General features: G+C 38.8%; 1 protein-coding gene across 1 annotated transcript; it reads right to left on the bottom strand.

The window, feature by feature from the left end:
- Nucleotides 1–23,719: 23,719 nt before the first annotated feature.
- On the bottom strand, nucleotides 23,720–65,349 carry CENPF (centromere protein F). Its single transcript, XM_054399000.1, has 19 exons — nucleotides 65,188–65,349; nucleotides 63,430–63,626; nucleotides 61,294–61,406; nucleotides 59,491–59,582; nucleotides 58,327–58,594; nucleotides 56,652–56,854; nucleotides 53,857–53,982; nucleotides 49,803–49,931; nucleotides 48,085–48,207; nucleotides 44,369–44,504; nucleotides 39,775–43,211; nucleotides 35,526–37,778; nucleotides 34,828–34,980; nucleotides 33,609–33,785; nucleotides 32,595–32,756; nucleotides 30,817–30,979; nucleotides 29,666–30,142; nucleotides 26,411–26,604; nucleotides 23,720–23,929 (listed from the first exon to the last, which is right to left on the bottom strand). Exons 1-19 carry the CDS (start codon nucleotides 65,347–65,349, stop codon nucleotides 23,720–23,722), a joined length of 8,775 nt encoding a protein of 2,924 aa, XP_054254975.1.
- Nucleotides 65,350–72,089: the final 6,740 nt, after the last annotated feature.

The following is a 72,089-nucleotide window of genomic DNA, read 5'->3' as shown; positions in this document are numbered from 1 at the left end:
ATGTTTTTCTTAATAGGATGATGCTATGAACTCATGTTCATGCAAGACTGGAAACCCAGATTATATGTCTAGAGAGAGTACATATCAGCTTTAGCTTTAGTGTAATTTTTTTTTTCAATGACCAGACTATGGCCTCGAGGCTCTGCTACAAGGACATTGTCAAGACACGGCATGCCCCATGAAAGACCCATCACAAACTTCAGAGGAACCAGCCATTTAGTGTAATATCTAAGTGATTTCTTTTCCTTTTTTTTTTTTTTTTTTCCTAAAAAGAGTCTCAGTTATTCCTTTTCCCAAAGAAATCTTACCTTTGGCACTAACTAAAACCCTGAAACCCTGCTGCTAATTCACAAATGTGCAATACTAAATTCAGGTTGATGCATCTCCCTCTCCAAAAGAAAATCTGCAGCAAGCATAGCTTTGGCAGGTTCCAAGCATTATTCTGTCACATTACCTGGTGAGAGGAGCTGCAGTTACACCACTTCAGAGGAAGAGGAGTTGCTCATGAGCAAAAAATTTGCAGCATGTTTTAAGTTCATCACCACAATAGCAGTGCAAGGGAGCCCTAGGCTACTCATGAACCAACTGTGTATTCGATCAGGAGTCAGTATTAATCAAAGTAACATCACACTGCCAGAACTCACATTTCACCAGCCCACCTGAAGCCTTGCAAGCCCTCTAGAATTATCTGTTTGAGGAGTCTCCTGAGCTTCACCCAGAGGGGAAGGAGCAGAGAACATATCTCTGCTGGCCTGCCTGGCAGTACTGGCATGTGCTACCAGGGGCATGTGCCAGGGGTCCATAGAGCAAGGAAGGTCTGACAGAGCTACATTTTCAATCCCAAAGAGCCATATGCAGCTTGCAAGACTTCTGTGGACCCAACTTTATTGATATTTTGTGTTTGAATCCATCATTTCATCTAGAGCTGCTGGGGCTATGTTTTTTTAAACATCGCCCACAAAGAGAATGGTGGTGGTGCACACCACAACTCATATCCCTTTTCTCAGAGCTATGCTTGGAAGGAACACAGTAGGTAAAAAGGGTTGAAAATTCTGGTTATGCATCATTCTTGTTTGCATTGCTAAACGTAAGGTTCTGACCAAACACAGAGGATTATGAGATGCTTTGTGTTATCCATGAATATGCCTATTAGGCCTCTGTGGCCTTGGGAAGCTCACATCCCCTTTTTATTCATATGTATTCTTATTACTTTGTTGCATATTTTGTATATATTATGTGTTAAGTATGATCTCTAATGCTTATTGTAAGTATTCATATTCCTACTCTTACTTGCAAATTTTGAGCAGTCCTTTGGATCTTCCAGTCCTAAGCCTATTTTTGTTCTTTTTGTGCATGAGGTGCTACAAGGTGTGTCACCCTACTCTTTTCAACCTGAGTTTGATTGATACTGAAAGCAGACTTCCTTGGCATTACAGTCTACAGACTACAGCCTAACTGTGGTCACTCAGCTTGGTACACAGACTTGAATCCTTACTTGATTGCTGTAGCTTTACTTCTATTTTGATCTGTCTCAGCTCTTGTTTAGGAGAGGGGAAAGAGCATGAAGGAGATGGAAAAAAAACACCCTGCTGTTCTCTTCTATTCCTTCAGGAGCTCATTACTTACTATGTGACTGACACAACAAAGTCCTGGCTTGACTTTATTTCAAATTCAGATGTGTGCTGAGCATGGAAGAAGTGGGCACCAACTGTACAAAGTAAAGGAATTGTCTTCACTGTCTGATACTTAGTATTAAGATTAGAGGACAAAACAGTCTTTTAGTGGCAAAAAGAATAAAGAGAAATACCCTATGAATTGACCACTGATTTTCAAATATTTACATGTACAGACAAGGATCAGCAGAAAAGAAACAGACTCATTCGAGACCTTGAGAAATATAAGGATCTTCTACGTGGTCTTCCTGCCTCACCATTCCCCTCCAGAAGCATTTCTCCAACCCAGCAGAAGGTATGTGATACTCTGACAGTGTAGGACCTGTCACACCAGTAACACTGAGTCATATGAAAGAGACCTTACTGTGAGGTGCTGGGGATTGCCTGTTACACAGCAGTTAAGTGCAGGTTTGTTCACCATGGCTTTGTATAGTCTGGTCAAAGATAACATTTGACTCCCAGTTTTGCCAACTGGCAGCTGTCCTCTCATCTAACTGTTACTACCCCTACGTGGCCTACAGTGATAGGCACCTGTGTCATGATTAGATGTACATGACTAAAACGTGTCCCTGCCCTGACAGCATGAATGTGTACGTGCCACTCACAAACCCACGCATGTTCTTTTTGCTCCTTTCGCAGATGGAATTAGAATCTTTAAGAAACTGTTACATGGGTTCTCAGACAAAAAAAAAAAAAAAAACAACAAAGGAGTGAATTTATTTAAATAATTTACTGATGACTGACAACATTCTTATTAGGATTATTTCTATATACAGTGTTTTCAAGAGAACTAAATCACAATGATTTTCTTAGGATTCCCAATGAATGCAATGCAATAACTTTAAATCCTTTGGATTTCAGAATGGTATTTACTGGTGAAAGCAATACCCTAAAGTAATTAACCTTAATTCTATATATTCTGCCAGATACCAGAAACTGTACAACCTCATGCTAGTATGGGTAGGTCTGTTCTTCACCAAATTTGGCCAGTGGACCTCACTTCAATAGACAAATCTTGCAAAACATTTCATTCTGCCAGTCATGAGTCTCTCTGGGGCAAAAATTACTCAGTAGACTATATTTAGATTGTAAACCTTTCTTTTTGTTGAGAATTATGGTTTACCACTAGATTACCAGTGATGCTGTTTATGAAGGATGTCATCCAATTCAAACATGTTCATTATTTGGATTTGTAAAATCTTGCTCCCACTGAGATAAATAGCAAAATCATAGGCCACAATTTCACCTGTGTTATTGAAGAGGATAGTAGTGGTTCTGTTTGACTTCAAATTCATGAGACGGAATCGTGCTCACACCTGCATGGGTGTTCAAGGAGAAGGATGTTATTGCAGGACTACCAGATTGCCATTGAGCATCAAGTCTGTAGATGAGATTGTGAAATGTCCAAGGAAGAAAAGACAAAAATATCCTGTTCTCCCTCTGTGGGCCCTGGCAAGCAAAATGGAATTTCTGTGATTCTGTGTGTCATTAGCACCCTCAACCTTGTAAAGAGAAGGAAAAAGAAACTAGAAAAAAGAGCTTGTTAACCAGCTCTAGCACAGTGGCAGGGTGTTTTTTTCTCCTAACTCAGCAACTCACTTAGTCCACTTAAGACAGTCTGAAACGTTTCTTTATATTCCTCCTGTTTGAATCAGTTTGTAGGAGACACTGTCTTCAGTGAATTGCTTTTGTGATTTTTTTATCCCAGTTATTTTGTTCTTTATCTTACAGGCAAGGTGGTCACTGCTGGAACATGGTCACCTATATTTGATGTCTGGTAGGAACAACTGTTCCAGGACAAAGAGAGAGAAGCCCTTGTCTGTATCTTTTCAGAAGTCCACTCCAAGGACTTTGATGTCAGCTCCTGCTGCAACAAAGACTATCCAAAATACTGCTCAGCATGCTTTGTCTCAGACTCCTGTCCACAACTCAAGTGCAGCCAGATCATCTGCTTCACCACTTGTGCAGTCTCAAATGCATTTACACAGCTACAACAGGAAGGTGTTTCAAAATTCTTTTAATAAAACATACTCTGGGGACCTCCTTGACAAACATTCAGTTTACTTCACAGAAAAGAAGCAGTGTTTTACTCCTCAAATCTTAAAGACTTCACACCAATCTTTTCTTGCAAAATATAGGTATTATAATCCTCCTCCCCAAAAAAAGAGCTCCTCCCTTGGCAAACCAGCACTTTAACCAACAGACATCAATAATGAAAATAAAAGAGAGTTGGACAGGTAACTTTGTTTATACATCAGTGCTAGAAGTAAATAATATTACTATCATGTAAAGAATAACTGCTTTTCACCATTCTTTCAGCTTTTTAGAAGATACACATGTGAGACCACATTCAGTTCACTTTCCTCAGCAGCCAGTTGATGTTGGTGTATCCAGTTTGCTATAAAGAAAAAGAATGGAGCTCACATAAAAGTTGTCCTGGCTGTGTGAAAATGAGGTGGATAATGGAATCGTTTGCTTTGGGTAATACACGCTAATAGCAAATAAAAAAATATTAAATCATCCTGTGAGAAGTGACTAAGATTTTAACTGAGAAATCTAGCATGTGTGACTTGATAGGGACAACAGGGTTTTGTGAGTAGATTAGGAACAATAAAAGTAACTAGTCTCTCTGAAAAACATAAATGAGGTGTTTTATGATGTGAAAAACTTAATCCAACACAAATCTGTTCTTCTGAAAGCAGAGTTTTCCCCTACTTGACTGACATTTTGCTGCACTCTTAACATTTCAAGCTGCTATTTTGGCTTTTGGTTGATTTACAGCCTTTCAGTCCATCCAGATAATAACTTCGAACCCAGAAATGTCCAGTCAAAGTGCTAATCACTCAGCCTTGCATTAAGTACTGTAATATGGAAGTTGCACTCCATTAGTCACCTGGATGTTCAAGATGAATGAAGGTTCAATTTAGTGAATTGTATAGCTCTTAAAAATAAGGGGTGGTTAACAGTAGCCAAAGCCACGTATGACAGAGAGGCTTTTGTATGATTGCTTGGCCCACTTGCCCCTTTACTCGGTCAATATTGAATTTCTATACAGTTCAGCCAAGGCATCACAAGCATGATTTGCTGTAGCCCTATGCTAGCTAGGACTATTTCATTCCTTGTTCCAACCCACAATACCTTCATTTTACAATATTATCAAGAGAAGCTCCTACACCCATTTGATAATCCAGAGCAAAAGATAATGTCAATATCAGTCTGGTTTTCTAAGTCTTCTTTCAAAGATACAAATGTATTTTCAATGTCATTATAAGGAAAAAAAAATCTTATTTGAATGAAATCTGCAAATATTTCCTATTTTGTCAGAACTTCTAATTTTCTTTATAACATTTGCATAATTTTTCTCAGGTTATGCAAGCTTATTTCCATGTCTGCTAACACAAATCTATCTAATAATACTTTTTATTTACAGTGAGTGATTGGCACTCACAATTTCTTCACATAAGATGACATGGCACTTCAGTATGATGTTGTTCTGATTTTGAAGTGTTATGAAATCAGAACAATTTCCCCAGGTGCTCTGAATGGAAATTAAAAAATGTATTAATACAAAAGATAATGGGGAAAAAATTCCTCTTTATTTGGCTTGTGGCAGAACCAGGAATTATGGATTCCCAATTCTGGAACAAGAGCCAATTACCAATGGCTGTATGCAATGAGTAGAAGGGACTCTACTAGGCATACAGGATTCGGCTACTGCCTTGGAAAGTGGAATTAGAAAGTTGGAAGAGATTTTCTGAGTCATACCACCTAGTTCCTTTTTACTGTAGGCAAATATGTTAAGAGTAAGTGAGTAACAAATAATGTTAATAATTTATCTTTTGATACCTACACTTTATGCATTGGAACTATTTTTTTTAACTGTTTAGTCACAAGAGATACTATCAACTGATTAAACTAATGGATTAAAATAAAAAGGAAGTTGATCAGTAGAGCTGTGAAAAACAGTCATTAAAAAATGATAAACCTGAATAGTAAAAAAATGCAGATTAGTGAATAAATTCAGCACTTTTCAATTATGTTGGAGAAATTCTTTATTTCACTTAGTTTAGTTACTCTAAAACTGCCAGCTCTTCGGGTGGTATTTTAAACCTTATTTGTTGTATTCAGTGTATGCAAAAGAAAGATGCTGACAGCTTGCATATTTCTGTAGAGAATTATCTTCATTTTCTTCAATATACACATGATATTTTGATCAGAAGTTGTTATCACAAAGAGTAAGTTCTTTGCATTTATTTATTCAAGTAACAAAATATTGACCAACTATTCAATGTAAAGACTTCTAGTAGAAACATGGACATATGATGTTCTCTGACCCTGCCCTCAAGCTCATTCTATTATATGGGATGGTGATAGATATTATTGCTACCACAATCTCATTCCAGTTGCCAGTCAATCCTGAGCTAGCAAGCCATGGCGCTACAATTAATCTTCCTTAGCAAATTGCATCATAGAAAAAAAAACTTTGTACTTAAGAATTCTTCCCCTGTCCACAATAAATAAATGCAAGAATTGTTCTCTTTAGGATGTTTGCACTCTCAGGTTAATGATCCACACATAAAGGCTGGGGCCAAATGCAACCAATGTTGCTGGCATCCAGCTGCAGCATCCTCTCCTGGTTTCATTTTCTGTACACGACATCCTGTTACACACACACACACAGACACACACACTTCACATTCTCATTTCTAATCAAAATCTATCACATTTCGAATATTTAGAGAGATGTGATAAACCACAGGTCTGTTTGTAGGCCTACTAAAAGCAATAACACTAAAAGCATAACCTTTTCTATGCCATTTCCTGGCCTACATCTTAAATGGGAGAAACTCTACCTTTGGCAGAGAGTTTAACCCCAGTGTTTAAGCCTTCAGTCGTTTTTAAGTGCTATGCTTTGATGCTGGAGAAGTGCTAAACCCCTGAAATCAATTAAACCAATCTAACACCAAACCAAGAGATGTCCCTTTCTATCTAGAGGATTTCAGTTAAAATCCTTATGGCTCTTCTAAATTTCTGTTTATTAATCGCAGAATTAACCAGGTTGGAAAAGACCTTTGAGATCATCAAGTCCAACCTATCAGCCAACACCATCTAATCAACTAAACCATGGCACTAAGTTCCTCATCCAGTCTTATTTTAAACACTCCCAGGGATGGTGACTACACTACCTCCCTGGGCAGCCCATTCCAATGGCAAATCACTCTTTCTGTGAAGAACTTCTTCCTAACATTCAGCCAAAAACCTCCCCTGCTGCAGGTTGGGACTGTATCCTCTCATTCTGTCACTGGTTGCCTGGGAGAAGAGACCAACCCCCACCTGGCTACAACCTCCCTTCAGGTAGTTGTAGACAGCAATAAGGTCTCCCCTGAGCCTCCTCTTCTCCAGGATAAACAACCCCAGCTCCCTCAGCCTCTCCTCACAGGGTTTGTGCTCCAGACCCCTCCCCAGCTTTATTGCCCTTCTCTGGGCACGTTTGAGCAACTCAACATCTTTCCTGAACTGAGGGGCCCAGAACTGGGCACAGTACTCACGGTGTGGTCTAACCAGTGTTGAGTACAGGGCAGAATGACTTCCCTGCTCCTGCTGGCCACACTATTTCTGATGCAGGTCAGGATGCCATTGGCCTTCTTGGCCACCTGGGCACACTGCTGGCTCATGTTCAGCCTCCTGTCAATCAGTACCCCCAGGTCCCTTTCTGCCTGGCTGCTCTCCAGCCACTCTGTCCCCAGCCTGTAGCACTGCATGGGGTTGTTGTGGCCAAAGTGTAGAACCTGGCACTTAGATGTGTTAAATCTCATGCTGTTGGACTCTGCCCATCTGTCCAGCCTGTCAAGGTCCCTCTGCAGAGCCCTCCTAACCTCTAACAGATCAACACCTGCTCCCAACTTGGTGTCATCTGCAAATTTACTGATGATGAACTCAATCCCCTTGTCGAGATCACCAATAAAGATATGAAACAGGATTGGGACCAACACCAATCCCTGGGGGACACCACTAGTGACAGGCTGCCAGCTGGCAGTGGCACCATTCACCTCCACTCTCTGGGCATGGCCCTCCAGCCAGTTCCTAACCCAGCACAGAGTGCTCCTGTCCAGGCCATGGGCTGACAGCTTGGCCAGGAGTTTGCTATGGGGGACGGTGTCAAAGGTCTTGCTGAAGTCCAGCTAGACTACACCCACAGCCTGCCCCACATCCACCAGGCAGGTCAGCTGGTCATAACAGGAGATCAGGTTGGTCAGGCAGGACCTGTCCTTCCTAAATCCATGCTGGTTGGGCCTGATCCCTTGGCCATCCTGTAGGTGCTGTGTGACTGCAATCAAGATGACCTGCTCCATAGTCTTGCCTGGCACTGAGGTCAGGCTGACAGGCCTGTAATTCCCTGGCTACTCCTTCTGGCCCCTCTTGTGGATGAGCATCACATCGGCCAGCTTCCAGCTTAAGTGGCTCTTAATACAAGTGGCTAGCTTGTTTTCTGAGCAATCAGTCAAAGGCAAGATCTTTTCTCCTTCCTTCTAGATACAGCAGTTTTAGACAAACTTCAAGGCCCAAACTAAAAGTGAATTTTCTGGTTACACTGAGTTGAACAGTAGCAGGTTTGAAAAACACTGACTCACTACACATTGAAAAGGTTGCCAAGTATCATGCCTGCCCATACAATAGAGTTAAAAAGAAGATAGTATTAAAATAAAAGAAAACCTCAGAAAGCTAATGTGTGCCAGCCTCCCTATTAACAGGAGGATTATTGTCCCTCAGGGAAAAAAAGACATCTCTATAGATAGTGAAAACCAAACAAGAGAACAAAACTTTGTACCTGTATGGAGTGACAGCAGCAGGGGTTGTGTGTGTGTTCCACATTAAGCCAGATTCAGGACACTGTGGGATACCAAGGTGTCCCTGACCGGGTTTGTAGGGTGAAAAGATCACTCTGTTGACTTTAGATGGAGGTTGTTTAGATGCACAATTCCCTCAAAAATAAAGGTTACTAAGAACACATGAAAAATCATCCATTATTTTCTTGGTTAGTCTCGAAAAAAAGGACTTAATTTCTCTATAGAATAAACATGAACAATCAACAGTGGCCTTTCATTTTAAACCAGAAGTCAAATTTCTAAATAGATTTTGTGACAGACTAGAAAAGATACAAGTAATGGCCTTAGCTAACCAGCTGCAGGACTGATATGATAGACGTATTTTTAATTCTCCATTTATTTAGATCAGTTTCTCTACAGATAAAATTGTAAATGCCGCCCAAATTCAAATATACAGTACACAACCAAAACAGCTCTGCTGAGCCCTCCAGCTCATTGCAGATATTGTCTTTTTTTTTTTTATGATTATCTTAAAATTAAACGATTGGTTTAGATTTAACTGAGTTATGATTGAACTGGAGACCTAACTTCCCTAGTCTGTTAGGTCTTTGTTTTTATCAATGTTCATCAACATCAGCACATCTTGTGCCTGCAGCTGGTCATAGCCATTGGAGGGAAAAAAAAAATCTTGAGAGGACTTTTCAAACACATCTCTCTCTAGTACACCCAGTTAACAAAACTCTGACCATCCAAGTTCAAACTGTCAGTGTTTCCCTTAAAAATTACTGAAAAGGAAACCCTACAACAAAGAAATCAAACAAGTGAATTGCAGAGGTCTAAAAAGTGTTGGCTAGAGGCAGCTCAAAAGTCCTTTCTGAGTAATGCAGAAAGGAAGGACAGCTATAAATTAACGTGGGAAGCTGCCTGCAGTATTGTCCAGCACCCTGGTATCCTCACCCAGTACATGACAGTAACAACAGAGTGAGTTAGGCCCCAACAAAATACAGAAGGGGACTGCTGCTGAACAATGGAGATCATCAATACTGTTATATTTGTATTAAATAGGGAAGAAGAAATTGAAATAACATACATGAAAGGCTGTCCCTGGCACAATTCCTGACAAAGTGCATGCACTTGGAACAAGAACATTCAACGAGCCTTTTCTCTTTTTTTTACTGATTTTTTTTTTAAAGGGCATTAGAAGATGTATTTCAAATGCACATTAAAAGTTAACGGCATAACCTTGATGAGGTGAGCAAAAAATGTCCATTTAATATTAGATATTCTGTCACCTCCAGTGGAAATGTTGTGTATCAACACTGAACAACAATTTATGGCAGATCAACTGCTATGCAATTTAAATATAAGGTGAGGAGGAGAACCTCCTTCTACAAAAGCAGAAGTTCCATGGAGGACTGGTAAAAAGGGATTTCTGTACATTTTTGTGTATTACTCTAATAAGTTTTCTAAAAGATTATGTACTTAGTGTGCAAAATTCCTCTAATTATGTAAAACCTGATTATGAACTATGTTTGATGCTGTGGCTGCTATTTTTTGGAGTAGATCAAAGAGAAAGACTTGTTAGCTGTGACTCTAGATCCAGTAAGACTTTATATTTTAATAGCTTGCCTTTAGGAGTGTGATCACCTGAGCAGAATATAAATTCTAAGTTCAACCTTAAGGCTCCCCATCTGGTGCCTTCTGAGAATTATACACCTCAAAATGCTTATCTGAACATCTCACATGCAGAGATGGAAGTGGCCTTTGGAGAAACAATAGGAAATGCCAGCCATGAATACATAGCCACTGCTTTGTCTCTCTGTGCAAGTCTGGCACCTTATCTATGATGAGTGAAATTACCTCTGACTGTTTTAATCCAGATCTTCAAGCACTTTCATGAGAGCAGGACTTACAACTGCTCTTTGAAACAATTGAAAGGAGACACTGCTTTCCCTTTAATAGTCATTCATATGGTATTAGTGGAGGTGTTGTTATCTTTGCTGTTACTCTAGACAGGTTGAAGCATTTGCCCATGAAACAGGGTAGGCAGATTACAATTCTTTCCCCAGACTGGGGAGACCCAGATCCAATACCCCACCTCACCAGTGAAAGACTCAACTTGACTTTTGAACTAATTCCTCTAGATCAGATAGCAGGAGTAAAACGGGAGATGTTGTAGCACTCGTAGGTGCTACTCAATAACTGTGAAACACAAATTCTTCCCTCTTTATAGTCTCTGTATTAAATCTAAAAAACCTTAAAGAAGCCACATTCCTAAGGGCCTGGAGCAGAATTGTGAGCTCCACAGAGGATGTAAGATATTTAGTCAAAGTCTCCCATTTACATTGCCTGCCAATTGCTTGTCAGACAGCCCCTGACCAGAGCACATGGCTTGGATCATCAGGTTTTTTCCATCCCACACTTCTCCCAAGTCTTGCAGGGAATGAGGCTTCTAATTCTAGCCTTGAGAAGGATTTGACTCATGATGACCCCTCTAGATCTGACTTTAAAGGCATCTATACAAGAAGGCCTCATGTTTGGTCTGATGATCCAGAGGGTTTATGGTTAGAAGTTTGAAATTTGCATTCTAAAGTTTGTATTTCCAGCATCAGGTTCAGGTGGGAACATCTCTGAGAAAATGGTAGAGTGTGTTTTTTAAGTGGGTGACCTTTTCTTGTTTTGGTAAATTTGTAATGCTGCCACTTAATATTGTGCTTTCTTCAACACTAGGAATGTGGGAGTTCTGCATATTCTTTGCATGATGAATAAATAAGAATCAAAGGAATTATAAAGGAACTAGAATATGCAGAATATTTTGTCTTTTCAAGTGCCACGATTAGGAGATGGTGTTTTGATATCTGTTTAGATGCTGGTCTGACTGACAGTCAGTAGGTAGCAAAAGTGTTTGAAGAATGATCCAAGTTGACATTAGTGAATTTTAAGTCAGGTTTGGCAGGGGGAGGGGGAAATCAGCAAATCAGCAATTGCACCTTAATTTACATCTGACTAGAAGATGATGAACATATCTGTAAGGTCAGCTCCTGCAAGACTCCAAATGCCCTAGCTGAGAATCCTTTAGTAGGAGACTGGGGTTACTTGATTCTTTCCAGAAGGATGTTTGTAAATAGCAGTGGACTTTTACTATATCCTAATGCAGTATGTTTGATATATAGCAATGTATTGTTGCACTCCTGAGTAGAACTTTGGCCTGGTGTTTTCCTCTCCAAAAATACTGACTGAAGACTTCAAAGAAACTCAGGGGGAAAAAGGAATTAAATTAATTGTCCAAGAACAGATTTAAAGGATTTTTAAAGGATTTGCATGTTCAGTCATGCAACAATGAAAGGAGAAAGACCGATACTGTCTCTATATATTAGAAGGACATAGCATGCACAGGAGAAACACTCTGTGGAAAGATAAAGAAGTGTAAGCATAACCTACAGTATGATAACTCTGTGTGCAATGACATTGATTAGAATAGGTACAGTTCCCACAAGAGAAGTAATGGAAGCTGAATCACTTTGAGACTGTCCTACAGAAATAAATTTTTCTTTTCCACTTTGTTGTCTTCAAAGTATTTTTATTCAGTATCACTGTTTTCTAGACCAAACAGACAAAATAAGAATATGGAAACATTTCTCAAGGTCTTTGCCTTATCCTTTTTTATGCATGCTGGATGCCTGCCCACTTGTTATTTGGGTACTTCCTTCTCTGGGCTCTGTTCTTCTGAGTACTTGCTATCCAAAACCAACACCGCTTTCCAAGTTCCTTACTGGCAAGTGCTCCAGCAGAGTGTCTGAGATCTGTTCCCTAAACCAACTTCCACTCTGGCCTACTGCCAGCTAATCCATTATGAAAATGCTCAAACCCATCTAGCTTCATTGCCTGATCCACTGTGTTGAACCATGCATTGCAGTCAAGCGATCCTCCCCAATTTCTAGGAAATTCACAGCTGCAGCACCTGTAGCTTTGAGAAACAGCAGAACCATTCCTCTTCCAGGGAGAAGGTTATGTGCTCAATAGGATGTTACATGGTAAGTGAGGGGAAGAAGAAAGCAATTAATTGCCTAATTCTGTTAGAAAACAAAACCAAAACACAAAATCAACAACAAAACCCCAAATCCAACAACAACAAAAAAAATCATAAAAAAGATGGTAACTGCATACCTGGGAAAGAAAGAGTGAAGAATGAATATGGGAAATGCATACATGGAGGAAAGAAGGACAGTGTCTCAAAGAGCCATTAAAAATTGAAGTTAATCTCTAGGTACCTACATGGCATAGTCATGGTGTAAAGCAGTGCAGAGAGGGCTGTTCTTTTACCAGACTCCAGCCCAAGGCAATTTTCAGTCTGGTTCATCAAGCTATGTCTGAAAAGCAATTTTCTTTGCTTTAGAACATGCAATTTCAAATAGTGTGCCCAGGAGAAAGCATGCACCACTCCTCCCACCAAGATTTATTTCTGCTGTTCATACTGTTTTACTGCTTCTGCAGACTGTATTCTGTGGTTTGCTTAGAAATCTTCAGCTGAGTTATTTTTCTTTATACAATCTTAGAGGTTAAATCATTCCTTTATGTTCTAGAACTATATATTTTTTCTAGCACACTTGTTAAGAAACTGGAGAGTTTTTCTAACAAATTTTTGCAGAACAAACAGGTTCTCCTGTTTTCTGTAGTAATGAAATGGTCTCCACTCAGTACTAAGATTGTAAGAGGTTTATTTCTTTTTATCTAGCCACTTGCTCAAATCCAGCATTAGGCAGTTTGATGTTTCAGAATTGCAAGGACGATGTTTTAGCCGCACAATAGCAGTGTCAAAACCTGATCCATACTCAGAATACAAGAAACCATCAATTCCATGAAAAACACTTCCTTAAAAAGAAAAAATATGCTGGCTCTTGCTAAGAGGTATAGCTAAAGAGTAGCTCTTAGCATGCAGAAGAGTGGAAGAAATGTCATTCCTGTGTTTGAAATAGCCACTGAAATGGGTCTGTAAGTGCATCATTTCAGGAAATTGATGGGAAACTAACACAGCACCTGCAAGGGTGCAGGATCTGGTACCCCTGTGTCTTCCAGTGAGCAGACTGGAATTTTATAATATAAAGCCAAAAGGTTCTAAAGACACGAAGTATCTTCCTACACTTGTTTTAGGCTTTTGCTTTTAGGAGCGTTTTAAAGCATTAATTATCAAAAAAAATTAAAAATGCATTGTACAGACACCAGAAGCTTCACCTCAGGTGAAGGGGAGGTGGAAGACAGCTGATAAATGTCATCTAACAGCGCTACCAAACATTTCAGGACAGGAACATGGACAGATGAATAGAAGTTGAAAGGCCATCTTACTCAAAACTTTTTGCTTTGATTACTGTGTGAGTATAGCCTACGTGGTAAGATCCCACAAGACGTTTCAGTGTCTTTCATAGCCAGTAGGGGAAAAGTCCATTTTTTACATTTTTAAGTATTAAAAAAAAAAGAAAAAGGAAAACAAGGAAAAAAAATCCACACCTTACCACCATTGTTAGTCAAGTTGAGGCAAATACAGGAGAAAGCAACCTCTGCTTAATCCCTTTTGCTATCTCCTAGGTGTTCTTTGCCTTTCCCTTCAAGTGCCATACCCTTTCTACTCAGCCCATCATGTCTCACAGGGCTGCCTTAGGAGGAGATACACTAGCAGATGAGTGTGGGTTTGGATGCTAATGCAATAATTGTCAGTTTAATCATCAAAGTGGACAAGCAATTTACCAACAGTCCCTTTCAGCAGTGCGTACTGTTGCCATTTAAACACAGATTCTTGTAATGCGCTATAATTAGATAGTGCACATGGGAAAGTTTTAAAAGAAAACCAGTATAAATGAAAATGGCTGCATTGAGATGACCACAAGACCCAAGTTTATTCTTCTCACAACAGAAAATGTCACTGCTCTCGTATGTGGAAACTTTCTTCCAAACCAGTACTGACCCATTGGCTCCATCCCAGGCAGAAGGGAAAATGTCCCATGAAAAATGTTCTCTTCTGCATGGGACTTAAAGTAGGAAACTTCTGTTCTGGCAAAGTGGCATGGCCAGTATTTTTAGAAATTCCAGTAAGGATAGTTTCATTTCAATTTCTTAAATTTCTTCTGAAGCTTCAGCTGAACATACATACTCATTTCACTGCCTGCCCTGGCAGTACACACTGAATAGCTGAGTATACTGACATGCTGCTCCAGTTCTTCCCAGTCTGCGTGCACATTCAGCTATGTGTGCAGTGGCAAATACCAGTATCCTCAAGGACACAGGTATCTGTCTATGTAAACCAGGGTTTCCATATATGGAGACAACTGGAAAACATACATGAACCAAGTTTACATGATGCTCATCTGCCTCACAATGACAGGACACGTACAACAGAATCTTCACACCCACATAGCGTTTTGATTACTTTAGCCATTGAAACCAAGCTTAACCAGACAGTGGTTTAGTTATGCTAGCAAGAGGAGAAAAGAGAAGAAAAGGTGACACACACATAGTTAAAACAGGATCAAACCTTCTGGCTCAGCCCTCCAGATATCTGGCCACAGCTGCTCACAGTCCTCAGCCTCCCATAGCCTTGGCTGCCATACTGAATTTTTCTCTTTTGTTGAATGTTAACTTTAGCAGTCCACTCAGCAAACAGAACACAGAAGCTGTAACATTACCTTATAATATTTACAAAGAGCAGCCTTGCAAATAGGTTTAAATAACTTTTAAATTATTTCACACATGATAATAAGAATCCCTCTAGAACCACAGAAAGGGTTTAGAAGTTGCTCTTGTCACTATTCTTGGGTATTTCCTAATGACTATCAAGGCCATATGCTTCTCTAAAGGAAAAGAAAGCCCTTGACATTAAATACTGCAAATTTCACCAGTCAGTTTGACAAAGTATTTGCACAAAGAAAACCACTGGATCTTTATCACAAGGAGTCTGGGTTGCTCTTTACTTTCTGAACACCAGAGCTAGAACATGCTGAGCTAGAAAAGTGATTCCTTTTGAAACACTGCCTATTATGCATTTCCAGCTCATGGAAAATGGATTATCCATTGTCCTTAATATGTTGCAACAAGAACAACTAATTTTCTGTTAAAGTGCTTAAGACTGAATGCCCATCCTAATGACCTTAAAATTGAACTAGCTTTAAGATTTTTTCCAATAAGTTTCTCAGAATCTGCTGAACAGCTTTTAATTCCACCCTTCCTTTTGCCTTTTCTACATGACAGCTTCTAAATTCTGTTTTGTGTTACAAATACCCACAGGCCTTCTTCCACAGAACAAAGAGAGGCTATCAGGATTATCGTCTCTTAATAAATTGAAATTCCATGGTGATGTTCTAGTAATCCTAACTGATTAACCCATAATCCATTTTCCACTTGATGCATGCTGTTACCTTAGTAATTTTCTCTGTCTTGAGCAAGTCAAATCACACAGGTGAGGCACTCTCTGTCTATTCTACAATTATCTGCCATTCAGAATCCACTTGTGTTTTTTAAGACAGGTGAACTTTTTGACTGCTTACTGACAAGCTGGAATTCAAACTGCAGACCATATATTTCATCACCATTTTCCCTTCTTCCGCTATAGTTGTGCTGGAACACTAATCTATTTAACTGAAATTGTCAGACTTTGAGCTGGTGTCCTATCTCTGAGGAACCTGTGCATGTGGTAGGCATAACTTCAGACTACATGGGGTCCTAGGCTATGATTTACTAGCAATCTTCTACGTTATTCTTAGAAAGAAAAGGTGAATGTGCTGCTGCCTATGCAATGTGTTCCATGGAGCTCTGCTTCACGGTAGCTTACTGCATGCAGACTCTCATCTTCTCACAGGTACTTCAGACAGAACAGGCTGTACCAAGGGAAAGGGGATAAAGGTGAGAACCAAGTGCTTTCAAGGAGTTACCTGCACTGTAGATGTCTAAAAACACAAAAAAAAAACCAGGCACAGAAGTGTCCCAGGTGATGCTTGAGCATTGCTAGTGCTGCAATAGCTGCAATTTTGTAAAACAGTACTTCTAACTTTGTCTGGTATTTAGCACAGATGGAAACAGCATTTGCAACATTAAAGCCAAACTCTTCACTGCAGTTTCAAGAACTTTCCTGTATTGTGTTGTGACTCCCGACTAACTCAGCTCCTGTGCTGTTACTGTGGCACTGTGTCAGGCATGTGGCCCTTTGCCATAGCCAGCTGAATGGTCTCTTCAAATGACCAGCTGTGTTTTGCTTACCTACAGTCACTGCAGTTTTGGCTTGATATTGGATTGCTTTTCACTACCCCTTCAGCAGTCTTGCCTCTGTGCTTCTTCCCAGCATGGGATGCGCTTTCCAGAGGGATTTAGCTATAGGAGATATAATCTGGACTGCAAAATTTCTTACAAATGAAAGATAAAAGTCTCTGAGACTATTTCAGTGAGCTAGAGAAAATAAATGAATGAGATGGTGGGGACAAAACTGAAATACCTACTTAACTGAAACCCCATTTCAGTCTTTTTCTCCAGTTAATTAAGTATTGAGGAAAATGGATGCAGAAAGCACATTTTAAAGCAATCAAGTACTGCCAGAAATCAAACCAGCAATTTGAAAAGAGAACAACACTGCTCTCTGCCATCTGACAAAATAAGATATTTGACATGGAACAGTATGTGCAGTACTGGTTAATTGAGAGGCGAGGAGAAGAATAATCATAGCTGCATTACTGAATTTATAGAAGTATCCCTGGTGTACCACAGGGTTGATGTGAATTTGTGGAATTCTACTGCCTGCTACAGCAAGCCAGCAATCACATTCTCATCAACATTTTTACAACGTACCCTAGGCAGTAATGCAGACATAGCAACTGTGGTGGCTGAAATCAGGAGGCTTGCCCACACTTTGCTCTGCTGGTGAAGAGATATGGGATAAGAAACAAGTGGGGATTGCTCTCCTTTGTTAGAGCTCATCAGAGCACCATGCACTCTTTACCAGTTCACAGGGTATGGAATACAGCTGTTACAGCACCAATCCTACAACAGGGTAGGATGTGTCTTTTTTCAAAGCATCAGACTTTAGTTTTCCCACCTTACAGTTCTAACTTATAGCCAAATACAGTGAATTCTACTCAGAAACTATATTAAAGGTCCCTACCAACTTAAAACATCCTATGATTTTGGAAGCTTTGGCAGAACTTTCAATGCTATCACAGAATGTTTAGGGGTTGGAAGGGACCTCTAGAGATCAAGTCCAACCCCCTTGCCACAGCAAGATCATCTAGGGCAGGCTGCACAGGAACGCATCCAGGTAGGTTTTGAAAGTCCCCAGTGAAGGAAACTCCACAATCTCTCTGGGCAGACTGTTCCAGTGCTCTGCCACCCTCACTGCAAAGAAGTGTCTCCTCATGTTGAGTGGAATCTCTGTTCTAGCTTGTACCCATTGTTCCTTGTCCTATCACTGGGCACCACCAAAAAGAGACTGGCACTTTCATTTTGACACCCACCCCTCAGATATTCATAGATGCTGATAAGATCCCCTCTCAGCCTTCTCAAGACACTCCCAGGTCTCACAGTCTTTCTTCATAGAAGAGATGTTCAATTCCCTTAATCATCCTTGTAGCTCTCTGTTGGACTGTGTCCAGCAGGTCTCTGTCTCTCTTGAAATGGGGAGCCCAATAGTGGACACAGCATTCCAGGTGTGGTCTCACCAAGGCAGAGTGGAGGGGGAGAAGAACCTCCCTAGACCTGCTGGACACTCTTTTCCTCATGCACCCCAGGGTGCTGTTGGCCCTTTTGGCCACAAGGGCACATTTCTGTCCCAAGGACAATTTGCTGTCCACTAGGACTCCAAGGTCTTTCTCCATGGAGCTGCTTTCCAGCAGGATAACCCCCAGTCTATACTGGTGCCTGGTGCTATTCTTTTTCCTGCAGCTGATGCACTACATTTCTTTTTTTCCATTTTAGCACATTAAAATGATGCTTACAACACAGGCAGCATGCTGCTGTGTCTAAGCAGCCAGCAACAGGGATCAAGATGCCTGAACAAGCCAGTCATTTGGTACCCTTTCCATTCATACTGAAAACACTGTGTAAGGGGATGTGCAGTTAGTGGGAGATTGTTATTTAATTCTTTGATATAAGCCAATACTTCCATGTGTAACAGCCTGTCTCAGCAGAAGATTTGTAATCTGAAGATAATAGCAGAAGCCAGACATGAGAGTTAAAGAGATGCAAAAGAGCAGCTAACCAAGTTAAACAGTTAAGAAAGTGGGAGATCTGGGAATCACAAAACAGATTCCTTCCCTCTGTAATTGCTCACAAGAAATTGACAAAGTATCAGTCATCTCCATTCCTACTTTAACCTCCACAACCTGAATCTAAGTTAATTTAAAAGGATCTGAACAATGCTCCTTAGGAGAAATAAAATCTTCTATCACTTAGTGACAGGCAATGACTATATCTGACTAATATCTTTAAATATCAACAATAGTACTGAAAACATTATTTTTCAGCACAAGACCAAGCAAATCCAGAACACTGTCCTTTGTGAAAAAGACAACCTTCCCTCAAAATATCAAATGCACTTACACTGTATTTCACGTGGTACTCAGCAGGCCTTCTAAATAAAGGAACCCTGAAACACCATCCATCCAGAACTGAGAGCAGATTCTCACTAAGCCTTCATCTGTTTAATTTATGAAGCACAGCAGCAGAAAAGCAAAATACAGAAAGCTGCTGATTTTTTCTGTGCACCCATCAATCATCAGTGCACTCACCTAAGTATTTCAGCAGCTGAGTTGTCAAGGGAGAATTTGTCAACTGTTAAAAAAGTTTCCAGGAAGACAAATAAAACAATGCAAAAACCTAAGCAGACTGAGAAAAACAGGATGCAGCCATAAAATAGCTAAGTTCCATATAATTTCTGAACTCTACACAGAAACAAGTGTTTGGGTGTGCCTGTAAGTGTCAGAGAATATGCACACGCACAGAGGAGATGTGCCTGCCTCCTGTCACTGAAATTATATATACACTAGTCCATATATTAAGCAAGTCCACAACATTGCTTTTGAATACTGCTATTGCAATCTGCTTTCACAGTAGTGCACCGTGTATTTATCAACATCTTAAAAAAGCTCAAACAGCTGCTTCCAATTACTGTTTTCTGCAGCCTTTGGGGATTTGTGGCTATTTAGGATAAGGTAGCAAAAGCAGAGGGAGATGGACTCATTTTAAGGGTTAGACAGCTGAAATATCAAACAGCAGAACAAGGATTAGGCATCTGAAACCAGTTCTATAACAAATTCATGTTCACACCACAAAGGTGGCACCTGGGCCATGGAGTGATACTACTTTCCCTACTGTACAGAGTATTTACATTGTTCAGCTATGTTTCCCTGCCTAAAAAGGAACTCATTTGCAATGTATAGTACACAGAAAATCCCCATTAGATGTGTGTTGCACTTCTCTCTGTCACTGCTGTCAGGGTTTTAGGGTCCTATAGGATTAGTGTCCAGCATGCATACCTGAGACGAGACAGATTCGAATTTACCGTGGCTCCACCTGGCATTTTTCTTCCTCTGTTTTAAGTATATTAATTTGCATCCATTGTAGGGCACATCATCAACACTAGTAAGATGGAGAGAATGTGTCTCTTTCTTCAGCTCCATCCTTCTAGCCCACTGACATTTACTGGACTAGCAGACCTGTCTGAGTAATCCTGCTTCAAGCCAACTGTACCCAAGAGTGGAACTGCAATGCAGCGCAAAGCATCTTCTGGAAGCTGATGCTTGAAAAAGTAGCTCAGGCCATGTTCAATAAGTGGCATTTCTCCTACTAAGGATTAAGTTTTTTAAGTGCTATGCAAACTCTACCCAAATGGTAGTTAATTAGACCGTGGCTATGCCACAGGAAGCATAGGACTGTCTCAGGCCTTCCACTGCTGCGCTGCTCCTGTGTTCAAGGCTTGGGGAACTCCTGAGGCAGCTAGATGGGTTCCAGAAATCACAGCAGGATCTGACCTGGGAGTATTTTAAATTCTAATATATGAGAGATCAGTTCAAACACTGTCCTTTAGTAATGGTTCATGGAAGTGCAGCAGCCAAACCCTCCCTTTGTGTTTCACTTTCCTTACTAGGTAAAAAGGAGACAACTAGTTCAAAAGCTGAAGAAAGAACTGAACATCACAAATGAATCAAACCCTTCCATCAGCTGTATGGGTGCACAGCAAAAGGACACCAGCATTCCTGAAACACTTACAACTTTGGGCATTTGAGAGAGCATTCAAAATTAATTAGGACAGCAAACTAGATTTTACTCCAATTACAATGTAAACCTTGGGCAAACAGGACAATAAAGAAGAGCTAATGCATCTTCCTGTGACGTAGCACAGGATCACTATAGTAATAATCAGCTTAGCACGCTACAAACAGCACCAGGGAACCAAAGACATCTTTACAGGAACTTTCACAATCAGACTAGAAATCCAGATGGAAATGTTCTTTCATTTGTTATGGATAGCCACACTGACAAAATATGCCTTGTGCAATCTCTTTACAGGGAATTCTGATGAGGCCTTTGGGTTTTTTCTACTGCATGCTTGATTCACGGACAGGTTGAAAACTGGTTCTGATACATGAGCTGTGACCTGAAGTCTCATCAGTTTGCAACACAATGTAGATAATTAAGGCTCATTTTCAATTGATTTCAGTATTGTAGTTACTTAAGTAACTTAAGATTTCCTGAAAATCTTAACCTGTATTAACCCATGTACCAAAGAGCTAAGATTAAATTCAAACTAGTTACTGAAAATTAACAGGCATTGCAATCTTCCAAAATGCAAACATTTCACACTTACCAAAATCTAAGGGTTTGTAAACTACAAACATGGCCAAGTAGGAAAATAAGTAACTATTAAAACCTCAATCCTTTCTTTTAGTGACATTTACTTACTTCATTATAAGAAAGTCATTTAAATGTGTCTGGGAAAAATTAGACAGCTTTCTAAAGATAGATTTTTTTTTTCACACTCTTTTCCAAGTGGAACTTTTCAAGCCATCAGATTAAAATAGGAAAACAATGATTGGGATAAAAGAAAACAACACCGGTTTTCTTGCTTTTTTCCTATTGTTTTCACATCCATGCTCCCACCTCAGTAGAGTTATTTTTTTGTTTTTAATTGCTACAATTCCACATATGATCCCTAAATAATTTGAAGGCAAAACCCTTACCTGAAATAATTTACCTTTTATGAGCAGCTTTGTTGGTACACAGACACAAAATGAGGCAATCAAAATGCATTTTTTAAGATGGGCCTCTCTTTCAGTCTCCCTGGAAGATCCTCTAGGCAGAGTGCCACAAGGATTGTTTGAATTACCTAATTACTTGAATTAACAAACAACACAGATGTTTAAGAAAAAGCCACAAGATCTACTGATCCAACTCCAACCACAGGTATTTCTAGATAGATAGATAGATAGCTTGAATATAAGGCATTTGTTCTTTTAAACTTTATGCAATATTTTGGTTTGGCTTATACTGTTAGACTTATTTGAGATATGCTGAATTTCTTCAAAGGTTTTTCAGTTAGACCAGTGAGTAGATTATTTGTTCTCATAAACTGCATTCCATCAGACAACCCTGCAAGCAAGGCAGAATGATGTTGTGTAAAGTTTATGCAAAGAGAGAAAAACACTCGAGTGTAAAACTAACTCAGCTTGAAGTAGAATCTTTTTATCTTACCTTAGAGAAGCACTTGTACCTTGAAAATTCAATCTGGGACAAAAGTATTGTCTTTAAGATAAGGAATCTTTTTTAAGTAGTAAGAAACATTAATACCCACTTTTGTTGAAAGCAGAAACAGCATCTTTCTATTAGAAGAATAAAGTGAAAATGCCTCTCTGTTGGAGCACTATTGTTCATGCACAGGGAGCTTGATTGTCCTGATACTTAGCCCAGGTAGGCAAGCACAAGCAATGTGAATTATTGGAAAGCAATTTCTTTTCAGCTGGAAAATGACTGATTTTGTTGATGTTGCCCTTTTCTCTTGCACAAAATTGCTCTGCACTACTGAGCAGGCCCAATTAGACCCTTGAAATCCACAAGTCCAAGCTTGATAAGCTTATTTGTAATGAGTTTTCCAAAATTAAAGTACACTATCATGAACTAGATGCAGTTATTTTTTTATATTGGTGATACTGGAATCTTAAATTCTATTTCCAGGTTAGCTACCTTCTTTTGGGATCTCAAATAGGATTTTTCATGTATGAGGCTGACTCAGGGCATTCTCTGCAGACGTTTGTTGACACCTGACCACTTCTCCTGTACATCCACTCTGATTACAACAGGGACAAGTCTGTGACGATTTTCATGAAAAGTGACACATTTGAGGCCAAGTATTTTCAGGGTGAAGGGTGACCTGCAGAGAATGAGCAGCCAGCCACTACTGGTAGAGCAAGCACAGCTGGTTGTCATGGTGTCCTTTCTGCCAGGTACATAGTGCCCACCCTCTGTTTGCTGAGGCTTACTGGCTGGCCAAGGGCTGTTCTCAGAGGTGAAGATGAACATTTTAAGACCTTCAGCTAGGGTCAAAGCCAGTGTGCTGGGAAGTACAAAGAGATGGACTGGCAGATGCTTACATTCCAGGAAACCTGACAGTCCTCTCTGGGTTTGTTCTCATCAGGCCTCATCCCTCCTTGCAGAATGTTAATCCATCTAGCAGAAGGGATACCAAGGTACAGTGCACTGGATCTGTGCACTGCATGAATTGTATATCTGGTTTTATATTTGGTTTTCCACTTGCAAATTAAGTCACTGATTCATTTTGAATTATCCAATAGTATTTGCCTCATTTTTCCAAGAACCCAATTCTTTTAGTGATAATTTGGTGAGTTTAGTTTCCATTTGCAAATCAACCTTCAGTACAGTCAAAATGGCAAGAATGAACTCCATGGCAACACATAGTCCACATTTTCCAAGACTTTTGTTAACAGTTTTATAAAGAATTATTTACCAAAAGTTCTAAAGCAGATCAGTAATATCTGTTTCTTCATTCTTATTCCACAAGTTTGAGTGACTATAGATATTAGTAAATATTCAAGGACAAGCTCTGCAGAACCCATATATAGTGTTAAACACTGGATAAGAGAAAACTCTGCTCTCCATAAAGTTCTAACATTTATTTCACAAACTGTTTTTTGATTAACAATTACTATGAATTGTGAGTAAGTCCATACAGGTTTACTGCACCTTACAATTTTCTTTCTGCTCATCTTGCTCAGGTAGCCCTTGCTCATTAAGAGAGTTTTTATCTTTGTCCACCATATGATTCTCCCTAGTATTATCAGAGGCAGTTTTTCTTGGTAGCATATACTGGCAAAGCGGTGATCTTAGCATAGATTTCACTGACAGAAAAGTTGTTACCGCTTGGGGCTGTGGTCCAACAGTTACCTGTAACACAAACAAAAATGTCCTGGTTTACTGGTAATAGAAAACTGTCTTAGCTTTATGTAGCAAGGCCAAAAGGCTAAATACTGAGAATTTGCCAAAACCATACCCATAAATGTCAAAACCAGATAAAAATATTTTGAATACGTCACACAAATATACAATACAGTGAGACTCGATAAGGTTCTGGTGTGGTGTAAGATGCAGTATCTGCTATACAGCTGGCCAGCTATTTGCTAGGAGCAGGAAAAAGCTAAACCAGGAAGAGACAGTACTCTGGATCTGTTTACTAAGATACCAGGTATGGTGTACTGAGTTCTGTATTTCGATTTTCCTGTACATATTCTGAAAACATCAAACATAGTTGTCACTTCTTTTACTGACATCTAGATAGAAACCACTGCTTTCACATTTTAACTGATGAGCAGTCAAAGCACTCAATTTCGACTCTGCATTAAATTCACATTGGAAAATGAATAAAATCAGGCATGAAAATGACAGGGCACATCTTAAATGCCCTGAGAAATTTGCAACAGTTTGAAACTGGGTATCTGAAATGAAGTATACAAGAGTACCTGTCAAACAGAAGGAAACAAGGCTTATTTCACTTTTAAAACAAGACATACCAATTACTGTATTCATATAAAGCATGAAACACCACATTTTGATAGTTTCAATAAGTAATGGAATGATGTTATGAGCAATTCCTCCAGGAATTCCCAGGTGTATGTCATCTCAAAATAAACCAAATAGATATAATCCAGCAATGTCCAAGAGAGAAGGGCACAAATTCCTGGAACTGATGATTTCTGCGTATTTACACACCGAAGGAAAAACTACCCTGAAATCTTAATTTCTGCTATACAGTTGAAGGTAAGGAGTAGCTTGTCCTTAGATTTGGACAATACAAGCTTAGGCAAAGTGGACTATTTGGGAAATCCCTCCCACAGTTAAACTAAATCGATTTGTTACTGATTACTTGTTATTTGCTGTAGCCTTGACTACGGTCAGCAAGCGCTACAAGCCTACACCATGCTGGCAGGTGATTACTATGCAATTTTTTTGTGGCCAAAGCTTCCTTTCTTTTTTGCACTACTGAGTTTCTTTATGGCCAGTACCCTCCATTTGCTCCTAAAGCTAAAGGGAAACATACATAAATGAGTGTAAAGAAAATTTATTGCCATCACTTAATGAAACAGTAATAAAACACAGATCTTCAGCCAACGTCTGTAAGAAGCAGCAAATTTTGGCAAGTAGGGTAAATTAACCCTTGAAACAACATACAAGAATTCAGTGGATTCAGTCTCACTTCAAAATACAGCTTTGGTCTTCCCCATGGTGCTTTCAGGCCTCAAAAAAATCTATCTATCTATCTATCTATCTATCTATCTATCTATCTATCTATCTATCTATCTATCTATCTATCTATCTCTCCAGTAAACTATGTGTGGCGCTTGCCTTTACTTACTTTTAGTATCTTGCCACCATACTTTATGTGCTAACAGAAAATAGGTGCATTAAAAAAAAAAAAAGTTGTTCTCTTGCTTTATGGCTTCACTATTGGCTGTGCAACAGATGCCACTGATTGCTGAGAGAATGCTTTTGTGTAACCTGGCAAACTGGAAGGACTTTTATATACTGGTGTATTTCTATGCAGCTCTCATGTAAAGAGGAATCAATACATAGTAACTATTCTCTTACTGCTTAGCTTGAGATAGCATGGTTAAAAAGATTTCAGACAAAAGGTTTATTTCTGTCCTAAAGATTGAACATTTTTCTATAATTTGCAAAGCATTTGCATCAGCTTATAAAGAATGCCTTATCCTGATGTACTGTGAAACATTCAGCAGTGTGGCATAACCAAAAACACTTGCAAAGTTATTGTAAATTTCACTTACTAATCTTTTTTTTTTAATAAAAATCAGCTTTCAAAACCTAATTCTGTATTTTTATTTGTTTCAATAACCTTAAAATCTGGCAAGCATTAATATTAAAGGTCAGGTTTTTTACCATCTAAATGTTCCCTAATTATATGTTGTACAGTCCCTCAATTATCTGTAGTTATTTTACAGCATTTCAAATCTGGAATTCCAAAAAGGTTCTTAGCAGAAAAATTTAAGCTTCAACTCAAACTCCCCGAGATTATTTCCTTCTCTGTTTACTTTTCTGAAACCTAAGAAACCACAGTATAAGGAATATCTGCTGTTTAATATCCATTATAAGAAACTGAAAATACGAGCATGTTTTACTGATATTTCTCAAAGGGTCACAAATTACATCACAGGAACACTTTGCAGACTGTTAGCATGGTGAAGACCTCTGTGATGTTTTAGTGATTTACTCTTTATGATCTTATCTTCACTGTATTGTTGAGAAATGCAAATAATTATGATATGCCCTCAAACTTACTTAGAAAAATGAATATATTCGGAGAATGTATTCATTTTCCCCATGGCTTTCATATTCAAATACATTTTAAGTTACCTTTTGTGGTTTGCTGCCACCAGGTGTTGAACAAGAGCGCTCACCAAGCTTGTCTGGTCTGCATTTCTGTATTTCTTGTGTAAGTAAAGGCAACCTCCCACCTGGGGAAGCCAGACAGTGACTGCCTGATAGATTTGCAGTTGTCCTGCGTAAAATGTAAGGGCTAGTCTTTCCAGTGGGAATATCAGCAAACCCTGAAAAATAAAGAGTTTCCATGAAAAATGGCTAAAAGGTGGTATTTTCTCAAACAGGTCTCTTTTTTCACAACAGGGATAAAAATAACTGATTAAAATTAGTAATCTGTTCTATGGATCCAAAAGACTGATGAACAGATCTTGTGTATACCAAAATTCATATGCAAGCCCTGGAAATTATAGCCAAGGTACAACAGCAATCATAGAATCATGCAATGGTTTGAGTTGGAAGGGGCCTTAAAGATCTAGTTTGAACTCCCCTGCTAGATTAGGTTGCTCCAGCTGTCATCCAACCTGGCCCTGAACAACTCCAGGGAGGGGACATCCACAACTTCCCTGGGCAACACGCTCCAGTGTCTTACCACCTTCACTGTGAAGAATTCCTTCCTAATACCCAGTCTAAATATCCTCTCTTCCAGCTTGAAGCCATTCCCCCTCATCTTATAATAACAAGCCCTTGTAGAAAGTCCCTCCTCAGTGCTCCTGTAGGCCCCTTCAGATACTGGAAGGCTGCTATAAGGTTTCCCTGTAGCCTTCTCTTATCCATGCTGAACTACCCCAACTCTCTCAGCCTGTCCACATAAGGGAAGTTCTTCAGCCCTCTAATAATTCTCATGGACCTCCTTCTAGACCTGCTCCAGCAATTCAAGGCCCTTCCTGTGCTGTGGAGACATACCAGAACTGGATGCAGTACTCCAGGTGGGGTCTCACAAGAGTAGAGGGGGAGAATCACCTCCCTCACCCTAATGGTCACATTTTTTTTTTGATGCAGTCCAGGACATGGATGGCATTCTGGGCTGGTTTTTCAGAAAGAGTTTGATCTTTTTCTTTACAGGTACATTTAGTATCTTCAGAATAACTTCAGTCTGAGAACATGCATTGGTTTTATTAGAATTCAGTTGGAACATAACATCATGACACAATGGTCTTGATTTTTCCTATTTTTCTCTGCCTAGAACTATAATGTTACAGACTGTCCATTATCTAGTTAGCCTAGAAGTCAAACATTAACAAGCAGATGTGTCCTCAAAACAGGTGTCTTTCCAGAAAATTACAATACTGGTAAGAAAATGAAATGCAAATTGTGTGGTGACTTAGAAATCCTGACTTTTAGGAGTGATCACTGAAGCTGAGACAACTCAGTATCTCTGTGGCTTGTCCTTTAATAATTGCAATTAGCTAGTTGAATGTATAACGTATTTTTCAAGACCCAATGTGTGCAATTTTCTCAGTTACTCTCTGCTACAGTGAATCCTTATATGAAATACCAGGCTACCTAATTTCATTGCATTCAGGGTAGAATGAAACTGAACTCTCATGAAGATGGCAATAGATTACTGCTGCAGGCAAGACAGTTTTGAACCAGGGAATTGGAACATCTTTAATGTGTTGCAAGTTAACACACTTTTTAATTACTGAGTCTGGTATTGAAATAAATAAAAGGAAAGCTGTAGTAGTTTTAGGCTGTACCTTTAAAAATTTCCACAGATGTTGAACAAAAAGTGGTAGAATGTAAATAAATCACCATTGGGTGTAAAAAGGAAAATAATTTTAAGTTCTAAACAACCCTATTGGACACTCTATCAATAAAGTGGGGTTGTATATATTACCTTTCTCTCTTTTCAGCTTCCTTGCTCTGGGAGACACTAACTTGCTTCTGCTTGGCTTTGCTGACCTTGCCTGTGTTCTGTGTTTTGGCTCAGTACTAAAAAATAATTCTCTGCTCTTACTCTTGTCCCTTTGTGTCCAGGGGGGCAAGGAGGGGAGCAGGGAAGGGGAAGCTATTAGCTCCCCTGGTTTTTGGCCAGGGGGGATTCTTGTGCTGTTTATAAATTGTAAATACCTGTAAATATTGTGCATTTTGTACATATTCATTGCATTTCATTGCAGATTGTAGTTTCGCTTGTAAACACAGCTTCATTTGCTTCCAACCTGGGCTGGTCTGGCAATTTAATGTTGGGGGGAATTTTCAACCCAACACACAAACAAATAAGCAAACACTTGGGGAAAATATTTTGGCTTTCCTCTAGACACCTAGACTCCTCTGCTGTGTGGCACACTACAACTTCAGTGAGGAGATGGGAGTGCAGGAGACAGAGGTCAGATCCTGTTCCTTGTTTTTAACTCAATTATTCAGGCATGGAAAAACCCCCTGGTTGTCAGTCCTCTGGTGTTGTACCTCATTCTCTGTCTCCTCTCAGCCTGCCTTGGGCTTCCCTCCAGCTCCTGCCCCTGTTCAGACCACCACCACCCTCACGCTCTGCTCATGATACTTTGCTTCAGCATTACTCCCATCTCTCCAGCCCCAGCATTGTTTTTCGTTCACCTCAGCATTTACTGCCTTTATGCTTTCACAGAGCTCAGACAAATACCTCTTACTGGTTCCATTTTGGTGCATGGTTTTGCCCTTTAGAGCCAGCTGGATATGACCATGCCTGGTACAGGGCAGCCCTGACCTCCTTTTGCAGAGTACCCCTGCAGCCCTTGACACCAACCACTTGCCATCCAGACCTTGCATAGCTATGAACTGCCTCTTTGATCTCCTAAGGAGTAACAGTGAAAGAACTGCGGGGCTATTGAGAGAGCAAGCATGACTCCATCACAGCAGCACAGTACTCCAGCACACCCACCTTGTGGCCTGTAAGATTCAGATTCATTCACATCCATTCCCCTGTAAGTTTCAGTGAATGGTTCAAATAATGCTTTTTAAATGACTAGAGCAAGTCCTCAGTCAGCAAACCTCAGTTGCTTTTATACATCATTACCTTAGCCTCTAACACGTGCAACACAACGGGCTATGAAGTTGTCACTGTCAAGATCATTTAACTCTTAGCAGAAGGGCAGTTATGAAACCAGCATAAATGGTTTATGCTGCTCTAACAATACAGCTCCACAAACACTGACATGGCACTGGCACTGCACTGGCACACCTTCCATTTCCACTATTTTCACCTACTAAAAAAAGTCACCTACTTAGAGTAAAACTAAGTCAGCAAAACAAGAGGAAAAAAAAACATGTTATGCTCAGAGAATGTTTACCTTGATAGAGTTTTATAAATACCTTTTTCCACTACTTCTGGAAGCCCATCTGGCTCATCATCTGTGTTCTCCTGGTCCAGCAGCTTTTGAAAGATATCACCCTTCCTTTTTTTCTTTGATGAAGTCTCTGGCATAGGGCATCTGGGTTCTTCATTATCTTTCCCATTGTCTTCATATCTCTGCCTTTTACTAGAAAGCTTAGTAGTATCTTCACCTGACCTCATCTCTTTGATAGACTGATTACTCACTGTTAAAGAGTTATCTGAACTCAGCAAAGGAGTGCTGACAACATCACTTGCTGGCTGTTTCAGCTGACCACTCAACAAAATGACTTGTGTTTTTAGCATGTCATTTTCTTCCTCTAGTTTATAATATTTAACAATTAGTGAGGAGTATTTCTCCAAGTTCTCATTTGCTTCTCTGATTTTCACTTCCGTAGATTCCTGTAATTCTTCCAGCTTGCGGTTAATTTCTTCCACAACGGCATTCTCTTCAGCACCTTTCAAAGCAAAGTATCCATGTTCATATAACTGACATTGAAAAAGCTGCACATGTAAGAATTTATAATGCAATGCTCACACATCTTTTAATTATATTTGTCCTGTAACCATGCAACTATAACAAAAATAAGTGACAGTGTATTACAAACTCAGTTACATTTTACAAATAATGTATCTGCTAAATAGAGAACAAACATGCACAATTTGAAGAGAATTCTTGACCAATGCACAGAAAAATATTTTCTGACCACTCAAATTACAAACCCCTAATTTTAAGCATCGTTTATAACACAGTGCATCCCATGAGATGAGCCCAAATATAAAGAACAAAGCATAAGAATCAGAGGGGAAAGCTTGCTGGAAAATGATAAAAGAATCCATACACAAAGTTTAGTTATAAAGAAGACTCCCCTTCTTCCTTAAGTCTTTTTTAGCCACAAAAATGCAATGTTTAAAATGTATATTCATAATCTACAGTTGCCTCTGAAAGCTTAAGAAGATGCACTGAGTTTTGAAACTGTTCTGACACATTTGTAATTGTACTTTTTTATACCAATTAAGAATGATGCTCTCTATTAAAGCCGCATATGCAAATGGAAGTTTTAGGGAAAAAGATTTCTACAAACTAATGCACTTCTAAGAAACCATTAAGACTGAATCTAGATTTGGTCACCTTCTTTCTTTGACGTAGATAGTTCGTCACATTCAGCTAGCTGTTTCTGCAACATTTCCTTCTCCTGTTCCATCTGCTTACAGGACTGCATCCACAGCTGCACTTCATTGTGGGCAAATTCATTTTCCTTCTTCAGCTGAACTATAAGGTTACTATTATCAGCCTAGAAAATAAGAAATTTAGTTATTATACCAGAAACATAATTCTTCCATTTAAACATTACAATATCAAATGGAAGCTCAACTGTTATGCAATATTAACTGTAAAGCATGATTGCAATGTGGACTTTCTTTGCTTGTTTCCATACAACCTCATTATAGCAGCTCCTTTATTGCAGGAAACATGGAAGTTCTCTTACCAGACAGGTATGTACAGGTGATTAACTCAGCAGAAAAACAAGAATTTAAACACCAATAAAGGAGACTTATTATCTTTAGATATACTGAGAATTATGAATGTTCAGATTACTGATGATGAAACTTGAATCCTACCCCTTAGAATGAACTATGATGCAGTAGTCCTTTTTCTACTTGTTATCACTTCACTGACATGGCATATGAAGGTGCTGCTTTCAAAGTAACAGATTTCAACCTAATACTCTAAAGTCTTCTGAGTCTCCTTTACTTTCCTTCCCTAACACATCTTACCACCACAGAGACAAGATAACCCAGACAGAACTGCTTTGTACTCTAAATTCCAGCTCAAATTTACTATTCTGAGATGCAGCAGACCATTCCTTTCCACCCACTTCTACCCTCCTGGGCTGCTTCCTGCTCATCTGGTCTGGTGCCAAGCTGCAAGCAAATAACCACAGGTTGAACACAGCTAGAAGCCTTGTATGTCACAGTTACACAAACATGAGCACTGTTTGCTGTCACTGACACATCTCCTACAGTACTATATCACTGGACTGCTGGCATTAAACAAATTAACATCACAGTGGATGTTAATAGATAGAACAAAGGGCTGTTGAGCAAGAGGAACGTATTGCAATTCTTGTGTTTACTTGCAAGTAAATTGAACTGACTGCATCTTTTCAAAAGTTCCTTTAGAGAGAGAGTTCTTCCCAAACTGGGAATACAGAGTTGGAGCCAGCAACCAATTACAGACAGAAACAGCACAAAAATAAAAAGTAGATGAGAAAGATGAATGGAAAATGAACACAGAAACTCAGTTATATGGACAGTTAAACATCACCTGTGTTACTAGAAAGCAAACCAAGCACATCTAGAAGTGTTCCCAGCTATCAGTTGTTCATAGTACGTGGAGCCCACATTCTAACATCACAGATAATAGTTCTTATCGTTTACAGAGATTTACACTAGTTAATAACTGTAATAAAAACTCCATATAAAATTGAATTGATAAAATCCCAAGAACCAAGAGCAATGTAGCAAGGCTGATACTTAAGAGTTCTGTCTGATGGTATCTTTTATCAATAAAGTAATTCACAAACACAAAATAGAAGCACTGCAGTCTCCTGGTTCATCCTGGTTATAACTCAGCTGTGATGTTCAGCATAGACAATAGACTGCTATGTTTAGTGCAACATAAACCAATTCTAGGTGATCTCAGTGGTGGCGCATGTAACAGGAGTTTTCTAATGTAGATCAATAGTAACAGTGTTTCCTCCACTCTCTGTACTCTTATTAGTGAAACAAAGGCTCTATCAAAGTCAAGCTGAAGTCCTGGAGCACTGGTTCCCAACCCTAGGTTTATTCTAATTCACAGTGCCCTGAGACATATGTAATTGGCAATGCTTGCATACTTTTTCTTACCTTCATTTTTAGAAGTTCTCCTAAGGTTTGATTAGCTTCTTTAAGGGAATTATTTAATTCTTCTTTATTTGACTTCAAACATTCAATTTCTAGTTTTTGTGAGCTGATAAAGTGTTGCAGTGAATTCACCTTTTCTTGACAGGCCTCAATTTCTACTTCATTCTGGAGAAAGAAAAAGCACCTAATTACTATGACACTAAAAAGGACATTGATTAGTAGTAGTGTATCACAGCCCACAGGAATTTCTCAGCAAATTTCCTTGTATGTTTTGAGGAGTGTAAGACTGAAAAGTTGTTTGTGTCCACAAGTCTACCTACACTCGTGCAGTGTTTGAAACTGTCCCCCACAACATCCTGGTCTCTAAATTGGAAAGGTATGGATTTGATGGGTGGATCACTTAGTAGAGGAGGAACTGACTTGATGATTGAATGCAAAGAGTAAGGTCAATGATGGCTCGATGTCTAAGTGGAGACAAGTAATGAGTGGTGTTCCTCAGGGGTTGGTACTGGGACTGGTGTTGTTGAACCTCTTTCTTGGTGATATGGACAGTGAGATTATTTGATTTGATGATGATGATGATGATTCTGTTTGCCTCAAATACATATTCATAGACAGATATTTCTACAGAAAAGATAATGGCTTTTTGCATACAACGTGGCTGAGAAATACGTTTCCAACAATTTTGCCCAAATGTCCTGAAGTGGTTAATCTTTCTTTCCCATTTCAACTAAAACAACAATTTCCTGGACTAAACCATACTGTTGCTTTCCTGCTTTCTAATGTGTAGTCCCAGATAAATTATATATACACTTCATACTGAGTTGTGAAGTGAATTTACCTTTCACTGCTTACTGTATGAAAAAAGTTAACACTGAGTTCCAAGGTTATATATATGAATTTGGAAATCTTGTTAGCAAAGACAATTTCTTTTGCAATAGGATCAGCAAAATTTCATAAAATACACAGAATTCAATTAAAAACTCAAAGCACCATTCCTCCCATTTCCTAATTTACCTTTCGATTTGCTTCTGTCAGTGCATCCTGATGCTCCTTCTCTGCTTGAAGTAGCCTATCTTTGTATTCTGATATTTCTCTTTTCATTTCACTTTCTTTTTCTTGTAACTCTTTCTGAACCATCTCCAAACTCTTAGTCAGTTCATTTTTTTCTGACATAGCTAGATGCAGCTGAGCCTGTAAACAGTTATAGCACATTTTTTGGTAGTTCGAATTTTCTCAATGGAGAAGCAGTTGACCCATTTAAACTATTTGACTTTACATCTGAAATGGTATTGAATTTCCAAAACAACTTGGTAAAAAAAAAAAGGCATTTAACAGAGGCTAAACACAATGGAATTAAAGAATGGAATACCTGAACACAAAAGGCAGGATAGGAGGCTAAGGAGGGTCTTCTAAAAAGAAACATTATGAAATGAGGGGTACTGCAAGTGTAAGCTTGCTAACACTGTTAAATGAAGCAGCAATGCCAAAAATCAAAGCTAGACCTCTCCAAACATTGCCCACTCTGAGACTGACTTGAGAGGTTAAGGGTCACTTTCCTTACCCTGTTTAAGATGACAACACTTTCTAAGCATTTTAATTTTAATGCGTTTTTATAACTGTACTTTTTGGACAGCTGGCCTGTAATTCAAGAAAGGATTTCAAAGTCACTGAAATCTCTTCTTTTCCCATTCAAAATCCTCAATACCATAACAGAAACGAATTTTTAATACATTAGAAGAACACTTAAGCTGGTTTCAACATGACACCTACAGACATCTAGATGGTAAAGCAGACTCTAAGAATTAAATATGAACAAGTTAACAACTCTAGAGATGTTTCTTCCTTGACTTTGTCCTGAAAAGTTTCTTTAACGCTACTGAAAGTAATTTAGCTTTAAAACAAACTTGAGAAATGTTACATTTTTTATCTAACATCCTCAGTTTGATCATTGAATGCCTGTAGTAGAGACAATTTTTTGGCACTGAAATACTTCCAGATATCCACCTGGCCTTTACACCAAGAAAACATATTTTTGGTAGACGGAAGAGGGGAAAAATATATTAACTAATCTTTCTATTTCAGAAGAGAACATGATTTTTTTTTTTTTTAAATTTGGAAGCAAGAATCTCTGAGGCTGTACATCAGCACAGCTCCCTTGACCAACCTCTACACATTTATTCTACTTTTAGCATATGGCATTGAACACAAGAATACTGCACACAGAGTAACTAACTTTGTTCTTTTCCAAATGTTCTTGCATAAATTGCATTTCTTCAGCAAACTTGTTTCTTTCCGTGGCAAATTCTTCCTGTAATTTGGCAATCTTCCCTTCAGTATCACGTAGCTTGACTTGAAGCTCAGCATGACTTTCAGTCAGTTCATTTACCTGAAATAAAATTTACCAGAATTACACATGTGCCACGACCTCCGCAGAATTCTCTTACATGCAGCAAGCACTTTGAGATGGATTATTTTATTCCCATTGCTGGTTCAACTCCACGCAACGGTAAGAGGCTAATACTATTTCCACATGGCAAATGTCCAATTGTTTTTTCATGTTCCTTTGAGCTCCCAAAGTTCTTTTTCTTGATACAAAAACTCACTCACCCAATACTAATTTGTCTTTCCTCTTTTCTTCTACATGAAAGAGGAAACTATCTTGCATTATTTGATTACTTAAACATCTATGCCTCCTTTCAAGCAACATTCCCATTCATCTTACACAAAACAATGTCATGCTTTCCAGCTCTGGAACTTGAATGAAAACTCATGATTCCATTGAAAACATAATTTTAAAAATAGGATGCTTACTGTAAAAGTCTGAGGTTAAAGTTATTTTAAGGTATAATTTACTAAGGAAGTGGTAAGCTCAGAGGACACTTCATTCTCACTCCTAAAAAGGAAACTCTATCCTAAAGGAAATGGCATTACCTTTTCATATAAAGTGCTCTTCTCACAAACAGTAGATTCCAGTTCCTTCTCAAGGTCCTTATAAGACACTTTTAGAACATTCAGGATATCTGGAAAGCTTTCATTGTCAGAAAGGTGTTGCTCCTTCAGCTTCAACTCAGCAATCAAATTCTGCAGCCTTTTTTTCTCCTGGTACCAACACTCATGCTCCTGTTGCATGTGTGCCAGCTCTAAAGACAACTCCTCTGTTTCTTTCACCTGCCTTTGAAGAGAATCATTTTCCTGCACCTTTTCATAGAGACTTTGTTTGCAATCCATCAGTTCTTGAACAAGTACTTCCCTTGTTTGATCCAATTTGGTATTTTCTTTTTTTATTTCCTGACACTCCCGTAATAGTATTGTTTTGTCTTGCTCAAGACGAGCCAACTCATTAATCAAGATTTGCTCTTTTGCTCTGGCATCAGCTTCTTCCCTGCAAGAAAGCTCTAATTTCTCACTTATATCTTTAAGCTCAGATTGCAGCAATACCACTGTATTTTCAAAGCCATCCCTGATTTGCATATAGTCTTCCTCTTTTTCTTCTAACAGTTTTGCTATGGTCAGATTTGAAGATTCTAGTTCAAGTATTCTTTCTTGCTTTTCTTTCAAATCTTTAGCCAAACAATCTTTTTGTGAGGTGAGGGCATCAATTTGTAATTTCAGTTTTTCTGTCATCTCTTCCATCTCCATTGTTAATGTTTCTGCTTCTGCTTTAGCAACCTCTGACTGAATGACTGTATCTTCTAGATTTTTCTCTGACATCTCCAATTCTCTTTCAAGCCTCTCTATTTTATCCAGAAGAGAGTCAGCTTTCCGTTCACTCTCTTTCAGCTTTTCAGCCATGTGGTGTTTTTTCTTCTCATCAGATTCAATTTTTACTTTCAGCTTCTCAATTCCACATCGCATTTGGTCAACTTCTTTCTGTGCTGAGCTGAGTCTAGCAGCAAGTTCACTTTTTTCCATTAGTAAGACTTCCAAAGATCTGTAAAGCTTTGAATTTTCTGTTTCTGATGAACTTAATTGACTCTGCAACTTTTCCAACTTTCTTACAATGAGCTCTTTTTCCTTCTTCCAATCAGCTGCTTCATTTTGGAGTTTTTCTTTTTCTGAGGCAAGAGACATGGCATCATTTTCAAAACTTTGCAACTTCTGCAGAAGATGATCTTTTTCATTTGATAACTGATTTAAATCAGATTTTGCTGTCTCAAGCAGATTTGTTTGTGTCCTTAATTCATCCTCTAATCTTCTAATGATCTCAGCAGAATCTGTTTTAGTTGACTCCAGCTCTTTTAATTTCTCTTGTAGCTTCTGATACTTCTTATCCAGTTGTTCTTTATTTTCAAACAAAATAGTCAGTTCTTGGCCAATACCGTTTCTCTCAGCTGTGACTGAAGCAAGGTGCTCTTGAAAGCTGGAAAGAGTTTTCATATTAATATCCCTCTCCCCCTGTAATTGCTGACATTTTGCCTGAAGCATTTCGATATCGTGCTCATGGTTCTCAGTACTAACTTGCTCAAATTTTGGAGTTCTTAGTTCATTTTCATCTGCAAGAAATGGTTCGTGACAATCTCTCTTGTTCATTTCTACATCATCCAATGCATCTGCTGCATTAGACAATCTAACTTTATGCACCTTCAGCTCAGACTTGACATTCTCAGGTTCTTTGTCTAATGAGACCACAGTAAGATATAATTGTTTATTTTCAGAGACTGATTCCAGGTTTTCCTGTATGTCACAGTTTTCTTCCTCACCTACACTGGCTTTCTTCAGTTCTGCAAAAGCTGAGCTCTTTGGAGTTAATCGTACATTCTGAAAGTTCAGCTCTGAGTTTAATTGCTCAACTTTCATTAATAAATCAACATGTTTATAGCTTTCTTCTGTCTCATACATCAGCTTCAAATTTTCAGCAGTTTGCTGTTTTGCCTCCTCCTGAAGCACTTGAGTGGTTATTTGATTTCCACAGAAATCCCCTGCACCCAAAAACATACTACTATTGGCATGGTCTGAAAGGCTGGTTAGTTTTCCTGACATATTTCTACACTTGTGTTCTCCTGAAATCTTCTCAGTATAATCCTCCATTGATCTTGCTTCAGTGGTCTCAGTTACATTTTCACGCACAGAGGTACCTCCTACAGTCATCTTCTCAGTGGGGATTGATTTAGGTTTATAACTTTTCACTACTGAGTTTTGAATAGGCACTCCCAACTGACAAGGACTATTGTCTTCTTCAGTGTTCTGCAAGGGTTAAGCAACAATCCATTAAAAAAAGGGAAAAAAATATGCATATATGAACATATATAAGAAAAAACCAAAATGAGTTCAATAAGTTTTCTCGAACTAGTAAGTATCCTCCTCCTAGCATATTTTATTATTGCAACTTCAGGGGATTTGATGGGTATAGCTTGAAGTAAGTCTGCTCTGAATTTGTCCAGAAGAATTAACCGTGGGTCAGATATCACAGATTCACAGATTGCATCAGGTTGGAAGGAACCCTCAAAGGTCTTCTTGTTGAACTTGTCCCTGAAGTAAGTAGGGACATCTCCAACTAGATCAGCCTATCCAGGGCCACATCAAGCCTGATCTTGAATGTCTCCAGGGATGGGGCCTCAACCACAGCCCTGCGCAACCTGTCTCAGTATTTTACAATCATGGAATCATTTAGGTTGGAAAAGACCTTCAAGATCATCAAGTCCAACCATTAACCCTACTCTGCCAAGCCCAGCACCAAGCCATACCCACAAGCACTGCATCTGCACAGCTTTTAAACCCCTCCAGGGATGGGGACTCCACCACCTCCCTGGGCAGCCTGGGCCAGAGCCTCACAACCCTTTCAGTGCAAATTTTTTTCCTACTGTCCAGCCTAACCCTTCCCTGGTGTAGCTGGAGCCCACACCCTGTTGTTCTCATTGTAAAGAACTCCCTCTTTACATCCAACCTAAATCTACCCTGCTCCAGTTTAAAACCACTGCCCCTCGTCATACCACTACAAGCCCTTCTAAATAGTCCTTGCCCAGCCTTTCTGTAGGTCTTCTTCAGATACTGAAATGTACCGATAAGGTCTTTGTCTCTTCTCTAGGCTGAACAGCCCCAATTCTTTCAGCCTGTTTTTACAGACGTGCTCCAGCCCTCTGATCATCTTTGTGGCCCTCCTCTGGACCTGCTCCAGCAGGTCCATGTCTCTTTTGTTTTGGGGGCCTCAGAACTGGACACAGCCTCATCTCAAAAAATTTCCACCTCTGCATATTAAGGAATAGTATTGTCTTTCCTCGAGTGTCTATATCAGTGTGGATGCTCTATGTGATTTGCAAGCAACGTGTCATACAAGTGAAACATTTTCTTCTCTGCAAGGAACAGTAACTCAGTGCTGCACAGCTGGTCAAAACATAGTCCGTGAAGATGCTTTGCATGACAGCAGTCAAACTTTAATTCGAGAGTGGGCTGACTGGTACTGGAGGCCACTTGCACAGGACTTAATGGTCAAAACTGCAATTCTCACAAGCAGAAAATGAACCTGGTAGATTTAATTTTAAGGGGAATCAGTCTAACATGCTGCATGCAATAACTAAACTTGTTTTCTTCCATTTTGAGTGAAGGTTTGATTCTGCCATTCCTTACAAGGACCAGTAAAATCTATCTTACTGGTTGCACACCATGTATGTACTGGAAAAGAAAGTCAGAGCTGACTGCAAATTTCTTATCCTCTTAAGCATTTTGAAGGAATTCAGGCTGAAACGAAAACTAATTTTTCTGCGACCAGCTTGTTCTGTTCTGCCTTTGATGGTACTGAAAGGAATTCAAGGTGTGGAACCAGTCCTAGTTTCTTTGTCCCATGAAGGGATGTGGGAAGTGTATGCATATTTAACTGATTGTGTTAAATCAGAGATCTGAGCTTGTAAGAATATTACAAACACATACTGTGCATGTGCACCTGCTGACACAGCAGGATCCACACTGACAGAGACATGAAGGAAAGGTAAGAAAGTAGTGCAAAGTATTACATGACTCCAGGAGACTAAACTTTTTGTATTTGTCATCATTTGTTATTTCTCACAATCCCTGTGATGCATAAACCAAAACCCAAGGTACTGGACTATTTCTCTGCTTTTTCTAGAGAAGACTACAGCTTCTGTGGGACAAACTTTTAAACAGATTTCATCTCAAAATTTAAATTTGGCTTACCATAAATTAAAGGGTTTACATAAAACTGATCTGCATTAGAGCAGTTACTTACATTTTCAGTATCTGTGCACAGCAGTGAATGAGAACTTAAATCAAGGACTTGCAGTTGGAATCTTGCTGCTTCAAGCTCCAAAGACAGAATCTCAGTTTGTTTTCTTTCTGCTGCCAGTTTGTACTCCATCTCCATAGTCACATTTTTCAGTTTCTGCTGCCATTCTTTCTCATCAGATAGATTTTGCTGTTTGAGTTGATCTATTTCTGTTCTTTCAGAAAGTATAACTTTTCTCAGCTCTTGTATTTCTTCATTTTTCATATTCTCTTGAATGTGAAATTGGTCTTGGAGCACCTTAATGGCCTTCTTATAGGTCTGACATAGCATTTGAAGTTCTTCAATTCTACCCTCAAGGTTAGATTTCTTAGGAGTAATACTGCTGCACTCTCCAACAGAGTCCGATCTGTGAGCATTATGACTATTTTTGACCAAAATATATGTTGCACCTTCTGGAGAACTGTCTGGCTGATTCATTTCCTCTATCCAGTTGCACATACCACTGTTTGAAGAATCAGCCACCTCACTCGCTTCTGTAAAACTGGAACTCAAATCAAAAAGATTTGAGAAAGAAACCATGGACTTAGTTTCATCTAATTTAGAGAGTGTGTCTGTTTGGCTGGAAGATAGTAGCACACTCACAGAATCTTTATAAGCGCTGCTCAGACTTTTTGACAATGCAGAGTTTTCTGCCTTCAGTGTTTCAGTGCAAGACTGTAGCTGAGGTATCCTGAAACACATACTGCAGTGCTGTCTGTATGATTCTGTATGTTCATCCTGGAATGACAAAAACTTCTCTCTTCCTTCAGCAAAGTGTATTTTAACTTCTTCGCTGGACAATTTTAAATCTTTATGGTCAGAACAAGGTCCAGTACAGCATTCTCTAAGTCTGAAGGACATCTCTTTATTATCAAAATGCATGCTTAGATTGCAGTTATCACTCTGATCCATAAGCTCTTCTGGAAAAATAGCTTTCTCTGAATTTTTATCTGCATTCATTATGTTCTCTTTCTCCTCCTCCATATTAATACCTGTGATGTCATTGGGTTTCGAGACTTTAAATCCAGAGGCTGATACAACGTTCTCACTCTGCAATCTCTCACATATTTTCTCGGGCTCACTCAAATTGTTCATTGCTGCCTGCAAAGAGGATGCCAGCAAGAATGATGAACAACTTTCATCCATTCCTTTTTGGCCACAATTCTGGGAAACACTATCATAATCATACTCCAGTGAGTAACCATCTTCATCTAATACTGTATGTGCAGAATCTAAAGTTTTCAGTTCCTTAACAGACAGTAGTTCTTGCTGCAGTCTCTCTTTCTCTCTCACATTTTTCTCAAGTTCTGCTTCTGTGCCTTTTAATTCAGTCTCCAGTTGTATCACTTTTAACTTGTAGTTCTCTAGGCATAGTTCTCTGTCCTCAAAATCCATCTGAAGAAGTTCAAGCTTAACTTGGTATTTATTCAGCTCAGCATCTTTTTCTTCCATGGACTTCCTGAACTGTTCTGAATGAAGTTTCTGTTCACAACTAAGACCACACATTAGAGATTCACTTTTTGTTTCTAGTTCCTTCCTTGATTGCCCCTTGTCTTGAAATACAAGGGCACATTTCTCTTGCATTGTATTTTGTGTTGCCCTGACATTTAACGCTTCCTGTGTTAAACAGTCAAGCTCCGTAGAAGGCACCTGCTGGATACTGGAAAATTCTGAGTGGAGTTGTTTAAATTCTTGAATCAAATCCTTCTTCATTTGTTCTGAGGCTTTTAGTTTATGTAAGATGTCTTTATTCTCACAAAAAAACTGTTGCTCTTGTTCTAATTTTGCTTTCTTTTCCTCAAATTCAACTGTCTGCTCTCTCAGAATGCTCACCATCTTCACGTTTTCTTCTTCCACTGATTTATAATTTGCTTGCAAAACTTTAAGCTCTGTTTTGATTTCTTCAGTTCTTGATTCACTACGCTGTTGCTCCTCTCTGTGTTTTTCTGACATTTCAGAAATTATTTCTTCTTTCTCCTTTAAACCATCAGAAATACTTTTATTTGTTTCCAGCAAAGTTATTTGTTCTTTCTCTAAAGCTCTGCTTAAATTCTTAAGGATGGCATTTTCCTCAGTAAGTTCCTCAACTTCTTTGCTATATGAGCAAATAGTTGAAGACATAACCTTCTTCTCTGAATCCCATGTTTCAGACATGTGCTTCAGCTGTCTTACTGAATCCTCAAGCAATTTATTATTAATCTTTAAATCCTGAAGCTCACCTTGTTGGGTCTCTAATCTTTCATTCAGAGTTTGCAGTTGCATGTCCTTTTCCTCAAGAATAGCTAAAGATTCTTCAACTAATTTTTGACGTGTTGAAATATCATCTTGCAAGTTACTAATATGCTGTTTAGTTTCTGTCACGAAGCTTTCATGCATCTGTTCTACACTTAATAACTTCTCTTCTGCTTCACCCTTTATTTGCAGTAAGTCTTCATACTGCTGCTGCTGATTAGAATTCAGCTGCTTTTGAGCCAGTAAGGAAATCTCAAGAGACGAGATTTGATCTTGCAAAATGGCCAGATCCTTTGTTTTTCCTACTTCTAGGTAAGGTTTTGCACATCTGGGATCCTCAGCAATGCAGTTATTTGCTGCAAGTTGCATACTGCCTAACACAGTTTTATCCTGTCCACTTGGTAAATTAACTTCTCCATTGTTTGTCATTCCTGAAGTATCTTTCTCTTTTACAAGACAACAGATTTTTTCATATTCAGCAAGCAGGTCATGATAACGCTGTTCCTTTTGCAGCCCTTCAGTTGCTGCTAACTGTAACTTTTCTTCTAGTTCACTAATTTGGTTGGTAAACTGGAATATTTTACAGGACATATTTTCTATCTCTTTACAGTACTTTTTATCAGAACATTCTGCTTTCTGCAGAAGCTCATCAAAAGCTTTTTTTTGTTCTTCTAATTCTGCACTTTTACATTCCAACACGTCTTTAAGTTCTCTAATCTCTGTGTTTTTTCTGTCACATTCAGTTTCCAACATTCTGAGTTTCTCACTATGCTCACAATTTTTGATTTGCTGACTCTGAAGTGAACTCTCCAACTCATTAATATGGGCCAGCATACCTTCCTTTTCAGACTTAAGTTTGTTTATAAGATGATCATTTTCATTTTTCCATTGAGAAAAAGCAGTAGCCTCTTTTTGCAGGTCTTCACACTCTCTCTGCTTGAATCCAAGAAGCTTCTGCAAAGCTTCTGATTCTCCCTCCATTTTACTTATTTTACAGTTTTGTTCTTTAATATAGTTATCTTTTTCTTTGAGCAGGATTTGGGTAGAATCTTGTTGCTTTTCCATGTCAGCTAAAGCTGTCTTCAGCTTCTCCAGCAAAAGGGAGCTCTCTTGCTTTTTAAATTTCTCTTCCAGTAGCTTCAACTCTGTTTCCTGAGAAGTATTCTTATCTGTAAAAGAAAACATCATTGAATCTTTGACAGTCAATACTGGCAATTCTACTGGTAATTTTCTAGAGGAATTGTTACTATTTACTTTTTACTGTTTTCAATTCCATTTTCAATTCTCATTCTAGTGCATAGCTTTACTATCAAATCACATCACTAGATAAAGGATTGCTTATATCACCACATGCTATTGGAAACCATGTATTCATAGACATTGTCAGCTTTCCAAATTATCTGCTACAAGTCTGCACACTCCAAGCCGGTCAGTTCTTACTTCTCAGATGTAAATACCTGTTGTTTCTCTGCCCTACTTTCATCAATTTTTTAATATAAAGTAGCACTTCCTTTTTGTGGTGGTGTTTTGGGGTTTTTTAAACAAAACAAAAAGAAACAGGACAGTTGTCATTCCAGTATAAAGCCTTGTGGGTCAGTCTTACACTCCATTTCTACCAAAGTAGGGTCCTTTTTCAAATTGTCATAGTTGTTTCCCTGCCTTGATAGGAATAGACTAAGAAGCACCAAGGCTACATACAGGAATTCTGTTCCACTAGCTAGTTTATAAAGTCTGCAAGTTTTCTATAAGATCATCAGCTGAAAGGCGACCAAAGTTTGGTCATTAATTTTAAGGAGAACAGAATCAAATCCAAAAGCTTAATTTTAAAATATTACATGACATTTTATTGGTGAACAGACAAAAGTGGGATGCACAGGAATAAGTGGGAATCTATCTATCCCCCTTTTCAGTCAGATCCAGAACTACAAGGTATATTTCAACTCAGTTGCTGAAAAACTGTGTTCTCAACCAGAAATGCTGCAAACAAGACTCAACTATTGACAGTTATGCAACATTTTTCTACCTTTTTTTAAACACTATGAAACACATTAAAGAATTACAAAACAGAAGTTTTATGATTTAGAGACATTGTATGAAATTCAGTTTGCTGATCAGTGCACTTCAACTAATTTCAGAACTGTGTACCTTTACTTTCTTCATAGACAAAAATGCATTTCCATTTAAAACAAACTCAGTGTTGGTAAAACCACTAATCATATCCCACAGTGGAAACCTTTTAACTTTTCACAATGAAACTCACAGGATGGCAGGAAACACATCATTAAATGTGCAACAGGAGTTCCACAAATTTAAATACATAACTCACTTTTCAACTCTTCTGCAAAATTCTGGCTCTGCTTTAAAGACTGCTTGACCATACTTAGTTCTTCTTCAAGCTGATGGATCTGTTGCAATTTTTTTTCCAGTTGACAGTTAATAAGGTTTTTTTCTTGCTTCACTTCCTAAATCAGAATCAAAATAAGATCATATTGCATGTGAATGGCCAAAGAATTTAAAGTTAATTTAAATCAAAAGCAAAATATTCCATTAGGTCTTATTAAGTCTTTGGGCAGCTGTGCCTGTGTCCAAAACACTGCTCAGGAACATAAGCTGAACTATTCCTTATTGGTTGACAGCATCTGAGAGATGCTATCAGCTAAAGTAGTTAGCATGTTCTTGTTTGCTTACAGCAAACAGCTCCACATGACCTGCCCCAAACAGATCGAGACAGGACATATCCTACAAAATCTGATTTGATGATGCTGGGCTACTTTCCCAAAGCAACAAAGGAAACAATTCCATGCAATGGCATTGAAATTAACAAGATATTTATAGGTCAGATTTCACCTAACATCTCAGAGACAAGTTCTCTTCCCACTGAAATTGTGGCATGGCATGGCAACATGTTGCAACATCTATCATGGCAACACCAGTCAAATTTTATTTAGAAGAGTTTACTCTTTCTGAGGGTTGTTTTGCCATGAAAAGTATTTTCCTTCAAATAAACTGAGGTCTTGCTTTAAAAAAAACCCCAAACAAAAACCCCAAACACAAACTAAAATACAAACAAAACTATGTAACTACATTGCATCTAGGAAGCCAAATGAAAGTTCTTTTAAGGAAACTAATCCTTTTCCTCCGTACTCCTGTGCTGCTGGACAACAGATGGCATAGAACTGGCATGGCCCAATTGGAAACAGGCCATCGATTATTCATCCATTTACTACTACCAGATGGGCAGCAAAGCACAAAAGCCAAGCTCAAGAAATGGAAAGGTCTGGATGAAAAAAAATTAAAAGCTCGCTGGCATGATAGGCTTGGTTTTGCAACAATATAAATAAATCACCCTCAGAAAATGATTAAAATTGTCACTGTCACTAACAGTTACCTTCCCTTCTACTCATAGCCTTCCACACCCACAATTCTTAAAAAAAAAGTTCCAGTCACATAAGTTTCAATGAAGGAAGCTTTCTAGTAATCTTAACTTTTTTAAAGAGTCCAAATTTCTTGCATTCAAAGCACCACAGGCAGATGCAATACAAGTTCATGAACTACACAAGCCTGTGATCTACAGAAAGAAAACCACATAAGCTTAAGGAATGACAATGGCTAAAAGGTCCAATTATTTTCATTTGGTGCAAACATTCACAATAAGTAGCACTTGAGAAAAATCCAGGAATCCATAATTTAATGGATCAAGTATCTAACAGTAATTAGCCATTTACACTTTCCAAAGCTATAAGCAAATGAATCACTCTGGTTTCGATCCAGTTATCAATTCTACTTGTACACTGTATAACTCAAGTTAGCCATTCTGCAATTGTCCCTTGAAACAGCAAAAACCAAACCAAAGCAAACTCCAGAACATATACACAGGTAATACTGTTACTCTGGAGATACTCTTCATGGAGCAAACTTAGGAGCAATTTAGGGACTGACTGACCAATTTTTTCCATGAATAGTTAGGGGCTTCCCTGCACCATGAAAATGTAAACTGTGCTAGGATGCCAGAACTGCTAAGCTATTGAGACAGCACAGTTGCAAAGCTTAGCTGTCCTTAGAGTAAATGTATCCTGTATGTCTCACAAGTGTATCTGTTTTGGACCACCAGTCTTGTTATACAGTAAGGACTAAAGCAAAGCAGTGGATTAACCAGAGGAAAACAGCTGTGTTCTCCACTGGGTAGCTAGACCATTAGTGTAAAACCGCAGCAATCTCCTGTTAATAAAGGAAAACAGATGCCCATTTCACTCTTGCTTTCTTTTGCTATAAAGAAAATCTACTGTCAACAAAGCCTCCAAGACTTGGTCAACAATTCCATGTAATATTTTGCATTATATTTATTTATGACAATGAGAAAGACAAGCCATGTACTAAGTTCTGACAGTGTATACCATGCTTTCGTGCAGAACTCTTAAAACAGAGAACTGTACTGTTATTTCAAATATTACAATCTCCTCCAGACTGAACTTCTTTATACATTTATTGGCCACATTCTAAAATAGCATTACTGTTACCAGCTGCTCAATTGTCTGACCAAGATGAACAAATATGAAAAAAAAAAAATCTGACCACAGTTACAGTTACAGTTACTACTAAGATGGATACAAGACTGGTTGATAGAATGAAGCACTCCCAAGTAAAAGGTGTTTCCATGTGAGATGCTCTCCAACAATGGGATCTCAAAACACTGTAAAATCTAGCCTCACTCCATAATTTCAATTCCAGAGGGGGTTATGGGCCCACTATATAAACTATTTTTGTCTTGTCTAAAGATATGAAAGATTACACAAGAATGTCTAGAAGCTTAAAGGAGATTTCCTCCTCTGAGATACACTTGAAAAACAAAAATTACCTTTATTAGTCTTACCACTGGAAGGCACCAGTTACATTTATTTACTAAACAGATTTCAAGGACCAGTGTCTGGCATAGAGGCCAAGTGGCACAGAACAGCCAGTATCTGTACCACTAAAGTCTTCTGTTTTTTCCAAAACAGGTGGCTCTAACCAAACTGCTTGCTGGGAACGGTCCCAGGCTCATGTGAACTCCCAAACTGTGCCTGGGAATTGTATGAAAGAGTGCTAGTCAGCTGGGCCAAAACCATGCAAAATGCTGTTCTAACAATTAACAGTATAAATAGTCACGTTCCAGTAGCTGGGAACGTTCCCAGACATGGTAATCTACCAGCATGAACGTACCTAAAATTTCACAATATACAAAAGCTGTACCAGCATTTGTGTGATGTGAACAAAAGCCACTATTTTACTTTAAATTTTGACAGGTAAATTTTGGGCAGAAATTATAGAATCATAGAATTGCTTCAGTTGGAAAAGACCTTTAAGATCATGGAGTCCAACCACTATCTAACTACCAAGTCTGGTGCTAAACAATGACCCTTAGCACCACATCTTTCAAACCCCTCCAAAGATGGGGAATTAATCACCTCCCTAGGGAGCCTTTTCTAGTGTTTCATAATCCTTTTGAGTGAAGGATGCCAGATTATATTTTCTCATGACTGCAAGCAACAAGCAAAGTAAGAGTGTTTAAATAAAAGGAACCATGACTCTCAAACATAGGTGTTGAGCTCTTTCTTTACTGATTCTCCAAACATTTAAAATTTGCAATGAGAGTTCTCTAGTGGCACAACTTCAACAATTTAACGTGTAGCTGCTCTAATTGCCACTGAAGCAAAACTGAGAAGACACAGGAGACATTGAAGTGAAAAGATTTCTGCATGTGTGAGTATGAGGTAGTATGGCAGCATTCAAAGACTTCTCCAAATTTATCCTTGTTTGGGGGAAAGATTTTACAGCAGCATCCTACCCACACAGCCAGTTCCACAAACTGCATTAATGTACATGATGTTAGTGAAGATCTCCTTTTTGTTATAACTAAGATATGTTATTAAGATAATCCATAAAAGTATTTTAAGATTGCTTACAAGAAAACAAGCTACATAAATAAATGCTCAACAGTTTTATTGCTTAGAGTTTGCCAATTTATGCTACTAATTCTATCAACTACTCTTCTGCACTGGTTACCTCAAAGCTTCTTGTCAAATCCATTTCCTTAGCCTGGGCTGCTAATAAAGCCTGCTCTGCTCTGCACAGCTTCTGGGTGAGATCACTGGTACTGTGTTCCAAGCACTGTTTCACTGCCTTTACCTGTAAGAATTTTGAAAAATCAGCATTTTATTCACAGGTATGTATAATAACTCTTTTTAAAATTTGTTTGTGTTTTGTTTTTTTTTTTTTTTTTAATTCCTGTTCTTGAACTCCAACATTCCAACACTGGTCCCTTCCAATCCAAACCATTCTCTGATTATAAAATGAGTCTACATTGTTTTATCCCACTATGAACCTAAGGTTGCTTTACTGTGATTTACAAAATAGCTGCTTATTGCCTTGCACACCTTTGCCTCTGTCCATAAAGATGGAATGACTGTAAGATATTTCTAGTCTGTCTGAAATCGGATTAACATATCCAACTTGCAGCTACATCAACACAATGATATCTCTAGGATATAAATGAAACTGGGGTTGTAATAGCTTTTTGCTAAGATATGCAAATCAGAAAGTTAACATCATAACTGCACTTACTGCTCCACTGGCATAGATTTTATAAAAACTAAATAGCTTTTAGCTCTTTCAATATAGTCCTATAATGCTCTACATTAAGAAGGAAGGAAATGCTGTCATCAGGTCAAAAAAAGAAAAAAAGCCTATTCTGAGGTCATTAGATAAGAAATTAGTTTTCTTAGAGAAAGAACTAAAAGGCACCTATCTCTATTAAATCAATTTCTTCAGTAAGCATACTACAAAAGAATGTGCATATACAGAAACCACTGAAAACATCTGACTGAATGTATTCCTATGGTTGTATTCCTAAAACAAACCTGTTGTCAGTTTTAGAAATGCTGTTTCAGTTCAGCCTGCCTGCTAAAGGGGTTCTCAATAAATAACATTTTCAAACACTAGTGGCTTTATAGCTGATCTCAAGAGTTTTTTGAGGCTTTTAAACATTCCTCCTTTCTGGTCACTCAATTCTTTGGCCTTGTATTTCTTTCTAACTTCCTTAGGATTGTGGGTTTGTGACAACTAATGCATTCTAATAGCCAGCTGATGCCAAAGCTGTGGAAGACCTCCTTCATACTGATGTTCCTCTTTACAGAAGCCCTGATACTCATCTGATTTTCTAAAGAACCAGTTCAGAGAGTTAAACTGACAGCTAATACTTCTGCCTGCATACACATATGCTGATTTAGATATGTTTTTTGCTTTGCTCTTTTAGTTCCTGTATTAGCTCTCTACAGCAGGGTCACATGAGGGGTTGTACTGTGAAAAAAGAGTACCAGGGTGCATGGCCTGGGTGTATGAAATGAGGCTGTCGTTCTAAAGTTTAGTTCTGCCATCAAACTGCACCTCTGTACGTTTTCTATCTAAGATGTCTCTTGCGATCAGCCTTAGCTGCTCCTCTCAAACAGATTTACGTTAGCAGCACGGTTTCGCTTCACATCTCCTTCCCCATGGGAAGGGGACTAGCCCCAAGCTTTTAAAAGCCTGTAATTCATGGTTCAATACATAGCATTTCAGTGAGAAATGTGAAATACAAAACAGCTTAATACAAAGTGTACAAAACATTAATACAAGTCCCCACACTATTTTTTTTTTTGGTTTATGTGTAATTAATTTCAGGTAGTGCTGTTAGCAGAACTAAGCATCAGCTCCAGTAGAAGATTTTACTATAAGAAAAAGCCTACTTTGTCAAATTCTGCCTGCAGAGCATTGAAGTCATTTTTGGCTTGCTGTAACTCCTGACTCAGATTGTTTCTTATCTGGTTCCACTGCTGATCCAGTGTTTGTAAGGCACGTTGGTGGCAAGACAGCTCCTAGAAAACAGCAGCATAATAGCAAAGAAATAAACACATAACTACAACAAATCTGTACTTTGGTTACTGGAGCCATAACAACTGGTTTTCATTGACAGGTAACTACCTGCTCAGAGACACTTGTCTTGCACAGTGAACAACAGTTTAAAAAAACAACTTTGATGCATACTGTAAATGTCACATGGGCTAGAATGGCCCTAACTTGATTTAGGTCATCTACTTAAAAACTCCATTACAGCAACATTCCTATCACAGAAAGGGAAAGAAAATAATCTAAAACTAGTGAAAGTAACAGTATTAAAATTCTTCATCTTTAAGATAAGTGTCATGTACGAATTACATTCCTCTACAAGTGGACAAACTAATCTCTGCTTACTTACCACACTATAGGGTCGATTTTTTATCTAGGAAAAGTAAAAAATAATCTTGAAGTAATACCTAGCATGGTACTGAGCAACAAGATAATCTTACAAAGCCATTCATGAAAACTGCACAAAAAAGCAGTGTTCCCAAAACAGACTTTTTGAAATCTGTAGAATATAGTTTGTGTTTGATCTTATGAAATGCTATCCATTAAGATAAACAGCTGTCCTTGTCGTTTATCATGAGGCCTGTACTTATGCCTTTGGACTTCACAGTTCTGACTCTTCACATATTTCATAGGTTTATTAGGATCTAAAATAGTAAGAGGCATGAGGGTAATAAAAAGTAATGAAGGAAAAAAAATAAAGACAAACCAGAATATTTATCAGCAATAATTGCTATAAAAAAGTTGCAATAACCCAACAGCTTCCAACTTTCCAAGAGGATTTTACTTGTTCAGCCTGGAGAAGAGAAGGTTCTGGGGAGACTTAATAGTGGCCTTCCAGTACCTGAAAAGAGGCTACAGGAGAGCTGGGCAGGGACTTCTACAAGGGCTTGTAGTGATAGGGCCAGAGGGAATGGATTGAAGCTTGAGGAGGGTAGATTTGTACTGGAGGTTAGGAAGAAATTCTCACCACAGAAAGGCTGATGAGGCACTGAAGAGGCTGCCCAGGGAGGTTGTGGATGCCCTCTCCCTGGACGTGTTCAAGGCCAGGTTGCTTAAGCAAGCTGGGTGTCCCTGGCCATGGCAGGGGAGTTGGACTAGATGATCTTTAAGGTCCCTTCCAACCCAAACCACTCTATGAATCTGTGAATATGATCTACTGACAAATTCTAAGATTCTTGTGAAGTGAAAAGGGCAATAAAGCTCTTGTGCTTCTCTTACTCATTTTACACTTCAAGCATAGTTACTTCATACAGGCAAGCTGCTTCACTAAAAGACACAGTCCGACACTGTCACCAGTCAAACAAAAGAAAGAAGGAATACCAGACAAGCAAACAAAACCAGCAAAAAACCACCACAATCCCACAAACAAACAACACCCCCCCAAAAAAAATCCAAAACATAACCAAAAGAAAGGAATATTCAGCCATCAGGTATGCTTTTGTGAGCTGGGTAGCTCATCTCACTGGTCCTTTTGCACTTAAAATGAAAAAGATATTTGACTGGAACTGGCAGCTAATAAGGCCAGACTTGTGTGTAGTGGATGGAGTGTGGTTTGAGAGACTGGTGTTCATTTCTCTGGTGCCAGCTCAACCTTCTGCATGATTTAACTGATCAGAATGCTCAAAAGACTCACCTGCAGAAGGGTTGGATTCCCAGGCTAAGATTCACAGAATCATAGAATTGTTTCAGCTGGAAAATACCTCTAAGTTAATTGAGTCCAACCATCAACCTAACTCTGCAACTTCCTTTCACAGTGGAAGCCATCAGCTTGCAATCCCTTCAGGCTGGCTGAAGGTCTTACTTGTGTTTGCACTGAAGCCATTCAACATGAATCTGGTTGCTCACAGAAGTTCAGCTGGAAATGGAAACTCATTTGGATCCAAAAACTGCTCAGAACATTACAGGGACGAGCTGCAGCAGAAGCCTTGGGCTGGGATGTGGGTTTGAATTTGAAATAGCCTCAGGTTATGCCAGGGGAGGTTTGGGTTGGACATGAGAAACAGTTTCTTCCCTGAAAGGGTTGCCAGGGTCTGGAACATGCTGCCTGGGGAGGTCGTGGAGAGATTTTAAAGCCATGCACATGTGGTGTTGAGAAACGTGATTTAGTGGTGACCTGGTAATGCTGGCTTAACAGTTGGACTTGATCTGAAACTTTTTTTTCCAACCTAAGCAATTCTATGATTCACAGTGAAGGAACTAGAGCTGACATTTTCTTCAGTGTGGCTCTCAGGTAAAAGTCCATGAAATGCATTCCTGAATCTCATCTGCCTTCTAGAAATGGAAATGTAATAAGGAACACACCAGCAAGGCTTTACAGGATGGAATTCAGTGCAACCAGCACCGGTATCCGGGTTTCATAGAAGGGCTGAATCCCTCCCTGAGGAAAATGCGCAGATCAGAATTTCCATGATATTACACAAATTTGGATGTGTATAAAACAGAGCTTTTAAATTGGACTTGACAGCCAATTAGAAATGAATGAACATTAAATAAGCGTTATAAAAGCATGTAACAGCTCACAGATCACAAACATTACAGAATAAAAGAGAGTCGTTCACAGTTAACGGCCTTGCTGGACAACCTAGAAGACGGTGTGTGAAATTACACATTAGTCTTATGACTTTGTTTGTAACTAAAAATAAATTCTGCTTCACAGGAGACATTCCTGTGTGTGACACCTAAACTGCCTGACATACAAACTATCAGCTGTTGAAACAAGCTGTACTAACAAGCAACCCACGTGGAGGATGACTTGCTACTTCTCTGAAGAAATGTCTCAGAAATACTATATTCTTAAATGATCCCACTTAAGAGAGTGATAGTGCCTAAGGGGCATGCATGAGGCATAACAGAGCCACTATGGACTGCATTTGCAAGGAGAAACCATGACAGAAGGTTCACAGGCCTTCAACCCATCTTTTGATTAATATGACTGCTGTATTTGAATCATTCAACAGCAGGCTTTTTCATGCTGCAACTATTCAAGCACAAAGATCAGTTCTTATTTACCACTTCTAGACAAGGTTCAGTATCTCTTGAGTTCCTGCGTTAGCACCTAGACTAACAGACTTTGTGAAACCACTTTCCACTCAAGAGCATTGGTGGGAGCCCTGTTCATCAGCCACTCCAGCATAATTCTCTAGCAATTATCTATCTTTCTGGCTATACCTTGGAGAAAAGGATTCAAGTTCAACGTTTAAACACAACAGTAGTCTTCTTCAGGGCCACGCCTCTACTCAGTCCTCAAAAGCAAACTTAAAATGCACATCTGAAATGGCAAGATCACTTCCAAATCCGTGTCTTGGATTTCCTAACGCTCATTATTAAGCTCAAAAAGAAAAACACAAAGAGTTTAGACCTATTCCAAATCAGGGTTACTGCTAAACATAACTTCACTCCAAAAATTTCCAGGAATACTGCTACACTTTGCAAGAGCTGGCACTTCAGAAATGAAAGACACTTATGCTAATCCCATATTTTACCACCTTCTGCACATGAACCAAAATTTGAATAATAGATATATAATTCTAAAGAAATTCTTTTCTTTGTACGAGATGCATGAAAAATTAACTCCGATAACTGAGTCAGTTATTATATTTGAACTCACATACACATACCCCTGTGAACAACAAAGTCTAGTTTCTCATAGATTTGTACCTCAGTTGGGTCTCTTGCACATATTCTCCATTGCCTAGAGAATACTAATATAATTCTGCATCTCTCCAACAGCCTACCTCTTCTACTGGGATGATTGTTTTCAGTTTTTCAGTTACCTTTCAACTTTTACCTCTCTATCAGACGTGATTGCAATTAACTGAAAAACAGATGCACAAAATAAGCCATGTGATTTCATCTCCTCAAGAAGTCAAAATGTAAAATTTCTTCTTGCCTTACCTGCTGGTATTCTTTTTCCTTGGCCTTTATTTTCTGTTCTAAAGACTGACGAGCACTCTCAGCATTTTGTCTTTGGCAATTCAGTTCTTCTGACAATCTTTTCACCTTTTGCTCCATCATTTGCACCTGTAATTTAGTTATCAACCACAAGTGTAAAAAATACACATGACATTTTGTTTAAATTTATATGCATTCATACAGAAAGACTGATTTCATCTACTGCAATTGCTCTAGCTGGTACCATATAAATTCTTAGCAATCCAAAGTACTAAGCTCATACTTGTTTTTGTTAGTGATAATAGAGACTATATATACATATTTTCAACATCTGTGTAAATACATACAGAATAAAAGCATCTTCTGAAAAATCAGTGTCTTTGAAAGTTTACAGATACGTACTGTATCTGACAATAAAAATAGATTATGTTTTCAGTATGTCAGGTTGCTATGAACTACAGAATGACCATTAACTGCTAAATAAGTGCTTGCTTAGACTGAAAATGACTGCATATTCCACTAAATTTCAGAGTGATTCAGCACAACGATTTGCACAGGAAAATAAAAAAAAGAGTATTTTTCATAATTTAAACTTTAATTAAAAGGAAATAAATTAGTAGCCTATGTTTTAGGTTATCCTCCACAAGGAGAGTATGTCAGTTTGTTATCTAATTCAGTTTATTATGTCACCTAAGATGGTAAAACAATAGACACCTAACTTCCTGAACAGAAAAACATATTTTTATTCCAAACCAAATCTGTTAATGCAAAACACCTACAACTTATTTTTCCTCTAACCCAGGGGGTAAGAAAAATGGCAAAGGATGAACAGGACGCTTTTCCAGAAACAAGGGCTGTTTAATGTTACTGAAACAGAAGTCCATCTGTGTCACAAGACAGTAAGAAGCAAGCAGAAGGGATGTCTGTTTATCAGCACAGACTGCAGGGATAATGATCTCCTTTAAGATCACATGGAAACTTGTCTTGACATACATAGATTGCATTGGCTTGGAAGGGACCCTTCAAAGGTCATCTTGTCCAAAATTTTGCAGTGTGCAGAGACATCTCCAGCTAGATGACTGACCAGGGCAGACCTCACAAGATATGAGAATACTCGGTAACAGAGAAGGTGCAATGGTTGAGGTCTGTGAATAATATCAGTGATAGCATACAAGGGACATGCCAAAATTAAATTCAGGCTAGGAGGCTGAAAACTAAATTCTATAATCTCAGTGCAGATCTACATCCAAAGTCCAACAGCAAGCAGAGATCCAATTTCAGTGCAAGTAAAAAGAAACAGAACAGAAATGAGCAACCTTCAGATGATGGGACAGAAGGAATCTTATTGGACAATATACTGTGTGACACCTTAAGGATGGGCTCCACCTCAATTCAAATGAGGCCAATCAGTCCTACTTCTCCTCATCCTTCTCCAGGCCACTTCCTAGCTATGTAACATTGCTCCTTGTGCTGGATTGAATGCCCCTTTGATTTCTAAGTAAAACAATTCAGCTCCCTTAAACCCACAAAAGAATTAACAAGGCAACATTAAATATATAATAATCCTAATCATCCTAATTCTAGGAAGTTGAATCAGGTCACACAGAGAATGTGAAAAGAAAGACTTTTTCAGAGGAACTGAGCTGCTAGGTTTGACCAGATGTCTTTCCACAAACTTACAGTGATGCCTTTATGTAGTCAATGGAGTATATGAAAAATGTGATTTCACTTTACTTCCAGCCAAAACTTCCCCTAAACCAGTTACTCAAAGCTAGCAATAACCAAATGCTGGTGTCTCTCTTAAAACACAGACTAACTCAGAACATGCAAAGGTTTATTTTTTAAGGACAAACACAGGAGTTACAGGAAACAGACATTCTCCAATATAGTTAAGTAGCATGCAGAACCTTGCTGACAGATAACAATTACTATAGCCTAAGAAGGTAAACATCTCTTTTCCTATCCTGCAGATGAATAAAAATTATAGGAAAAAAAATAAATGGAAATAATGAAGATTCAATTAATTATGACATCTATGCACTACTTCCAAATTTGGCAAATGCTATGAAAAAGGATTCTAGGAAGGCAATGCACCTTGACTAATCAAGAAAAAGAGAAAACTATTGTTACTTGTCATCTTCTGCAGTTGCAATTAAATGATTTTAAACACTGGCAATCTTGTCTTCTTTCCACGACTCTGCATCAAAAAGGCAAACCTTTTCAAGTTTTTATACATAGGTATTTAAATACACTCCGTAAAATTCTTGACTAACCTACTGATTTTCACTACGAAGCCAAACTCCTTAGGTTGTGAAATCTCGTTCAGAAACTACACACATTCCAATCTTGCACGGTATTTTTACCTTTTTTCTTTGTTTTTAAGAAAAGTAATTTACAATCCAAAGACTGTGCCCTCACAGCATTCTGCACTATAAGCAACAGATAATGATTTTCAGCCAAAGTTGCATGGCAAAGTGTATTTAAGGTCAGAACTTGCCACCAGATGTCACTGTTGCTCTATGCAACCCCATCAAAATACATTTTTCAGAATTGCAGTCAATCTTGCCTGAGGATGAAAAATATTTCTTCAGGTGCTAAAAGACCCTCACAACTGTTTACAAGTATTTACATTTTTATAGGTAATACATATCAAGCTAACGTATACTTCTCAAAACTTGATCCTCAGCAAATGTTCAAGAAACATATCTTGGGAAACTTGGTTCTTACTAAACCGACACACATTAATACTGGGAATGAACTGTAAGGGCAGTCAGAAGATGCGTGATGCAACATTTTACCTGTGTGGTTGCTTGATCAAGTTGTGTTCTCATTTGAGTTAGTTTGTCTCTGGTTTGGTTCAGAACTTTATCCTTCTCTGTTAATTCCAACTTCATTCTGTTCAGCTGTAGTTCAGTCTCTTGTTGTTTAATCATATGGGATTTCTTTACTTTTTCTTGAGCTTGCAGTTGTTGTTCTAGGTCTCTAACAGTAGAATTTAACTCTAAATTGTAAAATGAGGAAAGATTAAAAATACTTTCTGCTTTGAAAAGTGTGTCTTCCAGGTATTCAAATTTCCAACTGTCTTTTAGTTCGATAAACTCAAGTTCCTGATACATACAGACACCCTAAAACAAAAGTTTCAGATCTCGTCTACTACTACATCAATGACTAAAATGATCAAGACTGAAAGACAATTAACAATCAATAATTTCCACTTCATGATATCTGGGAACACAGTAAAGTGCAAGGTAAGGCACTAATGCTGCAAAGGCGAAGACAATTTGTGCCTCTGACCATTTGTGTGCATTTGTTTTTGCGTTTTTAAACACGAACATGTCACTTGACGTATCTTTTTTTTTTTTTTTTTAAGGGAAGACGTGCACTACAAACATTTGTTTAGGGCAACTGGGAGCTTCTGTTTCAAACAGGCTTTTCAGCTACTGGGCATCTGTAAATACAGTATTCTGTATTTGAATCTTTTTCCTCTCACAAAGCAACACACAAATAAAGTGAAACCGTTATCCTCCAAAATCACAACGTAATTTTGCAGTGGAAAACTTCAGTCACCTACAGGTAGTGTTACCCAGAATTACTATGATGTGGTAATTCTTTTTGTTAAGAAACCACCCACTGTCTTCCTGATGCTGACTTTTTATGGTTTCAAATTTAAAAATGCTGCCTAGATTGAAGTTTTACAAGTAGGTATTTGAATAAACAGTTTGGAGAGCAGAGGAACTTATAAAAGAGTTGTACAAGAAACAATTAGTGGGAAAAGCTGTTTGAAATAGTAGGCTTAAGGAAATATTCACCAAATCCACAACAAAACAGCTACTTATTCATTCCTGATATCTGATAGTTGGAATAGAGCATTTCTTCATGTCAATACATGCAATACAACTTCATACCTTGTTTTTTTATCATACTTCATTCATCATACTTCATCATACTTTCATTCTGTGCTTTCACTAGCATTCATTATGGACTAATTCAGTTATGTGTTAAGCATATTCAAGCAATGGATTTTGAACACAGGTATTGCTTACCCATAAATCTTAAGTCATACAAAATTTAATAAGTAATATAATTGAATTTAACAGTGAGATGTTATGAAATCCTGAAGGGTTTTCTAACTCTCTTTTAAAAGAATTGATCCATGAGCAATGGAATTATCAGAAAAGGCCACTTTCCTTTTATATGATGTCTCTACCCACCTCCAAAATACAAACTCCTCCCTTCTAACTCTCACACCCTGTATGTAAGACACCACAGCTTGTAGATCATTTCTATGATGCACTGCCTGATCTTCGGAAATAGACAAAGCAGCCAGCTGGGCTAGCTACCAAAGACAACAGGTATACTTCTCTTTTCCTCACTAAAGCACTAATTTCAATACCTCTCTTCTACCCACACATCAGCTTTACTGAAACCATATAGGAGACAGCCCTTGAGTTTAAAAGAAATGATAATAGATACCCTGGTTCTGTGCTTTCAGCTGGATTATGAATGAAGAATTACAGTTCTCAGTGAAGCTGTTATCAAACCCGTTCTTCTCTGACAGTATACTAGAATTTGTTTCTTTCTCCCATGGAAAGAAGGATGTTGTAGAACTTCCCCTTGCAGGTGTTTCATGCTTTCTAGATGGTGTCTCCTCTTGTTGCCATGAAAACACAGATGAGGAAGCCTGATGTCGAGCAATTTCTCTGTGACTCAAAGATCTTTGAGGATGAGGCTGGCTTATTTTCTGCATCTAAGAAGAAAAAAGGATCTACCTTTACACAGGTTCATATGCAACATAAAATAACTATTAATAAGTACATCATGGATGGTAGTAATTTCATATTTTTATAACATCACAGGAGTGCAAATCACTGAATCATAAAATTGCTTTTTATACTACATATATAATTTAGCCCAAATATCTGAGAATAGTTGATACACAAACATCTCCCAAAAAAGTAGTTTGATCTGTGTATCTTTATAAGTAAGAAACCTGTATTTTTGTCTTTAAGAGAGATCCCATCATTTACATCCTAACATTTCTCAAAACTGAAGCCTACATTTTTGCAGGCAAGTGCTAAGAGAAGGAAATTTCAAGAAATATAGAATTCTAGACTAACATATCTGATAAGGGAGACCTTATAGCTACATTTCAATATCTGAAGGGGACCTACAGGAAGGCTGAGGAAGGACTGTTTTGAAGGGCTTGTAGCAATACAATGAGGGGCAAAGGTTTTAAACTGGAGCAGGGTAGATTTATGTTGGACATAAGGTGGATATTCATTACAATGACAGTGGTAAAATACTGGAACAGGATGCCCAGGGATGTGGTTGAGGGCCTTTCCCAGAAGACATTCAAAGCTTTTCTATTATCCTCTCATATCTGACTTAGGAAAACTGACAGTTTTCTCTTCTCTTTGCTTGCACAAGACTTCCAGTTCATTAAGGATGTCTTCTCATTTTGAATGCCCTTCTTACCTTTGCTATTTAATTATGCTGGCTTTTCTAGATTAATTTGTTTTTTGATTATACTTTAAGTGATGTAGAATATATTTCACTAGTTTTTCCACTCCATTTTCCAAGTTCACTTAGTAGGTACTTTCTTTGATACCACCCATAGCATTCTCAGGAGATACTTACTTTAACTTGCCTGGCTCTCAATTCCATTTCTAGGGTTTTTTTTCCTTGTACTTTTTTCTTGTATTTTTCTTCCAGTTCTTCAAACTTAGTATCTACAAAGACATGATGAATACTTCTTCATAAACCTAACTTAGTGCATAGGTAGTCCTTTCTAGCCTATTGCTGTCACAGGAATGATAAACATGAGCAGCTATCAGAAATGTCAGCTCATGAGAAACAACTGCATATACAACATCTTCAGTAATTTAGAACCTCAAAAGTACACTGGTGGGATACCTGGAACTTGACATTAGAATGAAAACGCAACTGTTATAAGTAAGGATCCAATGACAGAAGAATTTTTTAGACCTCTCTCTACAAAAACACGTACATATATTTTTATATGCATACACATTATATACACTACTTTTCTTTTCCTCAAAGACCAGCAGCCCAATGGCATTAATATCAGTAAGAAATAACTTTACGGTCCTTTCAAACACAGTAAAAATTGGACAAAGAATTTATTTCAGATTCTGACGTTGAAATTGTAAGAGCGTATTAGTCTAAATCAAAAATCTTACTTCCCTTTTCTTGAATTTGTATGTAATTCTGTAAGTCTCTCAGGAAAATTCTAGAATTAGAATGCAGCATTTGAGGGAAAAGTTGAGGGAGGTAATTGGCCCACTCTACACTGCACTTGTGCAGTCCCACCTTGAATACTGTGTGCAGTTTTGGGTTCCTCAATATAAGAGGGACATTAAACTATTAGGGTGTGTCAGAAGAAAGCAACCAAGGTGGTGAAAGGTCTTAAGAACGAGATTTATGAGAGAAGCAGCAGTGGAAGTCAATTGGTTTGTTCAGCTTAGAGAAGGCTGAGGGCAACCTCATTGCAGGCTACAACTTGAGGTATTCTACAATCTTAAAGAATTTAAGGTTCCAGCTTTCGAAGAAAAAACTTTCCCAGCAATACATTTTTGAATGCAGTTATTAAAATAATTTTAATCAAATCCCCATTTCAGGAGTGCCACACAGTGAAATGCTTGACATTGCCACTACTGTGCTCCTTTTCAGCTATGCATACAAAAATTAAATGAAGAGTACAAGAAATTATCTCAAGTTTCCCACTGGAGTAAGACTGAGATGCCAAACTCACAGCACATTTGTTCACAGCAAGGAAAGAGGTAACGCCTTGCATAATGGTGATCCTAGCAGTTTCTCAGTACAGGCAGCATAAGGGTGTCTGGCTACAGAACAAGTCTCCAATTGAAGAAATTTCTTTTTGCTTTTCCAGTTCATTCCAATATTTTAAATCTTTTTTATGTCACTAATTTGAAGATAGAAGTGATGCTTTGAAATGGATACAGAGCATGTATTGTCAAAGTAGATGATCATGCAGAGTAATAGTTTAAACAAAAAATAATTTTCTAAAGAAATAGCATTATATGACTGTCAACTGAACCTTAAAGCACCTGGGCGGCGTGAAGGAAGACAACTCTTCACTATGTCAATGGAAAAGTTGACACTAAAAACAATCATTCAAGACATTTCTGCATTGATGGATGGATATTCATCCATCAATGGATATTGATGGATACTTCTGTTGTTATTCCTTATCCATCAATGTAGTGTTGACAGGATGCATTATTTGCAAGAAGGACACTAAAAATTTTTAAACAAGGAACCTATGATGCTATGAATTAGATAAGTCTCCAATTAAGCTATGTAACAGGGACTAGGGAACTCAGTATGTGATGTTCAAAATACTCCTCCACTTTTCAAGAAAACTGATAGCTAACTTAGATAAATAAAAAAAAAAATTACCATTATGACTTTGAACTGGTGTTAAAGGAGCAATGAAACTTTTCTGTGGGCTGCCACTGAACGATAAATCTGCAATCGATGTTTGCTGACTTCTCTCAAGCTCACATTTGTATCTGTTTAGGGAATAAGCAGCAGCAGAAATTAGTTACGGAAAGTAAAATATTAGTTACCTAAGAGTCTGAAATACATAAATTACACTATTGTAACAACTAAGTTTAAAGATCAAGTCAAGATACATCCACTGAAAAATTTTAGGAACAGAAATAAGAACAATATACTTTTGAGTTCTACATGCTTAATCAATTATGTAGCAGTCAAAGGTTAAAAATATCAAACACAAAGTAGATGAAAATCAGTTAGAACTGCTTAAGATCTCATTGTGTAATTCCCAGTTAAACACATCCAAATAACTAAACACTGATAATAAAAGCCTGTTACTGTACAGCAGGCACCTTTATGGTAGGAGACCCATGCTACTTTTATTCAATGTTTTGACACTGCACACTTTGAAAAAAATCTATGCACACCTCATGAAAATCAAAGTGAATACACTGTCAGGTGCAGAGTATTTTTCATGTGTAGCATTTACATTGCTGAAAATACCACAGCAGACGACCCATTCCAGCAACTTTTTTGAGTTTGAAGAGTTACACACTCGTTTAGTGAAATCAGCTAACTAGACTGGAGGTTATGCAGCAAATCTGTTCCTGCCCCGGGCAGCACAGGCTGCTCAGGCATTGGCTGCAGCTCATCATATTAGTAACTCTACAACTTGCCTTTCCATTTCCTCCTCCCATTTACAGCACAACACCAAGAACTCCTCTCACAGTGGACTATCTGTTGCTATGAAGTGGAAAGTCATCAGCATGGACCAAATACAAAATCAAAACTGATTGTTCCACTGTAGTGGACAACTATGTGAAGAAATGCAATAGGAAGGAAGAATTCAGTAAACCGGACTTTGATTTTGGGAATGGGTAAATGGAGTGCATAGTCCTAGCCCACAACCTCTTTGGTTCAACGTTTCAAAGTAGATACAGAAAACACAAATGAGTTTCTATCAATCCTGTGGAATTTCAGGAACTCCCTTGACAGCTCTCAGTAACTTCTCACAAAAAAAGGGGTGTTTATACGTGCCATGAATTTTGTTGAAATTCAGAATCTTCTCCCACCAATCAAATACTTCAACTATCTTTAGTTTTCCCAAAGAGCAAAATGAAAAATAACCAGAAAAAAAAAAAATCAATACAGCCTCCTTTTTATTTGCTTCTATTAGGACATATGAGGCATGCCATCCAAAAGTTAAAGGATGTAGACTATGAAAAAATAAACCCAAACCATTAAGAAACCTGGTATCACAGACTCGCTCATCTCTGTGACAGGAATTCAACATTACTATCACAACAGTTTATTGCCTGGGCAGGAGACTCAGTCTTATTGATCCACAGAGTTTCAGAAATACCTTTATTTAAGAATGGAAGGTGACTCTGTTAAGTGCAAGTTTAACAGAGAACATTCACTTCGCTATGGGCAACTGTTCCATTTTGTTTAGCACTTTCCCATTAAAGATTTCAGATGTCTACATTAGAGAGGATCCTTTTATTCTATGAATTGCATTCTACCTCCACAGACAGTACAGATACTGTCTCCATAAAAAATATTTACAAGTTGAGGTGTTACGAATTAAGCACTTCACCAAAGCAATTGGATTCAGTGATTCAGACACAGCACCATTGCTTTTGGCAGCTTCCTCTTCTACTCCAACAGATGTTCATGCCTCCTTCATCCAGCAGTTGCATTTTATTGTTAGATTTGATCTTATAGACTGATTTGTCCACGTACACTCCTTGCAACTCAAAGCTCTTCACAGGTTATTTTTGCCAAGTGACTCTGTTGTGCTAGGTTGGTTGGTTGGTTGCTTCCCCACATTAACCAGGAAGCTTCAAGTGGCACAGATTTATATAGAAATGCATATATTCATGAGTGTATATAGAAATAGACAGATGTTTTGGGATTTTGGTCCCAAAATCTGAAGTATTAGATTAAGAGAAACTAAAAGATCATAAAGGACACATTAAATAAAATATGAGAAAACAGACATTATACATAGGTTAGAGGCATACAGCATGTCCTCACCTTTTCAGTTCTTGCTCTAGCCTTTCAATGTTTTTCTTGCTGGAATTCAGCTGTCCTGCCTGAATGCTGACTTGAGATTCTTTTACATGGAGATCATGCGACACTTTCTGCTTTGCTTTCTCAAGACTATCACACAATTCCATCAAGCTCTGGTTCTCTCTTTTTAGTGTTGCAGCTTCATTTTTTTCATTTTCAACCTAGATGGAATATAGACCATTTCAAAAATTTCAAGTTCTCTCTACACTTCTGTGCAATTACCACAGAATCATAGAATGTTAAGGGCTTGAAGGGACCTTGAAAGATCATATAGTCCAACCCTGCTGCCAGAGCAAAAGAGAGAGAGAGAAAGAGAGACACTCCACAACTTCCCTGGGGGGCCCTTTCCAGTGTTCCATCACCCTCAGTGAAAACATTTTTCCTCATGTTGACATGGAACTTCCTATGCCTCAAGTTCCACCCATTGCCCCTTGTCCTAGCATTGTACATCACCAAGAACAGCCTGACTCCATCCTCTTGGCACTTATCCTTTACATATTTGTAAACATTAATGAGGTCACCCCTTAGTCTCCTCTCCTCCAAACTAAAGAGATGCAGCTCCCTCAGTCTCTCCTTGTAAGGAAGATGTGGCTCTGAACTGGACTCTTCCAAGAAGTTCCCTGTCCTTCTTGGTTGTTTTAAAAACAAAGTTTACATACTGCTAGGTTCTTCATAGCACTTCAAACTTCTGACAGCACTGAATCCTCATTTTAAAATTTTCTCTGATATGAACAAAATCAGACTAGGCACAAGCTCAGTGTCTGGGGAGCACAGCAGTTCCTCTGGATGTCTGAAATAAGTACCTAGAAGCTCACAGGAAGAAACTTCAAGAAACCTACTGGGCTTAAGTTTTGCTAGAAAGCTGTAGCAGCCTAAGGGGAATAAATGCAACCTTTTAAATTTTCCTCTGAGCTGTATTCAAACATTGCAAAAGAAAAATTAACCAAATGAATACATCTGAGGGGTGGGTGTCAAGATGAAGGTGCCAGTCTCTTTTCAGTGGTGCTCAGTGAAAGGACAAAGGAACAACAAGTACAAGCTAGAACACAGGAGGTTCCACCTCAACACAAGGAGACACTTCTTTATGGTGAAGGTGACAGAGCACTGGAACAGGCTGCCCAGAGAGGTTGTGGAGTCTCCTCTGGAAACTTTCAATACCTGCCTGGATGTGTTCCTGTGAGGCCTGCCCTAGGGGAACCTGCTTTGTCAGGGGGATTGGACTCAATGACTTCAAGGTAACTTCCAATTTCTAACATTCTGTGATTCTGTGAATCACTTTGGATATGAAGCATGACAGGGTCTCTGGTTTCCTGAATAGAGGGCTGACAGTGCAGAGTTAGATGAAGTGTGAATTAGGTCCTAATTACCTAAATAGGCCTCGTTATTATTTTAATGAGCATAAAGCAATTTATGTTTCTAATAATTAAGAGAGGTAAGAAAGCCTTATTGTAAACATAAACATCTGGAGATGGACAATCATGCCAAACATGGACAGAAGGTAAGAATTCTATTAATCAATGAAAACTAAACAGAAGGGAGAATGTGATGAGGTGAAGCAAGATAGAGATAAGCTTCTATTTCTGTGCTACCTTTCCCAGTCAGTCAGTAGGAAGAAATAAAACACTAACTCACCCCCTAACAACCACCCGATAATACATCTTGATAATTATGTTTGGCATGGAAAACATCATTTTAGGGAAATGAGTGGAGCACCTACATTACCTTCTGTTTCTGTTTTTGCAAAGCTGCCTCTAAAGACTCTAACTGGAATTGTCTTTGCTGACACTCCTTTTTAAGCTTATCTACTTGACTTTCCAGCTCATGAATCTTCTGTAGTACTCTGGGGGAGAGGCCTTCTTTCCATTCCTCTACAGCCCAGCTCATATTGACAGGATTCTTGTTTAATACAAAATGGACAGTACTATGCCTGAAACACAAAGACAACTACAATTAGACCATGGAAGAGGTTAAAAAAGCCTTCCTTGTAAGAAACAAAAAAACCCCAAAGAAATCCCCCAAAAACCTACATACATTTTTTAAGCTTATCAGTGATTAGAATATAGTATTCCAAAACTGTGCAAACTTCCTGATCTAAACACTAAGCAGCAACTTTGATGTCCTATTATGTCCTATTTTGACACACTTCTGGAAATTTAAAATTGTATTTTAAATAATCAATCCCTTAACAATAATATCCTAACGATTATATTTATAATTGCATTTGACTGCTAAAGAAACGTTCTTTTCACATCTGCTCACGCTGCAGACGGTTATTAGCAGTCAGACTGCATTCTATTTCAGTGGTGCTTAGCGTGAAAGCCGCCTGAAAACCCACGGCTTTGGTTTAGGTGGCAGCTCTGCTTTGGTCTTTGAATAAGCTTTTCGGTCCAACAATGCTGAGCTTATGGCACCAACAATGCTGGCACAAAAAGCAGTACGACACAAGCCCCAAATAAAAATTTGACACGCTCACAGGATTTCATCTTCCGTTGTTGTAATGACTTTGCTCTTCGAGGCTCTGAGAGATGACTTGTGAGCGAGAAGTTACCTGAAAATAACTAAAACTAGATTTCAACGACGGACAGACAGACACAACCCAGGACTGAGGGGCTTGGCGTGTCACGTATCTCACTGGGCCTGACCCGAGGCTCAGGGAGTGGCTCTTCATCTCTGCTGCTGTCCCCTCATTAGGACGCGCCGAAAGCAGGCACCGCCCGCATCTCCGCCCTAAGGCACAGCTGCGGGCAGTGCCCAGCTAACTGCAGTTACCTGCTGTGTTAGGGCATCTTACCTGCTCCATTAAGAGCGACGCTGCGAAGCTCACGGCGAGCCTCAGCGCACCAGCCCGCTCGGGTTGCCTAGCACCGCCGCTCCGGTCCGCGCAGAGGCGGGTAACCGTCCCGAACCCCCACCTGAACGCTCTCTCACTCACTATGACGCCAACCAGAGTCCCTGCTGCTGGGTAGGCGGCTGACAGGCAGGGACCCTCAGCTCCCACAGCACAGCCCTCGGAGGAGGGCTGGACAGCACAGCAAGACAGCTCCCCGCCGCAATTCAAAGCCGCCGTTGCCCCAGCGGCCGTTCGCGCACACCCAAGCAGCGGCACAACCCGAGCGCACTTGATTGGTCCCACCGCAACACCGCCAGCCACGCGGGCCTCGTCTCGTTAGCAACGAGGACGCAGAGCCGGGCCGCTGGCCCTCGTGATTGGCTGGTTCGGAAGCATTCAAACTCTATTGGAAGTGGCAGAGCAGTAGCGGGGCGGAGACGGTCCGTGATTGGCCCCGGAGGCCACTGCCTAGAGCTGGGTGGTGTGACGGGCCCTGAGACAAGCGCTGAACTGCGCTCTGGGGAGGGGAACCGCACGCCGGGGCAGTTCTTACAGTACGGCGAGAAGCGAGGGGGCTGTGAGGAAAGCGCAGCCAGCGGGGCAGTATATGTCACACAGGGGTAGGGGGAATGCAACGGCAGCGTCACACCACTTTACCCCAAATCACTTTCCCGATCTCACAGAGAAGCTGTTTTGCAAAAATAAAATAAAATAATATAACATTTTTTAAATGTCCTGATGAAAATATATTCCATTGAAAAGATCTGTCCAAACTGTTCCTGGGAGTTGTTCTGCCGGAGGGGAAAAAGTAATCCAGCCCAATATTGCACATTTTCTACACTAAAAGTTTTTAAAAGAACGTTTTTTGCCAGGTGTTTTCTAACACGGATCGTAAGAGTACAAGAGTTAAGGATTCTAAAGCTTGCGTGAACTTCTCCAAATGCCAGTGACTGTTTTCCAAATGCTTCCTCTGGTGTTCCCCATCCTGCTCCCTACCTTCCTGACTGGCACTTTGAAAGAGTTTTTGGGTTTGAAACACAATGATGTTTTCCATCAGAAACTGGGAACCATTGATCTGATTATCATTCCACCTAATTAAATGCTGTGCTTCCTATAATAATGCTTGAGAATATTTACTCAAGCACTGTTCTTTTACTCATACTTAGGAAATAGAGTTAAACAAACCTTCCTTGAGAAGTTTATTGGGTAAATAAATAAGGTGCAACAAACTCACTAGTGCATTGTTATAAAATCTCTAAACTACCTCTAGAACAAAAATTGATGGAACCAATCCATCATAAATATTTCTTAACAAAATACAATAATAATAATAATAAATCAAGGTAGAAAATTCCACTGTGAACTTTATGCCCTCTTAGAGATGACTGCAGGTGTTACTGAGAGGACAGTATGGAACAACAGAAGCACAGGAACTCATGGAAGAGTGGGAAACCTTGAACATAGGACTGACAATTCATGAAAGCTGAGCACCAATCTGAACTGAAGGGGGTCCCCCGTGTGGTGGACAAAAGACAAATGTTCTGCAAGAAGTAAAACTATATGCTATATTTAGCAAGCATTTCTCATTCGACAGTAACAAATGTTACTTAATTGATTGCAACTTAATCAGTTGAAGAGTTTTCCATTACTGTAGATGTTTTTGTAGTAGGACCACTGACAGACAAGGAGCACTAAACATTTAAGCTACCGCATGATGATGAAACCCTCAACAAAACAGTGTTAACTCCTAAGACTGGTGGCATATTGTTGGCCTGGCTGGAATTCTTGAGATCTTTCTAAGAGGCTCTCAAAATTCCCTAATTTGGAGCAGCCTGTGATTTCAAGCAGAGAAAACCACCTCAGCCCTGTGAAGTGACTTTTTTCTGTCTTTGAAATTCCATTCAGTTCTTACCAAATGTTAAAAATCAGCATTATGTATCCCTGCATGCATTCTTCACTATAATTTTTGGTAAAAGACCAAAACAATAAGTAGAATACAAAAAACACTAACAGTTGAATTCACATTACTGCAGTTTATGTCAGAGCACACAATAGAACAAAACTGGAAGGGAAAGAAAAAGAAAGAGCTTCGGATGACAAAATCTCACCTGGTGTGGACACCACAAAGAGCAGAAACTAAATATAGCTTTTCTTCCACATTCTTGCCAGATTCAAAAGCTGTCAGATAAAACCTACTTCATGTATATATGTATACATATACACATATACAGATCAAAGAGCACCTGAGGAGTTGGAGCAATCCCATTCATCCAGAGAAATGGGCCAAGCACTCTGCATGTGACGTGTTTCTAGCTTCCCCACTGAGATGCTTAGAGGCAGATGCTCTGCCAGGTTGGGGTTGAAAGAGAAGAAAGCCAGATATTTTCCCTTAGCCTCACCCAACCCCCGCTCTGTACTAAGTCATGCCTTTTGCCTCTGGGAAACAAAATTCTCCATCTCTGCCAACACAGGCAGGTAACTGAGAAGATGGCAGTTTAGTTGTTAGTACTAGAGCTGCAAGGTTAAGTCTGTGCTAATAAAGCCCAGTGAGCTACTATTGTAAAATACAATCATATTTCCTATCCTTTTATATAGTTTCATTTCTTCATGGAAGCCATGCTTTGGCTGGTGAACAGAATGAGTGCAAAGGAGAGTGCCATTAGGATGCATAGAGAACCTTACACCTTACATTTCTTAACTGTCTAGTCTTATGCTCTTAAAAAAGGACCTGCACTTTTTTTTTACAGTTCATTTACAAAATCAGAGACCACAGCATATCACAAATTCTAAAGTATAAATTTGTTCCCAAAGCAAACAAGGTGTTTCTCTAGTAAGGACCATCATATTTCTTACCTACTAATGGAAACTGCTACTGGAGCGCTCCTGTTGACACCATTCAGGGTCAACTGGATGCCCACATTAGTGGACAGAAATACCTACAGTAGCCCTATGGCTTGGTAATCACATTGTCTCATCTAGCCTACTCAACACCACTGGGTAGGTTTCTAGTACCGAGAAGGTGACTGAGGTTACCTGGCATGTCTAAGGTGACAGTGAATCACATGCAGGTGCAGGACGGGAACCTACAGGGGCGGCTCCCAGCAGTTTAAAACACCTCAAGGCAATGTTACCACATTCTCACCCTCTCTCCCATCCCCCACTTGCATGCTGTCATTGCTCCTTTATGACAACTTTGGTGGTGATCTTGAACTGCCTGGTGAGATGGTTAAAATGGTAACGGGCATTAAACTAGGCAGACTTTTCTAGTAATACCAGCATGTATACAGCTTGGGTCTCCAAACTGCTGCACTGTGAGGTTAAGAGAAATGCCTGACTCAGATCACAAGATGGAATGGAGACATGCAGGAGAGAGTGGACAGTACTATGACAACATCAGCTTAAATCAGTTAAAACATTATGTAACAGGATCTCAAGTCCCTATGCTCTAATTCCTACCACCTATCTATCATAAATGCTAGTAAGAAACTTTCCCACAGTAAATGCATTATTGTGTTTTACAATTTGTATGCTTCACAAGAATAAAACTATCTTACAGCTTCTGCTTTCTTTTAACTGCCTCTGACATATTAAATGCAATTACTCTGAATAATTTTCATCATAGGAAAATATTCTTTGACCTTTGCAAGCAGTGTAAAAGTACTGTGATTTTTACTAATCTACAAACTTGTGCAGAAGTGTTAGCCTCTGAATTTAAACCTGCCGAGCAATGATCCAGACAGACACATTAACATAAACAATAATAAAATTATTTATAAATATAAAAGGGGGCAGAGGTGTTTGTTAGTTGTTTATATATTGTTAGTATATTGGAAGGGTAGAAAAAAAAATCAAACATATAAAAAATATTTGTTACTTAAGTGAACACATACTGTCTTGACTTGAAGAACTGCAAGAGGTTTGCAGCCATAGCAATGGTTATGGTAGATAAAAGATATTTATGTCTTTCCTTCCTATTCTAAAAATATTATTTTTAAACATTGTGAATATATCTATTAGCATAATGTGCAGTAAAAAAAAATGTAAATAATTGCAGAAATTACATTATGTCTGTGGTGGTAGGCCATGACACATGGGCCAGTACAAATCCAGACAGGTCTAGACAGGTCCTTTCTCTCCCCTTCTTCCCGCCGCAAAAAACAGGGCAACATGGGAAAAGGAACAAAGGGGACGGGACCTTGCCTGCCTGGTAAACAAGATGCCCATCTGGGGTCAGAGCACATAAGCTGCCCCAGATACGAGGTCCTGGCCTCTGCCCTTTATGGTCATAGCCTGGCAGAAGGCTTTTCCATTGGGCGGCTACATGTTAGCTTTAGTGCCCCATTGGACCAAGCGACCTCTGGCATTTTGTGTATATACAAGTGGCTCGGGAGCCTAGGGGCTCCTGCTCAGATCCGCCTTGCTCAGATCTGCCTCGCTCAGAACTGCCTTGCTCACATCTGCTGAAGCCTCACCTCACTTCAAGCCTTGTCGTCTGGAGTGTCCTGCCTTGCTTCGAGTGCCTGGTCCAGAGCCCTGGGATAAAGCCTGAGCCTCGAACTGGATTACAAACTGACAGTTTGTGGAGCCTGTCAGCAGAGAGAGTGAGCTAGGGACTATCTTCAAATTCCTACTCTAATCCTCGTGAGTAAATCCTGGCCTGATGATATCTTCCTAAGGGTTATTGGTTGGCCTTTGGTTTATAAGTGGGTGAAGCTATTTGTGTCATAGCTTTTTCCAGTCTCTGAACTCTCTAAATTGTGTCAAAATTGCCATTAAGCATCTTGGAAGAATTCACGACCGAATAGAACCTGTAAATAATTCTATCAGTTTTGTACATAGTTTTGAGGTGGGGTTTTGGGAAAATAAAAATATTTTATAATTCCCGCCTCATTAATTTAACCCAAAACTAATACAAAGACACATCAGGACCATATTGTCTAGTGATTCAAATTACCAGTTAATGAACTGTAAATAATATTGGAGCTTTTTTTTTTCCCCTTAACAGTAAATTCCCTCTATATATAGTTCTTAGTGGTGACACTAAGCAAATCTTTCACATGACAGTTATTTTCGTTATGGCCCACTCCTCCCTGACTTTATGAGTCCATAGATCACATATCCTTTCACCTCTATTTTTGTTAGGATTGTACTCAGGTACACAGATATTGTATACAGGTACATTCATTCTGAGATTCTGTTACAGCAAGAGACAAAAGCAGCTAAGACAGAATTGCACTACAAATAAAATAAAAGGCATGAGATTTGCTTCTTTGTTGACCTTTCTGTTCTAAGTCCTTGATCATTTATCATGGTTGCCCTTGCTGTGCCTAATCTCCATTTGAACATCCCATTTCTATGAATTCATTTGAACATCAAATCTAGCGAACTACCTAAATTAAAGCCTTGGCTCAAATTTTTTTTCTCTTTTGTTACGCCTAGATACAAATTTATTTATTGTACATGTATTTATTATATATCTAAAAAGTGGGTTTTATATATAACTTTAAGTATTATCTGAGAATCTGTACTTGCTTTTTATGTTTACCTACTGGTCAAATCTTTCGTCAGTCAGTGAAATAACTGAAAACATCACCTACACCATTGATGACAAACTGATCAAATTACTTATTAGCCCCTACCTATCTTAATGCTGTCTCTAAAGTCTTCCAGTGTTTCTCTGTTAAGAGGTTGAATAGACAAGACAAAAGTAATGCCTCCTTATCCTGCATACATCATAACGACCTCAACGTTACTTCTGCCATTTTTAAGGCAAGTTGCAGAATGACTTTTCAGT

The sequence above is a fragment of the Indicator indicator genome, chromosome 2 (assembly GCF_027791375.1).
Source record: "Indicator indicator isolate 239-I01 chromosome 2, UM_Iind_1.1, whole genome shotgun sequence".
Lineage (NCBI taxonomy): Eukaryota > Metazoa > Chordata > Aves > Piciformes > Indicatoridae > Indicator > Indicator indicator.
The sequence above is the reverse complement of the archived record's forward strand: the minus strand, read 5'-3'. Positions and strand labels throughout refer to the sequence as shown.

Excerpts from the sequence above, each read along its gene's own strand:
- CENPF (XM_054399000.1), bottom strand. The coding sequence starts at position 65,349 with ATGAGCTGGGCTGTAGAGGAATGGAAAGAAGGCCTCTCCCCCAGAGTA. Across the intron at positions 33,786-34,827 it reads AACATTTGGAAAAGAACAAA|GCTCAGCTGCATCTAGCTAT; the intron begins GTTAGTTACTCT and ends AACTGTTTACAG. Across the intron at positions 32,757-33,608 it reads TGACAGAAGCAAATCGAAAG|AATGAAGTAGAAATTGAGGC; the intron begins GTAAATTAGGAA and ends TTCTTTCTCCAG.